The 65,772-nt window shown below is 39.5% G+C and overlaps 3 protein-coding genes and 1 long non-coding RNA gene across 5 annotated transcripts; 3 read left to right on the top strand and 1 right to left on the bottom strand.

Moving 5' to 3' along the window:
- The first annotated feature begins 5,052 nt into the window (after positions 1 to 5,052).
- On the top strand, positions 5,053 to 12,716 carry ccdc80l2 (coiled-coil domain containing 80 like 2). The gene is made up of 12 exons (XM_030065835.1): positions 5,053 to 5,332; positions 5,420 to 5,508; positions 5,712 to 5,884; positions 6,105 to 6,257; positions 6,409 to 6,732; positions 7,218 to 7,458; positions 7,905 to 8,061; positions 9,283 to 9,419; positions 9,859 to 10,010; positions 10,608 to 10,711; positions 11,101 to 11,181; positions 12,109 to 12,716. The coding sequence occupies exons 1-12, from the start codon at positions 5,053 to 5,055 to the stop codon at positions 12,438 to 12,440; spliced, it is 2,223 nt and encodes a 740-aa protein (XP_029921695.1). The 3' UTR covers positions 12,441 to 12,716.
- A 3,226-nt stretch (positions 12,717 to 15,942) lies between these two features.
- fyb1b (FYN binding protein 1 b) lies at positions 15,943 to 35,409 on the top strand. 2 transcript variants are annotated; one of them, XM_030066195.1, is made up of 19 exons: positions 15,943 to 16,095; positions 23,510 to 24,500; positions 26,771 to 26,906; positions 27,019 to 27,098; positions 27,617 to 27,639; positions 28,660 to 28,706; positions 29,340 to 29,472; positions 29,912 to 30,071; positions 31,527 to 31,665; positions 31,828 to 31,847; positions 32,065 to 32,134; positions 32,755 to 32,838; positions 33,438 to 33,478; positions 33,854 to 33,935; positions 34,087 to 34,186; positions 34,313 to 34,475; positions 34,564 to 34,597; positions 34,728 to 34,759; positions 34,947 to 35,409. In XM_030066195.1, exons 1-19 carry the CDS (start codon positions 16,093 to 16,095, stop codon positions 34,967 to 34,969), a joined length of 2,361 nt encoding a protein of 786 aa, XP_029922055.1. In that variant the 5' UTR covers positions 15,943 to 16,092; the 3' UTR covers positions 34,970 to 35,409. The 2 variants fall into 2 exon arrangements, with proteins under 2 accessions (XP_029922055.1, XP_029922056.1); XM_030066196.1 differs by lacking the exon at positions 32,755 to 32,838.
- A 2,581-nt stretch (positions 35,410 to 37,990) lies between these two features.
- Positions 37,991 to 40,323, top strand: LOC115368511 (uncharacterized). The gene is made up of 4 exons (XR_003929042.1): positions 37,991 to 38,127; positions 38,703 to 38,757; positions 39,992 to 40,090; positions 40,226 to 40,323. It is a non-coding gene; the product is annotated as an uncharacterized LOC115368511 (long non-coding RNA).
- Positions 40,324 to 42,133: 1,810 nt separating this feature from the next.
- On the bottom strand, positions 42,134 to 60,770 carry pde6b (phosphodiesterase 6B, cGMP-specific, rod, beta). Its single transcript, XM_030064641.1, has 23 exons — positions 60,208 to 60,770; positions 59,617 to 59,928; positions 54,968 to 55,120; positions 53,137 to 53,226; positions 52,898 to 53,038; positions 52,730 to 52,804; positions 52,508 to 52,572; positions 52,195 to 52,261; positions 52,041 to 52,088; positions 51,795 to 51,944; positions 51,287 to 51,430; positions 50,643 to 50,708; positions 50,268 to 50,417; positions 49,424 to 49,531; positions 49,051 to 49,160; positions 48,050 to 48,137; positions 47,611 to 47,711; positions 47,350 to 47,457; positions 47,175 to 47,238; positions 46,969 to 47,043; positions 45,024 to 45,107; positions 44,230 to 44,374; positions 42,134 to 43,971 (listed from the first exon to the last, which is right to left on the bottom strand). Exons 1-23 carry the CDS (start codon positions 60,364 to 60,366, stop codon positions 43,904 to 43,906), a joined length of 2,571 nt encoding a protein of 856 aa, XP_029920501.1. The 5' UTR covers positions 60,367 to 60,770; the 3' UTR covers positions 42,134 to 43,903.
- Between the last annotated feature and the right edge of the window lie 5,002 nt (positions 60,771 to 65,772).

The raw sequence follows: 65,772 nt of genomic DNA, 5'->3' as shown, positions 1-65,772 counted from the left end.
CTCCTTGGTTAAATCAGTTAATACAGGATACATACAGGGAACATCGAAGAACACAAAGACCAGGACAGAAAAGACTGACTAATAATGTCCTGGGGTCCAAAATCTTGTATCTCATAATTAAGAGTGGAGTTATATATCATGTGATAGAACAAATATGGTAGCCAAAGTGAGTTCTGATGTATTATAGAAATGTTGAGCTTTCTGGAGGTGTTGTGTGTTTAATTCACACATTCATACAACCTGTAACATTTAGATTATGTGGCTGGTGAATGATGCTGCCTATTTGATAGATCTGTAATGGCATAGCCCGATGTCCGCTACAGTAGTGGCCATCTGTGGATTAGTACTTTATTTATCATTCTAAATGTAACTGTAAACTGAAAAAATTAACTTAAAAAATTTAAAATCATATCATATATGACTAAAAGCTAATCTCAAAACCATATGAGAAGCCTGCTTCACATTCATTGCTTGGTGCAACTTTAATCTTTTGCTGTTTGCCAGAGGATAAGCTGCGGTGGAGCAGCTGGGGATTTAGACGTGGTGTAGGATTCCCTTATTTCCACTGAGCGGCGCTATTCACCAGTTTGCATGTTGCTGAAACTCATTATCCCCCCCATCATTGGGGGTGAAAATGTCATTCAGTGTGCTTGAAGGAGGATCAAACATTGTGCCTTATTTTTTCATTTTTTTTTTTTTTTTTTACACGGTAGAATTTAAATATATGTTTTAGACAGAGACAAACTGATAATTCATAAACTAGTATTGTTAATGAGCTGGGCTTGCAAATGCAAAAATCCAATGCAAAAATCTCAAATACTGTAAATAAATCATTCCTGTCTCATCAACAAGTACCACTGAATATTATGAAGTGACAATAAGAAAAATATTTGTGCTCATTTTGTAGATGTTATGACCACTTACAGCTTTCCGAAACTAATATACACGTAGCTGCATGTTAGAGAAAATATGTGTTCCAGGATGGTCTGTTCATCAGTTCCTCAAATTTGTGGTGTAGGATTAATATACGCCCACTAAGGGGCGCTTCTTACCACCCCTGTTAACACTTTTTTTTGGTTTGTTTGTTTGTCTGCTGGTGAAAATGTGCTGACACACACTGATAACACATCCATGAATGAGCATGATAAAGGGAAAATTCTAGTTGTGGTTTTACGGTACCTGCAGGTGTGTGGCTTATTATGGACATGAGATAGCTCATGCATGGCATCTATCAGCCAAAAACTACAAATGCAGTTTGATCAGATGACTGCTAATTTACGGTCAGTGAAGCAAAGCACATTCCCACCCACATCCCAAATCCCCGTCATGACAACGCCACTCAGCTGGCGTTCAGATGTCTCTTTGTTTACTTGTGCTAAGAGCACAGGTGAAAAGTGCATTCTGAGATACAGGCATGTTACTTGAGCATGTCCATTTTGTCAGCCTTTATACTTTTGCCACACTACATTTCAGAGGGATATATTGTACTTCTTACTGCACTGCATTTATCTGATGGCTGAACTTCCTACTTACTTTGTGGAATGAGCTTTTACATGCAAAACATGACGCATTGTTGGAACTGAAATTAACCAACACTTAAATATTTCTTACAAGTTAATGTATCAATACTTCACAATGTCAACTTTCACTTCTCATACGTAAGCACATTTTACTGCAACTTCTGTAATTGTACTTCAGTAGCCTAACTTTTTCAATGCAAGACTTTCACTTTTATTTTACTTTATTCTTTTACAAGGAAAAGCATTTTGAACTTTTTCCATCTCTGACTAACAGAATATGATTGTACATGCAAGTTCTCCAATCCTGACACTCTATCATATTTGTGTGTGTGAGGTAAAAATTACCATTGTGTTTCTCTGTAATAATTAATAGTTACACAACGAATGTGGTTGGTCCCTTGGAGAAACCACACAGGAGGTATACTCATACCATGCGTGCTCCCTTTTTACTGTGATCTTAGTTAATAGAAAACAAGCACTGAAGCTGAATTGGACACTTCTATAAGGTCATGAATTCATTATGCTCTCTCTCTCTCTCTCTCTCTCACACACACACACACACACACAGAGCGAGAGAGAGAGAGACATCTACTGGTTCATCTGGTTCTCCTTATCAGGCTCTGAAAAGAATGCGTTGTTTCTACGCATGGTACTCATTTCAGGTTTTTACCCTCAAGATATAGCTTTTCTAATTGCATCGGATTTGCCTGCTCATCTTTGATTTTCTCTTGCCTGCCTTATTTTTCCATTTCTCCTCCATCCTCAGTGACACTAAGTCCATAAATCTAACTGACCCAGCCTGGAGGTCAGAAGGCAGGTGGAGGAATGTTTCTGCCGCTGGAAAAGGCAACCTTTACAGTCGCTCAGAAGTGAGCAACTCAACATGTCACTCTTTTACTGCTCTGGTCTGTAAGTGCACGTAGTTTCTACCCTTCATTTAACACAGATAGCTCTTCCCCTTTCAGGCCATCTGTGTTTTTCATGTTTTGATTGTGAAAATTGATGCCAATATTAAGAGCCTTTTGTTGTGTCTCACTTTGACACTTTGCAGTCCGAGCAAAATGCTTTATTTTACTTTATTTTATTTTAAAATGTTGATTCAGCATTTATCACCATCTTATAAACTGTCTGACTTCGGTCATGTCACACCACACATAAAGCATATGTTTTTTATTTGATCCGAGTCTTAATCAAACTTTCTGTGGCTGGAAAACTGGCAACCTCTTTTGTACACAGACATCAAACACTAGAACTTGGAATAATGGGGACTTTTATTTTTCATCTTGTCATTTTGGCTTATGGATCTTGGCCCACACTCCAAGTGAATGGGAGTAGATGACATGCGTATGGTTCAAACCCCATTCCCATATGAACGTTAATACAATGCACTTGCAATGTGGCAGTGGCACAGTGGAAAACTCTGGAAAACTCAGTTTTCTTTGTCTTTACAATATGCTCTACTTAGTATTCTGACATATTAAAAGTTTTTTTTTTTGTTTGTTTTTTTTTTTTACTTTAAACAATCTAATATTTTGTTATGTATAATTATTTATTGTTTAAATTTCACTTTATCATAATTTTGCAATTTTATTTTTGTTGTGTAGGTATAAAAAAATCTGTTGTGACAGAGAAACAATGTGGACACAGTTCCAGTTGCTTCCTGTCCTTTTTATTGTAATTTTTCTAATTTTTTAATTATTTTTTCATAAGTATTTTGCAATTTTATCTTCTCTTGAAACCCTTCCCTATTGCTCAAAATTATAGGCTTAACAAAAGATTACAAATGTATTTATGTGGATGCACTAAAAATACATTGATACAGACATTATTTCATTTATGAGGATATATTTAATTTTAAACTTGCATTAAATTCATGCAGCTCTTTCCCCGGAGAGATGATGACCAAGTGGCAAGTACATTTGGCAAGTAATTTGCCTGCTGCAGGCAGCAAGGATAACATTTGACTCTCTCAGATTTACAGCTTTGAACTGGCATGAGCGATTTGTCATGTCATGCTTGTTAAGGTTGTTTGTGGTTGCTGTTTCCCTTTATTTAGGGGATGTAACTCCTGCTGAACAGATGGCTGCAGGCTGCGCTCCTCCTATCACTTTTCTTCCCACTTTCTCCCCTCACTTAGTTCCCCTATATTCCTTTTATCCATTCCTTGTTACCCTCTACATATTCTATCCCTCTGTCTATCCATCTCTCCTTTACATTCTTTTATCCTTTTCTCACAGCTTTTCTTGTCTTTGTCATACACCCTCCTTGATCTCTGTGGTTTCTTCCTCTCTTAGTTTGGGTATGAAGCAAAGGGGATGAGTTGGCAACCTACAGCAGAAATTTATGATTAATGCCACTCAATCAGTCCTGCACTTCATTTTGGTTATTAACGACATTAATTTGTCAAATAAAGGAGTTTCATTTGGTGTAATAATGTAAGAAATGTGATACATTATTGATTACCACAGGGTAATTCTCTTTTCACTTGCCCCTATCCAGGCAGGTCAAAGTGTCAGGTCAGCTACAGAGCAGTTTTCTTTTGGCTGTTGTTTTTTCATCAGTGACACAGCAGGGCAGATGCTTAGGGCAGTGGGGATTCCTTTAACCTATAGGTTAAGGCAAAGGTGTACATGCACCTACTTGTTTGTGTTGTTTTTTTTGTTCAGTTTTCTTTCATTTTTTTGTGTATGCATAAACATGCATGTACAATAAGTGCACACATTGATGTCCATGTGTATAAACTGTGCAAATAGGTTGTGTGTATTGTGCATGGGACGGGTTTTTAAGTTTATGTATGTGTATATGTGCACTGGTGTGCATGTGTGAACAGGGCCAGCTGTTGGACAAAGCAGCACCACACACAGTGAGAGAAAGAGGGAGAGAGAGCTAGAGAGAGAGCTAGAGAGAGAGAGAGAGAGAGAGAGAGAGAGAGAGAGAGAGAGAGAGAGAGAGAGAGAGAGGGGTTCTTCAGCAAGAAAATGCTTTGAAGTTGAGGAAAATTCCAGGAGTTTCCTGTTAACGAGGCTGGGGTATAATGTGAACCAGGAGGGTGTGTGAGTTGTATGTGAGGAGACGCTGCAAAGTCAGTCAGTTTCTCTCTGCTTGCAAGAAGGGTCAGCTTCACTCCAATCTCAGCTGCAATCTGTTGCACCGCTTTCCTTGTTGAATTAATTCCAGATTCACTCCAACTGTTTTTTTAGGGATATAGAAAGCTCCAGCCTTCAATGGGATTTTGAATTTAAGGTATGGAGACTTTTCAACCGAGAGTTCTGTAAGTAAAATTCCAAAACTTGCATTGCTCACATTTTGTCCTAAATCCTCTGGAGCTACAGAATCCATCTGGTCCACACTGCGCAAGCTGCCTCAGATGCAAGACCACTGCCTATGAGCTGCCTCGCAAGAGCAAACGTCTGATCTGTTTATTCATGGTGATACAGTGCAACACAAATGTGTTTTGCCAGAGAATAATTTGTGAGCTGCTGATCAAATCCGGCTGATTAAGAAACCAACCAAACAACCAGGTTTACTGAGGATGTCTAATTTCACCAGGTCCAAATGGTCTCTGCAGTTCTTAGTTTTTCTGTGGAGCTTCAGCTACCCAAATTTGCTTGTAGCCTGGCCGGGGAAGGGCCGAAGCCTACCCAAAGACCAGATGGATCCTAACGTAAGGGACTGGGGAGACTATTCAGACCTCCTACCACTGGGTCCTGGCTTGGAGTTGGACCAAGACAGAGGACAAGCAGGAAACAAGGGAGAAGAAGAGCCATCATCCAGCCTGTCTCCAGAGCTGGATTTCCTGGCTGACTTTGCAGGTAAAATAAACCTACCTGTGTGTCTGTCTATCTTCGACATACAGTTAGGGATCAGATTTACATTCCCCTTTACTCTAACCTTCACAGGTAAGAAACGCTTGTGGGTGATAACAGCCCCTTCTCACAGTGATCACTACCTCCGTATGATGGAAAAACAGCTGCAAGACATGGAGCAGGTAGAGTACTGAGAGTTATATCACCCACTGAGCCTCTGCACTGTGTACTTTACTAAGTAAATGTACTGGTTCTAAAGGAATTTTTGAAAAAATAAATATATATAAGGGCAAGACCCTCTCTAACTCTTGTTATTCCCTCTGTTTCTGTCTGTTTCCCCTTGTTTCTCTTTCTCTCTCTCTCGCTCACTCTCACTCTTTCTCAGGAGGGGTTGAACTGCCGTCTAGCAGAAAGGGACACCTTCATCATCGTCATCATCCAAAATGCCATGATGGAAGGCAGAATCCAGAAAACGACCTTCCAAGGAGAGGCCACAGTCGAGAGCCTGGACCCTGACACTGTCTCCAAACTGCTTCACTACCTAGAACTGAACAACCAGGTAACCAGTGAGTCTGCCTCCTAACGGACCGAATTTTGACTGCCTTGATATAATACTGCAATAATTGTGTTAATCCAGATATTCATGATAATATAAGGGTATAGAATACTACAATAAAAGAACACAGACCTTTTATTGAACTCAAACTATACCTTTTGTTTCTTCTTCATTGGTTCTTTGCCTTTGTTTGGCTCCTTCAATTCAACAACAACTAAATCGGGACCAGGCATTTGCTATGCTGGTACTAAAGAAGAACCTGCGGGTCAGCGAGCGGTTCCCTTACCCAGTCCGGGTTGAGGCGATTTTGGAACTCATTGATCAGCTTCCCATGAGGAAACTGGAGAAGATCACCAGAAAAGGCAACCCATTGAGGTTCTTTTATCATGCTTTATCCCTTACTGTATTACTAGAGATTTTATAGATCTTACTGATGTTCTGACAGATATTGCTATGCCCATTATGTATTTTGTTTGCAGTTTCTAGAAGTCCTCTGTCAAAATTCCATTTGATCTTGTTTTATTAGGTGTAATGTCACCAAAAAGAGGGTGGTGAAAAAGAAAAAGATGAAGAAGAAGATGGTGCTCAGCTCTCAGAGGCTGGGGAATGTAACCTCTGTGGTGGCATTACGCAGAAAACCCGCCGTGAACAAAAAAAACGCTCTGAGGAATAAAATCCAGGATATTCTGAATGGGCGATCCAGGTTTGTCATCCGTAAGGTGCCTGCGGTCGGATCTACAATGGGAAAGGACTCGAGCAGAAGCAGAGCAGCCTCCAACTCACAGGAGAAACAGACGACACACGGTCCTCTAGTTAAAGTGAAGGGCAATGAAGAGGGGAAGACTAACAGGTGCCATCTTTTGTTAACTTTTCAAAATTTTCATCCATGTTTCAAATTTGGCAAACGGGACACTACAAATTTTTGCTTGGCTTTCATTTAAATTCTAATTTTATTTGGTGTTATTTAAGCAATATCACATGAGAGTGAGTTCTGTTATAGTGAATATCAGCACGACGGTGATCGGCCGAAGATGTATTATAATACACCATATATAATATATCATATATAATACATCATATACAATACATATAATATAATATGATAATATACAGTAGTAGTGAAATGTCAGAGTGCTGTTGTACTGAATATCAGCACTCATGGAATACCTCCTGCCAAATCAATAACTGATCTAACTGTTTTATAACAAGTGATATACCATGCTCTATCATCCCCATTCAAATGGCAACATACTCTATATATTTGCCCACGAGGGCAATGATGCATTTTTAGCACTGAAAGAACTACCAAGTCAAATTTTATTGCTCTCATTGCAGGCATGACTCCACTGTGGAAGCGGGAAAGAAAAAACATGGAGTAAAAGACAGCGAGGCCGAGAAAGAGCACAACACAAAGGATGAATCACGGGACAAAAACACCTCAAAGAAGAAGGGCAAAGGGAAGAAAGGGAAGAAAGGGAAAGGGAGAGGGAAAAAGTCCAACAGGGAGACAAATGAAAAGGATAAAACAGCCCTCAATGAGTTTTTGGAGGCTCTAAAGGGGACAAGAAGGCTGATGGTGAGAGCTTTGTCGTGTCTTATCGGGCCTCCTCTTTTCTGGCTCTGTCATTTTGTCCCTCCCTACCTGGCTGTTTAACCGCCTCTTCTTGCATACTGTGTCAGGCTCTTTACTTCCCTATCTCTGATAACTTCCCTTTCTCAGCGCTCCACACTGGGTGCCATTGTACACAACTCCCATCTTACATCTATAGTATTATAGAGGCACTACAGGATATTCAAAACAAATCTGTGGGTGGAACAACAGTGCATGTAAAACCTGAGACTTTTACTACATCAGATATATCTAATATGACAGATCCCACACTTGGTCAGCCCTGTCTGTATGTAATGTATTGGTAGTAAATGCATATTACACTCCTTATTTTGGAATTTGAGTTCCTTTACCATATTTGTGTGTTTATTTTATTATGCATTCTGTTGTGTTTATATTTACCATGGTGGCAGGTGATCTCAACTCCCAGTAGCGATGCAACGCTGTACGTCCAGCAGAGAGAGGAAAACCAGAAGCAGCAATGTAACCTTGCTGTCAGGAAGGTCACCGTGGCAACCATTGTGGGTGAAGGAAATGATGCTACGCTCAGCCTGCACCACTTCCAGCTGGGTAGGAAGTGAAGTGTGTATACTGTATGTGTGTTTTGTGTGACTCTCTGTACATGCAACTATGCTGCGGTACATGTGAATGCATCTAAATACATGCTCATCTGCATTTTTTCATACTGTTGGATATAACAACACTATGGTGGCCTTTAAGTGCAAAAAACCTAAAACACAATGGCATTTCAGAAGACAAATTAGAATATCCAAAAAGACCAGCTGGGGTGGGTGGGGGCTCTGTGGCTCTGTGGTGGTGCCCTGCTGCAGCGCCGTGGGTCCTCTGCCTACCTGAGGTTTGGTGGGCCCCTGGGCTGCGGCATTCTGGCCTGGGCCGTGGGCAGCCACCAGCGCAGATGTCAGCGTTTCCTGACCTGGTTCCTCTGTACTCAGCCAAACAAACATTATGTGTGTGTGTGTGTGTGTGTGTGTGTGTAAAGCACTTTGTGCTACATTTCATGTATGAAAAGTGCTCTATAAATAAAGTTTTGATTGACTGATTGATTTTGATGATAGGGTGATATTTTAAATAAGGGCTTTAATATGAGAGCTGTGCTGTCCTCGCCAACTGTCCCGGCTACAGATGTGGCAGACTTTTACGAACGCATAATGCATTCACTTGAAAAAAGAACAACTGCCTCGTTTTTCTGCATTAACGAGATAATTATCTCAGAATTCTGAGAAAAGGGAAAAAATTCTGTCCTCAGACTCTCCAGAATTTCACACGAACTTCATGTGAAAAATGAAATGAATTCAGACTTATATATAACATAAGAATTTCCAGTACCTTCTCTGTTTTCTGAAATGTCCATACGTTTTTTATTTCATTTTCTCTCATTTTCTCTTCTGAAATGTTGTAATTTCTTTCCTTAAAATTTAATGTTGTTGTGTTTTGCACTACCGGAGCACCATACTATACAGTTTACATTTTTGTGCATATTCCATGAGTGTTTTCATATTCTTTGTTTTGTTTGATTGGTTGATGGTTTCATTCATATACCAGGAAGTAGTGCAGTGATTTTGAGACTGAAATGGCAACATCACTGCATCAAATCAAATATTTTGCTTGAAGCAACAACACTGTGTACGACAGTGCTACTGCACCTGAACAGATGGAAAGCCCTACCGCACTTGTTGTTTATGTACTAAATGTGCACCACTCCCTTGTGTTTGTGTGTATGTGTGTGTGTGTGTGTGTGTGTGTGTGTGTGTGTGTGTGTGTGTGTTCCAGACGCTGAGCCTCCATTCAGTGGCCTCCCAGAGGAGTTGTCAGACACAGAGCTGATCTCTCTGCTGAGAGAAGACCTCGGCCTGTCGTCTCCTGACCTTTTCTCCATGACCGTCACAGACTATGACATCAAAGCCAGTGTAAGCAGATCTCTATGTATTGTTTACTGTCTTTTAAAATGATTTGCCTTTTCTTTTCTTTCTTTCTTTCTCTCTGTCTTTCTTTTTTTTAACTTTCTTCCTTCCTTTTGGTATAAACGTGCTTACATGCATGCTGTTTTCCAGCATCACCCTGCTATGCACTATGCACCATTATGCAAGTTTACTTAGGGACAGAAGTTAGTGTCTCTAAACTTGTGATATTTATAATGCCAGTTATAATATCCATTCAAGTTCCCAAAATCACATGCATAATTTAATAATAAAAAACCTAACCAAAATTATATTCCCTGTATAAACTAGCATTTTCTGCCCCATCATCTTTAAAAATAACTTGTTATTTGAAGAGCGTGTAACTAAGTGTGACTTAGTTATTCTCTTTGCCAGATTTGTTTCGTAATTGGCTTTATCTATCCCCCAGAGAGTGTTTGAGGCTCCTCCCTCAACCCCTGCTCTGTTTGAGTACATTGACAGTTTCCCCTCACGGAGGTCCGAAAAGGAGAATGAAAGAAAGAGTCCTGTGGTCTGCTCCAAAGACCAGCAACCGTCTGGAGCTGACAATTCACTGCTCAGGTAAAGTGTTTCACTGCTGATTGCATGGTTTCTTCCCCCCTACCCATATTCAAGAGACTTCAGGGCCTTTTTCAAAACATCATCAGTCATCAATCGTGTGGAGATAAAGATGTCCCAGATTAATATGGCAGCATATATTTAGCAAAAGGCATGGAAACACCCTGGGCAAGTCACCAGTCCATCACAGGGTAAAGATACACACAAACACGTTCAGAGCAATACCTAAGAGAAATGTTAGAAATTCACCTGACCTGCGTAGCCTGTTTTTCGACTGTGGCAGACTGTGCCACAAAAGGAGAACAGGGAGGGAGAACATGCAAACTCCACACAGAGAGGACCAGGGCATGATGAGATGCTTGTTTATAGTGCCATGGTGGCTTAGTGTTTAGCGTTGTCAAGGGAAATCTCATTTGCCTGTAGTCATGGGTGTGAATGTGAGTAGTTGTCTGTTTGCCCGTAAGTGAACTGGCAATCTGCCAAAGGATTTTCCCAGCCATTCGCCCAGTTTAGGCTTTAGAGAAAAGCAAGGGTTTGGCTGATCACTACAGCATCAAATGTTACAAATACAAATATCACAGCCCCTCTATGTACATGCAGGTTCATGTCTAAGAGGAGACTGCTGCTCATCTCCGCTCCCTCTGAGGATGACTACTCTTTCCAACAGCAGCTCTCTGCTTTCAATGGACAGGAGTGTCATATGGGTCTGTATACCATGTTCATGTCCACTGATTAATACAACTTTTTTTCTTGTTCTGTATTTTTCAGTGTGATCTAGTTTTTTATTATTATTATTTTTTGGAAGTGTAGGAATGCCATCTTTTTCTACTTTTTGTGATACTGGCTATGCTGCCATGTGCTTGAGCTGCAAGGAGGCCCGAATCCCCAAATGCTTTCAGAGTCATCACATTCATATTGTTCTCTATGGTCCAAAGAAGTGGCTACATCTGCTGCTTTTGAGACAAATCTCTTCAGGGAAGTTTAAATTGCCACTTAATCTAGCAATAAAGTCACCAAGTTGACAGAGAGCAAGATAATTTCATAGCGAACTAGCCTTTGTTGCTAAAATATACTTGCTTTGGTCTTTCCTCAGGCATACGTCATTTTGCCATGTTGAAGCTGATTGGAGCTGGAGCCACAGCCTTGGGAAGCGTTGAGCTGTTTCCCCTCAATGGTGAGTTGGAGGACATGCATGTTAGGCAACTTTGAGGTGCAATTAAATCATTGCCTTTCAATATTTCCTCATGCCTGTTGACATTACACATTTTTTTTTTTTAATTCAATCGACTTGGGCACTAAGCAACAGTCTTGCAGTGGCACGTATAAAACACTGTTTTTTTCTGTCTGTGTGGGCATGTATCTGTGTGCAGCTAATCTTGCATACTACTGGGTCTATCAACCTAATATTTTTTGAGAACATTTATGACGGCATGATCAAGAAGCTCTGGTGGTTGCAGTGATCCAAAACCTTTGAAAAAAAATTTTTATGCTGCAGTTGAGTGTGAACTCCTTAGCTGGTTTTTCGCTGAAGTTTGTAACAGAGAAAGGGTAATATGTAGGCAGCGCCTCTGTATTTTCACTTCTCCCACTGGGCAAAAACAGAGGTGGTTTGTTGCTAGTCAAGCACGAGAAGGGAGATATGCCTGGCAGAGATCTGCACTCTAGTGAGTGCACTCTTCTAGTTTTGAACAACAGATGAACAAAAATATAAATCAGAGGTTGATCCAATGGTTTCACATGAGAATCTGCAAGGTCGCCACTGTGTAATTTTTTACGTTTCTCTGAGTGGTATATCCATACATTAGAACGCCATACATTATGCTGATTATGGAAAACACTGAAAAAAGTAATGTTCAAGCAGTCGTTCAGATTGAGATTGCTGCATGAAAGCAATAAAAATCACAACATGCACAAAAACTGTGCTTTTGAGGTTAGGCACAGCCAGTGGGACAAATACAAAATTGTTTTAGTCAGCAACTAAGCCTTGCCCCTAAAATGATAGTCAGTTAAACATGGTAACGTGTAATGATGAGGAAAAACAGAATATTATGATAGTTATATATTTATATTTTTGTTTCCATTTTCTGCCACTTTTTTCCAGGTCGTAGCCAGAGTGAGATTGAGCCCTTGTCTCGCGACACAGTTAACAACCTAAGGGAGCAACTGAAGATAAGTAAAGACTACTTCAGTATGCTCGTTGTAGGCAAGGACGGTGATGTCAAGGCATGGTTCCCGTCACCCATGTGGTCCTTAGATAACATCTATGACCTGGTGGACTCCATGGAGCTACGGGTCCAGGAGGAAAAGCTACAGAGGAGCCTGGGGATCCACTGCCCTGAGGACAGGGGAGGAGCAGGTGGTGAGGGAGGTCGCTATGGCTATGATGAAGGCGGAGCTGAGGAGAGCTACCTGTATCACCACACAGACGACTGATGAGGAACAAAGAAGAAAAGTCTTTATGGAAGATTGAGACAAAATGGCAAATATATGAACATTTTAATAGAATGGATTACACATAAGATACCTAATAAAACCAGAAATGATTAGATGTTCTTGTGGTAGAAATAGCTGGTTTAGGATGATAACCTCAAGGATCAATCCTCTGGACTTAAACCGATGTTGATGTAGATATTGGATATGAGAATTGACATGATTGATATGCTGGTTGTTTCGTGTTAACACAAGTTTAAATTTTCAAAAGTGGAGCCAAAAATAACAGAATACCTTAAATTTAGGACATGTTGGAAAAAAAATATGCTCCGAAAGCTTTTCAAAAAATTTGCTGCTGTATTAATGTTTGCTGATTGAAGCAACTATCTGACAGGAAGAATCTCCTTCCAAGGCCAAGTGATTTTGTATTTCTTGGCAAAACTTCTGTCCAACCTTGTTCAAACAACTTCTCTGTGTGAAATATGCAAACAGACAGTCACCCTGTTGAAATATTGCAATGCTGAAACTGAAATTGTACATACTTCCATTTTTTCCCTTTGTTTTCATTTCTTTGTTTCATTTGTTTTCTTGTTTTTTTTTAACCACCAAATGTTATTGTCTTGAGCTATGAAATAAACATCTGTTTTTTTAAAGAGTTGCAGTCTGCAGACACAAAAGGGCCATTAAAACAAGGAGGTATTGATGCTGCACTGTGTGCATGCCTCAGGACATGCTTTTATAACTGAATAGTTGTAACTTGTCAGAGAGCTGGCAGAGAGCTTGTCAACTGTTTAAAACAAATACACATGCCACACTGCGTCCCACAAAATGCCTCATAACTTCCACTGTGAATTTGAATTAATTGTTCCATTTGAGGAAATTTGGTTTGCAAATACTTTTTTACCATTGAAACATATGGAAATTCATCATATGCCATTAACAAACATCAAGTAAGACCAGAGAGATGTTCCATACAATGGAAAAAGTCACTCATCAATTCAAAATACAAGTTCTCTCTCTAGGCACAATAGCACTTTTCTGTATCCATTGTTTTACATCATCACCCAGAGAGCAAGAACGAGACTGTGTGGTGAACAACCATGACATGGCAGCACCGTTCAAATACTATAATAAACTACACATCAACTGGAATCTAGTTGTGTAGGAACCACATCCCATAACAAAGTTAATTTTAATTATCAAGTTGAGAAAACATGTCAGAAGTGATTTAATCTATGGATGTTTGAACATCAAGAAGTTTCCAAAAATGGACAAAAATGGAAAAATGGTGACTTACATTCAAATGCATATTAAAAAGTTTCCACAAAACACTAAAGATACATAAACGCAGCTGCTGGGTGCCGTAAGAGCAGCACTGACTAAATCCAGAGTCGATAAGCCACAGTGTGCTTCTAAAGGTTGCAAAACTGTCTATACTTGCCATTTGATGATTTAAGAAAATACCAGTTTCCACCATTATACAAAAAGCAAACATGAATATAATCCTCTTCTGGCATTTCTTACTTGCCAGGTGTTAATAGTAATGCCACAGACATCTTTATGGGTAGTGACAGACCAAGGAAGGGCAGCTCTGGTGTTAGCACTAATAATAGTAATAATGTTGAATGGCTTGTCGGGGTGGGTAAGATGAATTAAAAGCTTGACCTTTGCCCGGATCACTGGGTCTCGCCCTCTGTGAGAGCAGGTCTTGACAGTTTGGAATGAGGAAGCAAGGGAGTGGAGGAAAAGCACACTAGGAGTGAAAACAAACTGGGTAATGGATACTGAAGGAAGAAAGACGACAATGAAAGCACAGGGCAAAGGGAAAGAAGGAACATATTCATAAACAAAACATCTCATGTCTTGTATAGTACATGCTCCGATATGGGTGGCGGCACTCTGAATTACACCCCCAACCTTGGCAGTGTTGATGCCATTGCTAATAATCAAATAGCTATCTTTCATGAACACAGTAAAACAGCTAAAAAGGGGATGTATCGAGACTTAAACTCAGATAAATGAGGTGGATAGTGTCTGTAGACCTGAGCATGTCCCTGGCTGCACCACTAAGGAAAGTTGAACAGATAAAGAGGTGCATCAGTATTTGGGCTGAAGAAAGTACTCAGCAGGAGCTCAACTCGGCTGTAGTTATATCCTCATACGCTTCATGACTGGCATTTTATACCATGGAAACCCATCCAAAAGTCAATCCCAGACCTTCACAGGCTCTGAATGTCCCTGGTTATGGTTCCAGGTTTCCCTTGATAGTCAATAGGACTAAACTGGGCTTTAACAACTCGTGTTCCAGCCTTTCGACTTTTGACAGTCTGGTAGGTGGGGCATGTTGTACAGCTACTACAGTTTGCAGTAATAAGACCTGACCCATCACTATATTATTTGTCAGCACAGTATCTCATGTTCACTCCACACCAGAAGGTCCTATGAAGTTGGTGGGATAACCTCACTGTCTAGTCAGCTCTGCTATGACAATATTGCAATTCATACTTTTTTTTGCACCCAACAATGGCCCTAACATGTCGTCATATTTATCAACTTTGGAACATTACACAAATTTACATAGGTTTTCTTTTAATGACTCCTTGTTGTAATAATCACAAGGAGCCGTGCCGAACCTTTACTGTCAGGAACCCAAACGGCTTTAGGTTAGTAAAATCACTGTGTCTAAAATCACTTTAAAAACATAACTTGAAAGGCAATTTTAGCATAATTTATGTATACGTATTTTAATTCATTTAATTAATTTGCATTTGCTTATTTATTTTATAGTCAGCTCACAATTGTTATCGTTTTGTTAATTAAACTTTTAATGCAGTTAAAACGCAAGTCACACGTTTGCCAGCTTTCTTTACTGTGATGGTCTTGTCTAGTAAAGGTTTTAAAATCTCTCTCTCCTCAAAAAGCCCTAGGGGCATAACAGAGTTTGACACACAGTGTGTGTGACAGGTGGGATTAGAGGTAAGCATGAAGGCCAGAGTTGAAGAATAACAGGGAAAACATGACCAAATATATTCAATGTCCATGAGTAGCTTCAGCAAACTGAAATGCCATTATTATCCAATTAAATTTGAGTCTTGTCACATTTTTGTTTACCCTTGAGACAAAATAATTTTGTAAGCCATTGCATTGTTTAATATGGTTGCTATGGATTCCTTGTCGTCATAATTTTGCTGCCGTTCTGCCAGTGAGTGACTGTGCCTCCTGTTAGTCACTGAGTGGAGAGGGAAGCTGCAGGTAGTTTGCAGGGAATATGCAAATTTATGAGATCAGCTAGATAATAGAGGTTATGAAGCACGCACACACACACACACACACATGCACACACACTACTGCAAGGGGAAGTAGTCACTTGTGGACAGACACTGACAGTACGTTACCACTTGCACTATAGCACACATTCTCTCGCCTTCTCTCTCTCTCTTTCTGTCTCTCTCTCTCTCTCTCACTCTGTCACACACAAAAACACAAACACACACACTTGTTTGCTTTGTCACATACTTGGTCAGTCCTTCCTCCCTCACTATCTCTTGCTATTTGTCTCTCTGTCTTTGACAGCCACAGAAACTGGCTCACACACACGTTCTCAGGGATCCATCCCACATTCACACAGACACACCTGGGATTGCCGTCCTCAGTTATGGTGAGTACAACCATGTTCTTTTTTTGTTTGCCTAAAACTACCCAGCCGAATGGAACCTAAAAAGAAACATGTATGCTTATGGTAATATTTGACAAATAGATAGGGTTTTGGTAAGACTGAGTGAAAGACAGCTGTAAAAACACAAAACCTCACCACCAACAGATAAACTGTCTGCAAGGTGCACAGGCTATATTTAAAATCATCTCCAATGAGTCAAAATCAGACTTTTGGTTTTAATGAAAGTGCAACTCAAGATGATGCAAACTGCACAGATGGAGATACTGTGAATTCAGACCTTTTCAGTGATGATTATTCAGAAAATATGAAATCTGCTATGTTATGATGAAGCAGTGAATGATATCTGATCAGGGCAGCTGGGGTCTGAACACCTGTGCGTTTGAAGCAGCATTATGACCTCTATGGCAGTAAAAGTTAAACTGCCTTTGGCCTGGCGGAGGTTTGTGTGCATTTGTCTTTGTCTCAGTTTATGCAGTGGAATAATCTAATCGACTGCTTTTTAAAACAAATTTTTAAAATGGAGGTTTCCATTTCAGAACACTTTCAATATACCTATATATCGCTAAATTTCACTCTTTTGTCGGTTATCATATGAATAGTTGTGATATTAGGGATATTGTAATACCAACTTAATTTAATTAGTCAGTCATTGGTGTAAGAGGCAGATGGTTTTGCCATTTCAGATGTCACAAATACACAATTACCATATGCAGCATTTCTCAACATGTTTGGAGAAGTTACCAGCGAGGAAAAGCTGTTTTACTTTATTTGTCATCCTGCTGCTAACGGCACTCGCACTACAACGTTGTCTGATTGACAGGCTACCTCAAGGGTCCCTATCAATCAATTTTGTAGTATTTCTTTTGGTTTTCAAGACATACTTTAACATATTCTGCAGAAATGCCGTGTAAGTATTGGAGAAGTCACACTGCGGGAAGTTTTTTTAAGTGTTGTGTCAGCTACATTGCGCAAAGCAACTGTGGCCCCCACTTTTTCACCACACTGGAAATAAAAATCATGCTTCCTCTTTGGGTTGACTGAAAGAGCTCATTCCTTTTCTCTTTCATTTCCCAGCTGCTCACTTGATAGCAGATGTACTTGGGTTGTGATGCTTGTATTTTTTTTTGTCACACTAACACATTTTAACTGGATGAAACACACGTTGCAGCCACTAATGTATACTGTAGTGGTATTAGCAACAGTACTACAGTGTTAACACCCATCCATTCAGCCACCACTGAAATTTCATATACTGAGGAGATAGTCTGTCACATTAAATCGAAAACCTGTGAATGACTCATAGTTGACAGCTAGTACCAAAATGACAAACTGTGAACAGTGTCCATCAAGTAGTTGAAAGGCTACTGGTTGAGATGTTTGAGGTGGAAGTGTATGTTTGCCCCTGAACAAAACCCTTGCACCTTGAAAAATTTCCACAAACTATTAATACAAAATAAAGGTAACTCTGCAACTTAGCAGACACAAAACAAAGACTGGTTTGTACCTTTTCAAAGATTATGACTGAAAGTAATAACATAGGTCACAAAAGAGGACAAATCAGAATATTAATATGGTCTAATAATATGGTAGTTAGAGGAAGAAATGCATCATTTAATGCATTTCTGTTTCGCTTTTGCTGGTGGGCTGACCACAGAGTGAAGCCTTTTCTGGCTTCCTTTAGTGGTTGTGCTGAGTTGGTTACTGAGCTCTGGTTTAAAATATGTCGCAGATCATTACTCTTGGCACTCATTACCTTATTAGTTTTTCCAACACTTGACAGTATTATTAGGCCATACAGAGTTACAGTTGACTGTAAATCAGCTATTTAGAGAAGCACCAGTTGCAACTGTAGCTGAGAAACAGAAGCGTGATCAGTGGGATTTTTCAGAAGGGGGGTATTCTAACTAGGGTGCACCAGAGTTGAGGAAAACCTGGGATTTTCGGTTCCAGAAAACAAGATTAGGTGAACTTTAGGTCAGTTGCTATGGTAATTTTGCAGCCACTCTGTGAAACTAACTTGCTCAGTAGCAGGTTTACATGAACTAATCTTCAATTAATGGTCAATAAATCTGTCAGGCCTGCAGTGTTTCATGTGGTAAATAGTTTTCAGAGGTGGCGTGTTTTTTGTAACACAATAAGGAAATTGAATCTATAGATTTGTGTACATGGAGAGGAACTATCCAATTCTTTTGTGACAGCATGACTTTCAAAGTAGCTTGTTTATCAATTTGAAGTGTGTTTCTTGCCTGTACCTCATACCTCATGGTGGATGGGTGCATCAACATGACCTGGCAGACCCAAGTTTGAGACCAGTTCTCAGTGAGACTAGTGTTCTGCTAGTGTTAGTGTTAATGTTACATAATGTGACATTAACATTTCCTAATGACATTTTCCTAACATTAACCAAGTTGTTTTATTGGCGAAATGTAACGTTACATTACCTAACCTTAACCATGACCTTTTCCTAACCTTAACCAAGCTGCTTTGTTGGTGTGCCAATTTTTTTTTATTCAGATTTTCACTGAAAGGACGTATAGCTGATACGCTAACAGTTGAAACAAATCTTGTGTTTAATCGCTGAAACTTGAGTAGGTTTGCATTTTTCTCCTATGTCATCTCAGCTCTTTTGCAGCGTCTGTGCTGTTATTTTATTCGTATTGCACTACACATAGGACCATGTTAAAACTTCCATTCATGAGGTGTGGAATATGATGCTGTGGTTTTGTTGTTGCTGGTTGCCATGGTGAATCCTTTCATCTCTGCGTGCGTGAGTATGAGTTCAGGGTTTGTTAAACCATCTTCCTGAAATAGCCTCCAGCAGAACTACCTGTTTTCCTATTCATACTGACACATTGTCCATCACTCATTATGACTGATATGACATACTGATATGACAGTGTAAGAATGAATTATAAACGAATGCCAAATGAATTAAGACAGCTTGTTTCGATGCTTTACTGGCAAGTGCATGGTATCTTAAGCATTACTATGTAAACAAGAATCTGGCCATCCTAGTTTTTATATGGTACAGACCTGACATTTACCATCTAGCTTCATACTGTAGTATCTCCCCATGCTGAATCGTTTTCCTTTTCTTTGCTGCTCTGCTGAAGTAATAGAGGTGGCTGTGTGTTCTTTTGCTCTTATCTGCACTTCCTGCTGGGGGTTTGTTGCAGTGTCTCTAACTCCATTCAAACCAGCCTCATTACACTGGGTGTGGCGGCAGCTGCAACCTAGTCACTCCATTAAATGGCACTCATTTACATAAATATTCATACAGCTCTAGACAAAACTTACCATTGTGGACAAAACATGAGACTGAAGAAAAAAACATCCCTACCCTCAGTCACTCTGCACACCCCTGGGTGCTGAGAGCCTGTGACGGCTGTCCAGCTGGCTGTGTATTTATGGCAATGATAAGCCAGGAAGTGGATGCAGTTGATGACAGCTGAAAAATAATGATGTCCTTCACATTACCTGTTTCCTCCAAATACCCACAATGAACTTATCTAACCAGCCTGCAACATAAACAGCAGTGTTTCCATTTGGTAAGTCACAGTTCCCCCTGTATATGTACAGGCCTGGTGGGCCACCACGACAAGCCCACCACACGAGACAAAAATCTCTGTGAGATACGATATATAGCCTACACATTCATTTCCATTTACTTGAGAGCGTCTGTGCAGCACTGCAGCTCTGTTTGAAAAAATTGTGTGGGAAATGCACAACAGCATGAGAGAACCACTGTTGTCAGCGAGAATCAAAGCGTATGTGAGGGTTTCCCCGGCGTAAAGGCCTGACACGCTGCAACATGCATATTTTCAGTAGCATGGATTCTACTTCATGACTACAGAAATAATTTTTGAACACTACAGGCCACAATGTGTCTGGGTGCTTCTCTTGCTCTGTTCACGATCACCAGCTCAAGCCACTGCCCACCTAGGCAGTAATTATGTATGTCTTAGGGCGTTTTCACACCTGTCTCGTTTGGTCCGGACTTTCGGACTTTTCAGTTTGATCCTAACCTAAATTACAGGTGTGAAAGGTGCCGTGGACCACAGTCCGAACCAAAGGACCAAAATTTGTTCCGACCAAAAGAGGTGGTCTCGGTCCGGACCAAACGAACCATGGTTCGGACCTTCTGCAGTGTGAAAACAACTGTTTGTATGGTTCGGACCTTCGTATCAATGACAGGAAGTTCAAGTTTTTGGAAGTTACGTCACGCTAACCAGCTGGTTACCATGGTTATGCATCTCCGACGGCATGCTAACTTTAGCTGCTAACGTTAAACGTTGCTGTGACACGCAAGGCGCAACGTTAGGACTCGTGTCCATTATTATGCTGAATGAAAAGTGGCGCACGGTAAAATGTATAGCACTATAAAGACAAGTTAATACATCACTACTGACAGCTCATCTTTTTAAAAATATTCCCACACTCACCTTCTCTCCGGAATACACATCGCCATAACTCGCAGGACTGTATGCCGTTTTCTCCTCCTCCCGATAAAGTTTTCGCATGATGAGGAGGCTCATCTTGCGAATAGCAGTTACTCTGATGTATTGCTCATTAACTTGATGCTGCTGGTAGCAATATACCAACAAAAATATTAGAACGGGAAAAAGATGGCTCGCTCCAGTGCCGGCTTTACCTATGTCGCCGACGACTCTACCTATGACGCCGATAAAATCCTGCCGGTATCCCTCCGGTAAACAACCGCTGCCGGCGCCCCTCCGGCCGCTAGCGGCGCCCCTCCAACAGATGGCGCTAGGCAACTGCCTATACCGCCTATGCCAAAAGCCGGCTCTGGCTCGCTTGATTCATTTTCTGTAAACAGGAAGTAATACTTATATCATATGCCGGCCGGCCAGCCTAACAACTCAGCGTAACCAAAGCAAAATGAGCCGCGGAAGTGCATGGGCAGTTGATGCGTCCTCTAATGAGAAGAATACATTTCCCCTGTATGTTTATCTTGTAAAGTCCGTTACTCTATTTGCAGTGTGAAACCAAACCAACCGGACCAAATATGTTACAATGTAACAGAATTACAGAGTTTGGTTCGGACCTTGGTTCGGACTTTCAGGTGTGAAAACGCCCTTAGAGAAAGGAAATGTATTTGAATCTGCTCCACTGGCACTGGGGTGCTGATCAATAGAATTAATGCAGTACTTTACAGCCAGCTGGTAACAGGATGTTTGTTTTGGGCCCTAAAGCAGGACAGGCTTTATTCCCCTCCCCTCCCTTTCTAAAGCGCTGAGATCCTCAAGGTCTTTGAGAACCTTGAAAAAATATGAACACAGGAATGATGCTGTCATGGTGTTTATTTTAGCAATGTTTCAGCATCTGTTAGTATTTGGCAGCTGATTCTTTTTGCTATAGGCTACACTTCCTTTCAGTAATTTGTCTGAGGACCATCATGCATTGTGCAAATTTCCTGTTTGCAGAAAAACTGTTGCAGAAAAGCTGTTGTTGTTGAGTAACAGTGCAAAAAGGTTCTCTGACAATTATTGGCCATCTGAGCTGAGGTTAGGCTATCAAGAAATTGAAACAAGATTACCTTAATATGAGAAGGATGTAGCACTCAATCCATGAAATGAATATACTGTTTCTGCTTGTTTGCTTAGTGAAAGTGATTAAGGGTGAATATTAACAGAAAACTTTTATGTATTATCTCTATGAGACCATTTAGATAGTAGACAATACAGTTTATTTAACTTATTTCACCTCTCAGAGAGTCTGCAGTTACTTCCTCTCTTTTCAATTGAAATTTTCATTGGGAATTATATTATATAAATTATAGAGCTCAATATATATCTAACTATCTATCTATCTATCTATCTGTATGTATATATATATATATATATATAGAGGGAGAGAGAGAGAGAGAGCGAGAGAGGGAGAGAGAGAGAGAGAGAGATCTGTCGACTCAAATAGAAAAGTTCAGCTGACAATCAAAATAGGACAGACATGAGAAGGGTGAGTGTGACAGTGTGAGTTTGCAGTGTGAGTGCATGGAGCGAGGCAGATGTGTCAGGGTCCTGTAGAGGGAGAAAGCCCAGCCGAGGCCATAGACTGCTATGAAACGGGGAAAAAAAACAATGCAGTATTATGCAGTAGGCTGTATGTAATATATGGCTAAATGCTGTAAAAGGATCACAACATTTGATTCCAAACTTTTAGGAGTAACTAGACTATTACTGTTATTGTTACATGGACCAATTTCTATAATGAAGGCATTTTTATAATGTGAAATCAGTGATTGTAAAATTGGTTTTCATTCATCTAAGCACATTGAAAGTGTGTCTTCTTAACCAGCATCTCATAATTCTCTCCAGTGCACATAAGAAATGATTATAATTTGTAGAGCTGATTTTACAGACAAGTTCCCCTGGCTGCTGTTCATTCAGCATAGTCTTACAGACACATGTGAAATGCAACAATGCAATATGTGATGGTGTCCCAAAAAAGGGTTAAAATGATGTGCTGGTAGCACAAAAACAATGCCAATGCAAAGTCAATTAGGATCCGTCATTTTGTTGGACACATGAATTACCAATAGTACTAAGACTGAAAAAGTTTGTGCAACGAGGTTGTTGAGGTGGTGGATGGCTCAATCAACACAACTTTCACTCAGAGGTTTCAAAGCATTTTAGGGCAAGACCGGCATGTTTGTTTCTTGTTAGCAACAGTAGCTTGTTCATTACCTGTGTTTGTTTCCCATGGTAACTTTATCGTAACACCATACTAACGTCAACCATAGCCTTTCCCTAACCTTAACCAACCCTAACCCATGGTGGTTTCACGTCATTTGTCCTTACTGACTTTGCAGTGGCATTGTTTTTGTGGCCACTGTAACCCATGTCATGCCACTGCTAAAGTTGTTAAGGAAGTCGTGAACATTTCATGTATTTCTGTGAGATCAAGTTGCACTCATGTTACTCTGGCCCAGTTTTAACACTTGCCCCCTGGAGGTGGCCTCAGATATTCTTGTGGGTGGAACATCTCCCTACACAGACAATCTTTGATTCCACAGCCTGGGTGGGAATGCACAAAATGCCCACTGAGGATGAGTGGAGAGTTGCTGGGTGTAATGCAGGAGGCTGGAGAGATTGGGGCAAGCAAGACTGTGTAGAGTCGTGTAGGCTTGTGTGAAGAGGAGGATCTGGTGTGGTTCCTGTGAAGATGCTGTTACAATAATCCAGCTGAGAGTGTACAAAGGTGTGACTTTCATCAAGGTGTGACTGAGTTTCAGCACTGATATAGGAGAATAATGGGCTGAAGGGCTCTTATTGATTCCAGTCTGCAGTTGTACACATATTCTGAATTACTTTTGATTCAATTAGATGTTGAGATCTTAATCTTAATTTTATTTCTGGATTCCTCCCTTTTCTTTCAGGACAACAAAGCTGATGTAAAGGCCATCATGGCTCGCTTCCAAGCTGGCGGGACCAATGGCACTGAGGACAGTTCTTCCTCACCTCTAGTACGGACCAAACCACCCCTCCACCCCACCGTGTCCTCTGGTCCTCCCCTACATTCAAAGAAACCTGTTTTAGAGAGCCTATCAGGCAGTGGCATCTCTACTGCTCCAAAACCCACTTTTTTGAAAAATTCTGTCTCTGTCAAAAGTGCTCCAGAGATACGAGAGTCACCCAAGACAAAAGCCCTGGCTAGCATGTTTGCAAATGCCCAGGAAGACACCAACAGCAACAGTAAACCTTTGACTGTTAATAAGCCGCAGTCACCCTTCAAACCACCTGTCTCACAAGATGCTGATCATAAGAGCCCTAAACCTAAACCGCCCCTCCAGAAGCCCTCCCTCAGCTCTACCCTACCGGACTCCAAGCCTGCCTTTCCCAAACCTTCCCCAGGGGTCACCGCCAAGCCCAGCTGGGTGAAAGAGGACAGCACCACACCACCTAAAATTCCACCTTCACAGCAAAAACCTAGCAGCGCTATTGCAAAATTACGACAGCAGAATGAAGAAGCAGGAGGCGCGAACACAGACTCCACGAGCAAACCATTAAATGTACCAAACTCTGCTGTTAAGCCCTCCTCCAACTTCAGGACTGCTCAGAGTATCTTCAACAAGGAGATGGACAAGCCTGACCCACCGGACAATGGCGTGAAAACAGAGGGGGCGACCAAACCGCCTCTCAGTGGTAGCACCTCCACCCCTCCTCTCAAGCCTCCAGCCAGTAAGAAACCGAGCTTTGTGAGGAGGCAGCCAGGGGTCAGCAACAGCATTACCGGGGATGACCCTTCGGCCCCGAAGCGTAAACCCCTCCCCAATAGTTTGGCCTTGGGCCCTCCACCTGCCAAGCCCAACCGGCCTCCTAGAGTTAACCTGGAAGCTTTCAAACGAGATGCCAAGACCTCTGATGATAGTAAGTTGTTTTCCAAAGTGATGTTATCAAAATAATAACAGTTAAATATTTTTGTTGCAATTGATGATCAATCAAAAAAAGATTATTCCACACAAAAAAATCCATTATTAAATAAGTCAATGTTTAATTCAAAGCTATAATTACAAATCCAGTGAGACAGTGAATATCAATATCCATATTAGGCCCTCATCAAATTAAGTATCACTTTGTCAGTCATGTCTGTGCAATAAACCACAAGGTATCAACAGTAGCCATGGATCTAGCCTGGCTGGCCATGGGCACCATCAAAATACAATTGTCCCCCAACAGTCCCTGTACTTGTTAAGCCTAAATTTATGTGATCACAGTTTATTAGATTTCAGAGGACAAATATTGCTTTAAAAGAAATATAAATTTCCTGATTTTGTTTTTAAGTTACACCTCAATAGAATCTCTTTAAGATTGGCCTTTGCTCATTTACTTGCCTATTTTCACCTTCTCTGACAAACACTTCTAATTCCTCTTAGGATTCCTGACATCTGGACTGCCAGGATGAGAACAAAAGTCTAATAATAGTCAAAGTTAGTTTAAGTCTTTTCAGGATACATCTAATTTCTATTCAAACCATGAATGCAAAAAGGTCAGTGTGTTGAACAGCTGTCCGCTGGCTGTCAGTGGGTCACACAGCTGGTGACTCAGGAAAGAAACCTCTGGCAGGATTTCAGTCCGGGCCAGCAGAGACACACATGTGGCTCCACAGGCCAGGACATAATCAGTCAGCTACATCTGGGGACACACTATATTGACGTATTTGTATTTTCAGGCATTTATTTAACAGCACAGCAACCCCCAAATAGTGAGCCTACATTTACGTATGAAAACTGCGTTATGACTTTTTTTTTTACAACTCTTTATCATAATTTATAGTGTTTACCACCTAATTGATAACATAATTATAAACAATTCACAAACCCTTGGCACTGAATACAGCACTTGTCAAAAGTGTCTTTGTATTTGTTCCTGTACTGCCACCGAGCCATTATGTTTAATTATTAACAACCTCCCTGAGCTTTGTTAGCCTTCACTGTCCTGGGGTAGAAATTATGCTGCTGTAAAATGTTTGCAGTACTCATGTGACATTCTTGGGAAATTATGGGTTCCTCTTATGTTGTTGTCACAAATGCATTTCCTTCATCATCACCATCAGTGCTATTTAGAAAGTCTGTGCAAGAAGAACATGCCTCACCAGTTGCTGTGGTGATTGACATTTGTAGCCTTCAGCTGATGCCTGCATCAGACTGCCATTTGTCGCTGGTTAGCAGCCACCTTCTTTTATGTCTGCTACCATCGCAAAGTGACTAATCCTCACAATTTTACAAGCGTCTGACAGTGAAAACAGACAAATATGTGAAACTCAACAAGGGTTAAGAAATGACTACAGAGCTTATATTTGGTTTACTGATGATTTAAATATATTTTTGAATTGTATACTATATCTATTTAATGTATGGCCATCTGCAACATGTGTACTTGGCAATGTTTTAACCGCACCTTTTCCTGTGTCACACACACACATACACACATGCGTGCACACTATAGCAATATGCATCTAGACAAAAATTACACTCAGTCTGGATATGCATGCTGCGGTCACAGAAGGAAATACTGTACACAAAATTAGTCCAAGTTACAGGCACTGCTGCAGCTTGGGTCAGAGGAGAAACCAGAGTCACAGAAACATACTTGGTTCCTCTGTTCCCCCTGCAAAGTTCCTCGTCCCTCTCTCCCTCTACACTCTGGCCTCTGACAGCTGAGTTTGCTTCACCACATGGGGAAGTAAGTTCCAAACATGGATAGTTTCTGGTGAAAGGCTCTATTTTCAGACATACATCTGAGCAGACTTTAGTTTCAGTCAGAGGTGAGATGTGACTGTTGGCTGAGAGTCTAAAAAAACAACAACAAAAAAAAAAAAAAAAAAAAAAACTTGCAGATACCAGAAAACAGGAGACTGTATGAAAAATAAAATAGTTTTACATAATTGTGTGTTTTTTTTTAGTCTAAAGCTTTCAAAAGGAGTTTCCACAAGCGGTCACCCTGATACACAATGCGTATGGTGCCTTTGTGTATTTGTAATATTATGTGCTATGCTTTCTTCCCTTTGTGGCAGAATAATAATACACACTCAGACTCATAAACACACACAAAACACACACACGAGACACTCACATGAGAGCACAGGCATAGATGTCTTAACTTCTGTATTATTATACCATGTGTTTGCTGTGTTAAAGGTCCTGCCTCTTTGAAGAAGCCCAACGTCCCATCTCCAGTGACCCCTCAGTCCAGTAACCATAGCAACCCTGTGGCCCCAGCCCCGCCTCCTCAACCTCCAGCTCCGAGTCTGCCCCCACGGCACCCAGCAGCCATGTGAGAGTGCACAGGAACACAGACAACACCAGAAGACAAAAGTGTTGCTTCTTATATGAAAACACACTCTATATACATTTTGTTTGACATTTTTCCTGACGTTATTTTTCAGAATCCAACCAAACCCAGATGAGAACTATGATGATGTTGGTGTGATGACCAGCGCTCCACCCCCACTGCCCCCTTCCGCCGGTACTGTAACGCTCAAACTACCCTAGAATGTAACGTAATGGGGATTCAAAATGTTATTTTTATTATAATGTGGCAAGGCGATAGCTGCTAATCTTTTTACAACTACAGGAAGAGAGAGGAACATGGTGAAATGCAGAACTATGTCCCCTATTTACATATGTGATGGCACACACACACACACACACACACACACACACACACAAAAGGAAGAAAGTTTTAGTTTGAGGCAACTATTTAACCCTTTCTTTTGTTTTGTTTTTCTTATATATTGGTTGAAGCAAACATCTGATTTTTAATGTAACCTTTCCATCAGTAGTTGTACAGAGTTCATTTTAAGTTGTTATTTTGAATACTGTCCATCGCATGAGCCTCGACCTACCGAGCAGTGTTATTTTGTTTTACATGTTGCAGAAAAGTGAGCAGATGTAATGCTTAGGCTGTGAAATGAGTCAGACCGATGAGTATTTCAGATGAGTGAGATTCTCTTGTAACGATGACTCAATGTCCCTCCTCCCCAGGTCACCCAAGCCAGAGGGCAAAGGTGAGACTTGCTCAGTCATTATCATGCACATAAAAACACAAGGATATATCTGCACAGCCACAAGAGACTACATTTACATGCACTAAAAAAAAATTCATGCAGCCTAGACCTTTTTTGACCGTGTGAACATAGCCTCCCTCTGTCATTTGTTCAACCACCTCATTGAAACAGTCAGTGTTGTGATATTTATGCATATCCATAATCCAGTTGATATCCAAGTCTTCTATTATCTAAAAGTAGGTGTATTTCTCTTTTCAACTTGTGGACTTTTCTTTTGTTAACGCATCTCTAACCCAGCCTTGAAAACTGTTGGCTAGGTGGCTTTTTTTTTTTTTTTTTTTTTTTTTTACAATACATAGAGCTGACCGTAAACAGGCAGCTGTGTGACATAAAGTGTGATAAAAACCCCAATTGAGAAACATATTCCTAATGTGCTGTATACATGTCCAAAGAATGCTTGGAAAGTCTCAATAACATCAGCATATCCAACCTATCTTAATCTGGAATACTGTCATACTCAGAATAATGGAAAAATAGTGGAAAATTAGTGTGCATTTAAATGTACTGACACATGCATACTCACACGCTTTTCTTTAGTTTAACAAGATTAAAGCTGGATAATCTCAGTGGTGAAGTTAGGCCAATTCAGCAGCACTGAGTAAAAAAATGAAGAAAAGAAAAACAGAATATAAAGATAAATAAGAACCATACATCTCTACCCAAACATTAGTTAGCGATGTATGGATGAACTATGGATGATGAAAAATATTTAGATTACCACATTAAGAAGATATGCACATTAACAGTGGAACTTGCTGGCACAAAAAAAGATAATATGGAAAATAAAGTAAGACATTCAGTATATATGCAATTTAGAAATTAAGAGAACATTTAAAAAAAAAAACATGAAGAAAGTATATAAATATGCAATAAATGTGCTTGCCTCAACATCAGCAGCTCTACATATTAAACTAATTCTGAGTTTTAATTGTGTTTTTATAAATGTCCTCGCTGCCCCAGGAGGAAGATGAGGACGGTGAAATGTATGAAGATCTTGATGAACGATGGTGAGAGAAGGAGCCATTCCTGCTGATACCAACCCTTTTGCCTTTCTATTATGTATTATATTTATATATAACTTAACATGATCCAGCAACATTTTACTCAGTGGCTTTTCAAATGTTTGCATTCAGAATAATTTTCCTCTGTGTGGATGGAGTGGTGGTGTGTTTCCTTTGATGAGCCCAGTTCAAAGCTCAGCCTGACTTGAGTCTGTTGAGGTCAAAAGCTGAAAAACATCACCATATCAAGCATCAAGCATTGACACTATAATAATAACCAGCTGTTTAAGGCATGCGCAAGAGTAAACAATTTCTTTCTGCCGTTAGCTCCTTTATAGCAGCAGTGTTTTAATCTCTGCTCAGCGCTTCAGGAACACCCCTCTCTGGTGGCTGTTCTGCAACACTGCAGTCAATCATAGTCTGATACACTCTTTCTTTACACAGCAAAAAAAAAAAAAAGCAATAGTCCAGTGAGGCACACACAGAATTCTCTCAAACCCCCATATTTTTTTTTTTTTTTATCACCAGTAAGAAGCCAAATCCAAATGTCCATTCTGTATTTTTAGTTGCCCTTTAATACATTACCCACAGTACATTACATTACACTATCCCTCTATTGCTGTATTCCTTCCTCTACAGGGAAACAGCAGACAAGGAACAAGAAAAGAAGAGAGAGAAAGAGGAGAAGGAGGAGAAGAAGCGATTGGAGGCTGAGAGGAAGGAGCAGAAGGAACGTGAGAAGAAAGAACAAGACGCCAGAAAGAAATTCAAAGTGAGTAAACAACGCTAGAACTTGTAGCTTTGTTTGCTCTATTCATTTTATTTTATTTCATTTTATTTTCATTTCATTTTCATTGCACACACACACACACACACACACACACACACACACACTCACACACACACACACACACACACACACACACACACACACACACACACACACACACACACACACACACACACACACAAGTATGATGACCCCAACCAAGTAATAACCCGCTCATTCGTTTATAGAGAGAGTTACATTGTAAAACCATTCAATGAAAAGAAAAAACTGGGTGTGCATCATCATTTTGGATCTTCAGAATGAGTTTGGCGACATATCAACAAAGTTTGATAACTGCATAAAAAGTCCATGTTGTAAAGAAAATGTTAAGAGGTCTGCATGTTTGTCTTTGTGCTTCTGTGTGTATCTGTGTGTGTGCTAGCTCGTTGGCCCCCTTACACCGATCCACCAAGTCAAGGCTCGTGTGGACCACCGAGGCGGTAAGACAGAGCTGTCACTGAAGCAGGGAGACTGGGTGGACATCATCCGTGTTCAGGGCAACCCAGAGGGGAAGTGGTTGGGCCGGACACAGGACGGATCCTGTAAGTTCTCATACATGTGATTCATTATTCCTCTCTGCTCTTTTATTCGTCTTCCTCCGTTCTCCATTCTATCTGAGAATACAGGGTATGACTGGTAATTACACCCTCTCTTCCTAAACCTGTCTATCATTTACTCATCACTTTTTACTATTAGGACGGTGGGTAAGCATGCGGTGTCATGGCATTTTCCTCCTGTCTCACCAGCTATCCTCTTTTCCTTTTCTTTCCCTCCTCCATTCCTATTTCCTCCTTCCTCTTTGTCCTGCTGCTCCGTTTCGACTCAGTTGCAAACTCAGATCTCAATTCCAGGTGAGTTGGAGGTGGGCGTGGTCACATTGCCGTGGTGGGCGTGGCCTCCAGCATATTACATTCAGTGTCAACAAACATTAACTAAATTAACTAAAATTGATTGTTTTTGTCTATTCATGTACAGGATACAGACAAAATATTGCCTGTCTGTGGGCAACACCAAAATAAAGTTTCACAATGATCAGTATTTCATGTTTTATTAGGTCATAAATAATCAAAACTGAGGTTTAGTCTAATTTTCGGGACAAACAGGACAGGATTCGGGATTCAGGACAACTGCTCGTAATTCAGGACTTTCCCAAATTTTTCAGGATGTCTGGTCACCATACCATGATGTAATAACACATTTTGTAATAAAAACCTTGAAACCAAAATGTAACAAATTTTCCAGTATTTTTTTTGTACTTATTATGACTGTTATTATATAGGCTGTGGCCGGAGTTATATTCTGAGGTATAATAATAATAATGATAATAATAATAATAATAATAATAATAATAATAATAATAATTTGGATTTCTTAGATCAAAGTTTTAAATTTAAAAGACAAAAACTCAAAAATGTACGAGAAAAAAACTTGGAAAAATAATAATACTTTGCAACTGAATTTAGTAAAAAGGAAATCCTGGTTATTTTAGCCCAGAATCACAATATTAGCATAAGTATCTGGACTTTGAAGAGACATTGATGTGACTTGGGTCTATTCAGTAGAAGACAACACACTGATTTTTGATTTTTTTTTTCTCATAAATTTGTGAGATTTTTTTCTCACAGACAAACCCCTGATCTTATTATTACGAAATGTGAGGAAATTTGTTACATTTTACATTTAAGGTTTTTATTACAAAATGTAACAAGGTATTACAAAAGTGTGTACTATTAAAAACTGAAGGAAAAAGTTATTGCATTTTGGGTGTGATTACTACACAATGCATTGTTATAAACCACCTTAATTAGAGACACACAAAAAATGTAGTGTTTAGTGTTGCTGTTTGACAAGAAATCAACATCTCCTGTTTGCTCAATGTCTTTCTCATCAGCTCACATTTATGTGCTTATATGCATATATGCATATATATGCATGGATGTGTGTGTGTGTGTGTGTGTGTGTGTGTGTGTGTGTCTGTCTGTTTCTGTGTTTTTTAGATGGCTATGTAAAGATCACGTCTGTGGATATTGACCTTGAGAGCTGGAAGCAACAGGCAGGGTCTCTTCCCGGCCAGCAGGACTTTGACCCTGAGGTTTATGATGACATCGATTCAGCCTCTCATGACAACTTTAACAGGTATAAAGAAAGTGAAATTATTATTATTTTTTAACCATGAAAGATTCCATTTTTCATTTGCACAGATAATCTGCCATTATTTTCTTTTGCATCTAACAATACAGACAGCTTGCAGAAGATTACTAAATTAGTCTTTAATGTCTTTATCACTTCTCTCTGCAGTGGCATCAGAGGACCAGGAGGTATGTTTTCAATCCTGATGTGTGATATATGATATATGACAGCTTTAAGCGACTTTTTAGATAAACAGTCTTTACATTCAGTTCATTCTCCCAAATAATTATATTGTGATTAACCACATTGTCAGTCATATTTTCTGTGCGTTTTCCCAGTAATGTGACTATATGTTGCACATGTAGCTGCTGTAGCTGTAGTTTCCTCTGTGCTGTTTGTCTGCAGTGGTTCTGCCCCCGCCACCAGACGACGGAGAAATCTATGATGATGTTGTTGATCCAAGCCTGGATGTGAGGTGGGAATGCATCAGAGAACTAGGTGGATTTACATTTACAACAAATGAATGGATGGATTTGCAAGACAGTCACTGAGCTGATGCTCTTATCGAAAGTGATATCAAAAGAGTGGCACAACAGAATAAGGTTAAGACACAGGGCTTGGATGAAGTAGAGCAGTCCTGGACCTGTTTGCTGTGGTCATTTCACTGATAAAAGATAAAATGGTGATTGTGGTTAGTTTTTACGGTGACAATGCACGTCAGAGATGGCACACAAGACACCTCTCCATGTTGTAGACTCTCCCCTCAGTGAGTCAGCAACTTGCAGCAAGTCAGTTTTTACGGAAGTCAGCCCAGTGCGATGACCAAAGCTCTTTGCAATGGCGACAACACACATAAAAATGGCCACCACTGTTACCACTCTGCTATGTTTATTTGAAGTATATTGTGCAAGGTTCATGTAGTGTACGATGAGAGAAAAATACACAAATTCAGCATACATAAAAACTAAAACTATTGCATGTCATGTGCATGTACATATGTGCAGTAATGTGTGTAATAGAGATTGAGAAGAAAGAAATGGAAAAGTAAAGAAACAGATTGTTTCATTCTTGGTTGGCCCTCTTAAACCTCTCTAGTCCCTCGGACCCCAAGTCTCCCCCTAAGCCTCGCGGCTTCCTGCGGATGTTTGACTGGAGGAAACCTACAGGCAACACTAATGAGTAAAATACACTCAGTAGTAAGACTGACCAGAAATCTACCGTCTACTGTTGCTAATCCTTAACCTTTCACTCACCTTACCACTCATCTTACAGCAACCCAGCTGCACTGGGATGAAGTTGCCTTTGAATGTTGAGGGTTTCATTTCTCCACCATTTTCTTACCCCTGAAACAGCATCTTGGCAACTTCAGCCCTTTCTCAATAACCTTGAAGGGCCAAATTTGTCAAATTGATCATTGCATGTCCAATCAAACAGCCTGAAACCTAACTACAGTGTTAGTTGTTGAATTACAATCAGCATTACTGATTTCCAGGTAACTTACTAATCATCTTAAGTCATTTGCATGTCTGTCGATGAATGATTGTTGACCTAACCAGAAATCAAAGTGTTACCGGCTAACACAGTGAAAAAACAACAAATGTGCTCATTAGATTGAGATGATTGATGAATATGTGGTTGTGAAACTGTGCTGTTGACTGTGATATGAATCACCGTACAAATTAACAAATGATTTTAATTAACAAATTGATTCATAAATGATAGTATATTATAATGTGTTATATGGTGTTTTAATCTTTATGCTTTGTGTTCCATGCCAGAGTGCCTCCACCCAGCCAGTTTACTGCAGAGGGGAACTCAGGTATCACCCTCTTTGATAATCTGACTAAAATGTTTGCGGTGTTGGTGATCAAAAGAACACAGGACCACTAAGACAAGTTCAATCTTTGAAGCCGCTTTGCTGGACCCTTCCTGTCTTTACAAATACAAAATATTGTTGATCTGAATCCCCACTCTAGCTAGGAAAATTTGAGCTGCCCTGGATTACCCCTGGAGAGCCCTTGAGCAAGGCCATAAATCCCTAACCCTCCATATTGCAACTATTAGATTGCTGTAAATAAATAATCACTTCAAGGTGATTTCTGTTTCTGTAGTTGTTTAATATGCACTGGAGACGCTTTTCATTTATTTGTCCCTGACCATTGCCTCACTGACTTCCTTTGGCTGGTGGTTATAGATAAACCCGGAGGAGCAATCGATGAAGACATTTATGACGATGTTGACTCTCAAGCCTTGCCTCCTCCTCCTCCCGTCAGCAGGTACCATGAAAAAAACACCTCACAACAACATAAAACCATGGGCAACTATATGTCTTTTGTGTCTTTTGTATTAGAGGACATCTTTAAGGTTTAAAAAAAACAACCAACCCACAAAATCGTCTCACTGGAGTGTCTTTATTTTCCTCTTCAGCCTTCCAACCATGAGAGGCAAATCCAAGGCAGAGGAGGTGGATCCAAAGAAACAGAAGAAGTTTGAGAAAGAGGAGAAGGAGTTCAGGAAAAAGTTTAAAGTTAGTCTCTCTGATCTGTTATTATGCTTTTTTTTTTTTTTTTGCATCCTTTATGTATCCAATCCTCTCACACCCGTACTGACAAAACCATTTTAACAGGACTAAGCAATTTATTTTTATTTACAGTATGAAGGAGAGATCCAGGTGCTGTACCAGGTGACCATCATCCCCAATCTGACTAATAAGAAGTGGAGCGGCAAAGATCTGCCCATCAAACCAGGGGAAAGTCTTGATGTCATTGTTAAAGCTGTGGATGACAAAATGATCTGTCGAAACGAAGAGGGCAAGTGTAAGTGACCATCTGTCTGTCTGCATATCAATCAATCTATCGATCTATCTGTCAAAGTGAAATAACGATTTAGCATGTTCTTTTCCAGTTGGATATGTTTTTACCGGCCACATTGTCACGGAGTAAGTGCCACACTCACACACACACACACACACACCAGTTCACACACACACACATACAAAGAAAAAGACTAATTAATATGTGATATAACCTAATGATTTCCTCATCAATCATTTTTTCCTTTGTTTGCAGAGATGCTGATATCTACGATGACATTGGAGACGGTACGTTTTGAAATTAAGGAATCGTTTCATGAATCGATGTGGACAAAAATAAGATACTGAGATGAGGTTAATCGTTGATGATGTCGTGTTGTTATGTGGAGGGGAAGACACAGGCAGCAGCAGCAGAAACTGTTTTATTTGTTGGTGTGTTTTTTTTTTATAATCAATATATTCCATCTCTTTTCAGATTGCATCTATGACAACGATTGAAAAACAGTCTTACTGCATTGCAAGTGGAGTACCAGTCTTTATGTTTTATGTCATTATGATGTGTATTATTTATTATGTTCACTGATGCCATGGAGTGGAAAAACAAAACTTGTCCAACAATGTTGTTTGTCACATAAGAGACACATCAGCAGAGAGACAGAAAAACAGGAGACATTTGTTGGAACAGCAGTATTCATCAATCTGATCTGTTTGCTTTTCTGTTGTCATCCCTCAGTTTTCCCTTTGGGCAGTCATGAGTATAGAAAGCCATGTTTTATCACAAGAACTGTTTTTATTATTATTATTATTATTGTTGTTGTTATTATTCATTTTGCATTCATGCTTCTGACGTAACAGTACATAAAATCTGCAGTCTTGATGAATGGACAAATGCATTAAATCAATGTAAATATTAGTTACGACTTTGTCTGCTCATTATTGCACATCATAAACTTTATTACAGTTTACAGATATTACAGGAAAAAAATTACATGAAAAAAATTAATCTGCAACATGTAGGCAACATAATTTCAGTATCAAAACACATTTGATATACCTTACACACAAATAATTTTTTGGGGAAAAAAAAACTGTTTGATTTTGGAGCCTCGTCCTATATGTTTCCATACAACAGTTTTTCATGCATATGCAATTTTGGCCATGAGAATCAAGTTTGTCTTGAGGGAAAAATGTTATTTGTAGGCACATAGTAATTAAGGAAATATACGTAGCTGTATGACTTAACCATATTTAAAAAAAAAAAAAAATCTTCCAAATCTTAATTCTTGTACAATTGAGGATGTGTTTGTTTTCAGTGACTTTCAATGTCTTGCTCCATTAGTTTTCCTTAAACAACAACGTGGTATTGTGCTACTCTGAGAGTACAGTCAGGTTCAGATAGCAGTGTGCTTGTTAATGACATTTTTTAATTCAGATATAGGCTGATCAGTCATACCACAGGGGCGCATCATTCCTCAGTGAAGTGCTCAAACCAAAGTACCCTACTCCCTGCGTCCCACACACACCAAAAGCCAGAAGACTGTCTTTTCTTCCTTTTGGTAAAAAAAAAAAAAAAAAAAAAAAAAAGAGCCACAGCCTCTGATGGGTGATGAAGCAGTGTGTCCTGTTTCCCTGGTCGCTCTTCACTCTCTTATCCTCTGAGCATTTCTATATGGCATTTGCTCGCACCGTGTTCTGATCTGTACGTACATACTTTGCATGGGAATCAGCTCATGGCACGTTTTTCTGGCCCTGCGCTTCCTCCACGGTGACACTGGAAAGGGATAATGATTTGCATTTTTTCTGTACATACGGTACTTCCATTCAAAGTCATGATGAGGGCACAGCTCGCCAAGCATACATCCAACTTGGCACAATCTGCACATCTGTTACCTGTGTGTTCACGAGTCACCACTAGAGGGCTCCACTATGTTCATTCTGAAAAAAAAGGTCAGTCAGGAAGTTTCCAGGCCTTCCCTGCAAGAAGAGTGTGGCAAAAAATATTGGAAGTTAATCTGCCATACAGTGCAGCTATTAACCTGCAAGTCGGACTTAAAGATGACTGTTAATCTCTCTTAAAGTTAAGATGTGTGGGATGACATTTAAGTCTGAAGTTAAGAGCAAACGCAATACATAAGAAGAAAAATCCTCTCAAGATTGAATCCAGCCTGAGCACTCCAGGTACATCTGTCACAGAAACAGATTAGCACCAGATTATCATCTCATCTGATCATTTAGCCCATAGCGCTCCATTATTTTCTTGCTGTTTCCATGCATGCCTGAGCCGTGTGTGTGTGTGTGTGTGTGTGTTTGTGTGTGTGTGTGCATGTGTGTGTGTGTGTGTGTGTGTGTGTGTGTGTGTGTGTGTGTGTGTGTGAATTTTTGATATAGTATAACTTCCCTATAAGTTTGACTTGTGGCAATCAATCAATCAGATCCAGCTTAGAACACACAAAAAGGTTGTTGAATTGGGCCCAAAAAGCAAAAAAAAAAAAAAAAAAAAAAAAAAAAAAAAAGAATATATATATATATATATATATATATATATATATATATATATATATATATATATAAGGTTGTTGAATTGGGCCCAAAAAGCAAAAAAAAAAAAAAAAAAAAAAAAAAAAAAAAAAAAAAAAATATATATATATATATATATATATATATATATATATATATATATATACTTGTTCCAAGACACAAACAACAGGGAAAAATAATTAAAATGCTTAAGTGGTGCAGTTTACTCGCTTACTTAGTTAGATTGTGACCCATTTGTCACAATCTGTTTTCTGTGTCTTAACTGACTGCAGGAGTTAGACTGTGAATGTCTGGGAATCTCAGCCTTGGTCATAACAACATTCTTGTTCACACTGTAAACACAATGTGCGGCACCTATGCCTGTGCACATTCGAGTTATGTGAGTGCTGTGTATTTTGGACTTGGACACATTGGTGTGTTACGGTCATCGTTACCATAACATACAACCCATCACATCAAGATGTACTTTCACTTAAAGCTGAAAATAGAATAACAATAACAATAATATGGCATATTTTACATTAGCAGCATGTGTCTGTGACCCTGTGTGCACATGCTAAAATATCCCCTAGTTCCATGAAATTTGACTTTTCAGTGATGTTAAATGCATTTTGGTGCAAATGATCTGTGGATGTATGGGCAGAGATGAACTGTGAGCTGTGATTGGGGCAGAACACAGAAAGGAATACAAAATAAACTACTGTATGGTGAGAAATAGCAAGGAGCAATAGGCAGATTAAGAATGGATGACAGTAACTTAATTAGTACACTATTTATCACTGGAAAACACCCAAGTGTCCATTGTAATGAGTGGAGCATGTCTGATTTCAAGAAATATGAAGAGGAAAAGGGCAGTAATAGGCCTACAGAGGCTAGGATGAATGGAGGGTAAAAAAAAAAAAAAATTATATTTAGATTTTAGCAACTGGACAAGACAAATAGATTCGGCCAACAGTGGCAGTTAAATCCAGAAGGGGGCAGTAGAGCAATGTAAAGGATGCACACTACCGTTAAACCTCACAGAAGAAGAAGAAGACTCTTTCCCACCCTTCCCGGAAGTTCGCTTTCCCGACAGCACCACAATGGCTCCTCCAGTTGCAGTGTCGCCGCTCATCAAGGTAACAACTCAAAAGAAAAGTGACACCACACCCCAAATTTTTTTAAACGCGTTTCCAACCCTGGTAATGAAGGTTGTAGCTTCCCTTTCAGTTCGCGCAGCCGTTAGCAAGCTAGCTGTAAATGCAGGTAGCCGCATGCTAACGGCTGCTAGCTAGCTGTCCAGCCGGGGCTAATGACATTGACAGGTAGCTTCACACACAGCAACGACAAAACTTGTACCCGCAGCATTGAATTGCATCCTTCACTTGCCTGCCAGATGATGGAGTTTGTATTTATCAGCATCAGTCGCTGACAGTGCATGTTGTTTTACCAGAAAGCTAACGTATATATTAGCTGCTGTAGCCGCAAGGTCAGAGACAATGTTTGCCTGCGCCTCTGCCAGCCTGGTTTGTGCGTGTCCGCTCAAATCAAAGATAAGACACAAGATGCTGGTCTCAGTTTAGTGTTTCAGATCAGAGACAGGGTGTAGTGCGCCGACCAAGAGATGTAATGCATTCACAGCTCAGTTTGTTGACATGTTTCAGCTCACATTTTCCTGTGCCGACTGATGAGTTTGTGCTGTGCTTTATTTCAGACGGCCAGGTGGTCTGCCTTGTTTCTTGGCATGTTCTACGGCAGACAGAGGTTTAGTAAGTATTAATGTGTGTGTGTGTGTGTGTGTGTGTGTGTGTGTGTGTGTGTGTGTGTGTGTGTCGCTGCTGGCTCGTGTGAATGTTCAAACTTCAAGGGCAACAGTCAAACTCAGCCAAAGTACTAGTGAAACTGCCTGAGGTCTACCACAGGATATGTAAAGTTTAAACGCAAAGAATATTTCAAATTAAGCTCAAAAGACATGAGTCTGAAACATGCCTACATATTCATATCCTTTTTTTTTTTTTTTTTTTTTTAAAGTTTGAAATAGTCCACTTCAACTTCCAGGCGAGTTTAGGCTTAAATTCTGACAGAAGTGTGCCGTAAATGAATAACATATGTGAGCCATATTCTGTTGTGTCTTATTACTGTAATTTGAAGAATGGTCTTGTTTGCAGAGCTGTTGTATCGCAGCAATATTACACTCTGCTGCACGACTGTATATAAAGATATTTTCCCAAATCCAAAGTGAATCCATAGTGAAACACAATTTGTCTTATTCGTGAGGTGGGATTAGACACAGAATTGGACTCCAGTGTTAAAATCTGCTGTAAAACTTCTGTTTCAGGAGTACTGAATGAAACGTCAGACATGACGCTATCATAATTCTACCATAAGTCCTCTTTAAAAGACTTCAGATGTGTTTACATGTCCCAGTTTCCATGATATAACACAAATGGAGGTGAATGCCTGCTCTGCTGATTGACTTCCATTCGTTTTAAAGCAATACAGCAACAGTAAAAAATAAATAAATAAATAAATAAAAATAAAAAAAATAACTCGGACATGGGAAATGTCTTTTTGTAGCTACTGAGATTTTCAGCTGTCAGTATGATTGATCTTACTCTTGATATTATTTTTATAGTGGAGTTTTAACACTAGCAGCGAGGTGGATAAGGCGAATTGCATGGACAAGTCTGTTTTTCTTATTTTTTTTTTGTCAAATGGTGTTTCATGAGATAATCAGCAATGACACTGAATCAAATTTTCAAGATGTATCACCGTCTGCTTTATTCAGCCAGGACGAAAATGATACAAGTGAAGTGTGTTAGTGTATATTTTGGGGCATTTTACAGCTCTGCCTTGGTCCAGATTTCTCAAATTACAACAGGATTTAAGTGAAACACCAAGGATGTCTACTTCCCAAATCAAATTAATCACTAACACAAAATTGCACGAAATAATAATGTTTTGTCATAATGATGTGTAACTCCTGGTGTCATTGTGTTTAAGACTACCTGAAGCCCATCGCTGAGGAGGAGAGGAGGGTCGAGGAGGCAGAGAAGAAAGCCAGAGAGGAGCAGGAGCGCATCTACAAACAGCTGTCTGAAGGTAACACACACACTTTGCCTCTCACACACGTCATTATTATCTCTCCTGTCAATACAGCGCACCCCTCTGTAGGACGCGGACAGTATCATTAGAGTTTCTCACTTATTTTCTCTGTCTCTCTTTCCCTCTCTGCAGCAAACTCCGACACCATTCTCAAGTAATCTGTCTCTGGACCTGCACTAATATGTTCCGACCACAATAAATAAAAAAGAACCAACTTATTTTTCATGGAATATGAGTGTCGTCGTTTATTTGTGGTTTTGGTGTGTTTGTGTGTGTGTGTGTGTGGGGTTGTGCCTGTATATGGAGCTATATGGACGTTAGTGCATACAGACAAAATCAAATATCAGAACATATTTGACCCAATATCTTCACATTGATACTGTTAGAATATTGGAGGGATGATCACTGGTACTTTATAAGACTTTATAAGATTTTTGATAAAATCATTTAGTGATGTGGATATGATGACCAAGCAGGCCGAGGCAACAATAAACACTTTCCTGTAATTCAGCTTTTGAAACTACGAAAACATTTATAGCGTATCATTATATTATAAAATCATGTATCTCAGATGATTTGTAGTCTCATATCACGTTATCGATATACTGCCCAGCCCCGCTTGATACCTCACCTGTTGTTTTACTAGAGAAGCTCAAATAGTTCACAGACATTTAATCAAATCTCTCTCTTTCTATATATTTTTATAGTGTTTAAGTTCATTAAAAAGCCAGTTGCAGTCAGTACAAAGAGCTGTGTTTTAGCACAGTGGTTTTCAAAGTGAGGTCCGGGGGCTTCCAGGAGGTCTGCAGCAAAATGAGGAAAAATGTAAATGCTTCATGAAATCTGATCCAGCATCACTGATTTGATGTTTAAACATATCATTTTAATCATTAATATCATATTCTTGTCATTGTCAGGAATGGTTACCTTTTAATACCTTTTATTACCTGTTAATTCCTTGTAATTTCTTTTCTGCTTTTTCATTGAAGTTCCGTTATTATTTTTGTTATTATTTTTTAATTTGTCAATTGCCTTTTTCCCCATGTTTTTTTTAAAGAAATCAAGTAAATCTGTTTCAAGGGATTAATTTCACTTTAATTCTTCAATCTCTTTAATTCACCAGAAATTGTTACAACACAAGAAAATGTAGTGAGTTATAATTTTTTTTTTTTTTAAACTTATTCTTTAATTTCACCACTTTGAATCTACTTGTTAGTGTTTAAGGATGACATCTAAACAACTGAATAATTAAACCAACATATCTTTTCATATCAGGGTCCAAAGAGCAAATTCACTTCAAATGTGGGTCTGAGGCTTCACGAAAGCCAACAATAAAAAAACAAAAGTGTGAAAAGCCCTGTTTTAGCACACATTTTGGGACTGTTAGCGGCTGTGTGTGTGTATATGCTGTGTGTGTGTGCTGTGTGCGTGTGTATGTCCACCTGTCCTTCAGCAGGAGATGAGCCCAGAGGAAGAGGCTGATGTAATCCTGGCCTGGTTTAGCTGCAATCCCAGGATTGGGGTCAGCGGCCAGTAGTAGAAAGTGCAGTGTGGACAGTCCTGCTCCCCCTCAGGGCTGCTGTGTGTCCTGTAACACTGCAACCTTCCAGAAAATGTCCACCCAATAATGAAAACATTTTTACAGTTGAAAATAATTTCATGATGTTGTGTTGGCTGTGTGGCTTTTTAGGGTTGACCACATGTTTATGTCACCTGTAATACAGACGTGTTGAGTACAAAGTGCTTAGAGAGTATTGGATAAGAGGTTTTCTTCACTTCAGTAGTGAGTCACCAGTAACTGGACACTCTTGGCTGAGCAATATCAAGCGAGTTACATATGCATTTAGCATTGTACACAAATTAGTTGTAAAGGAAATTCAAATAATAGTAATAATAGTGCATTTTTAGTGGGTGGATAAATCACTTTTGTTGACATTTTCTGTAAATTTGGCATAAAATGAGCCACCCCTCCTCAATCCATTTAGGATACAAGCAGCAAATATTGCATATCACCACCTGGACAAAAAGGATAAGACCAAATTTATCTCACAAAAATACAATTGCTTTATTTTCATCATCACTGTAGACAGAGCGTTTACAGAGGCAAGCTCTAAACTACACTGTATAATTAATCAAATCTACTTTCAAATTTTAAGGGTTTATCTGCAACATGCAGGGTAACATATATTCCCTGATACTGCATCATTATCAATGTAGTTTAATCATTGATACACCCATTTCTTATCCCATATTTGGGATAGTTAGAAATTGAGACAAGCGTGAAAATAATAAAAGCTTATTCCAACAAGACGAGAGTGTACAAGATTATTTTACTCTACGACTCATTTGCCAGTGCTAAGAAAATCAAGAGTATATTAGTCTATGATTAACTTGAATAAATTGGACAATAAGTATCTATACATCATCTAGAAAAATATTGTTTTGATATTTACAGGAAGGAAGGGAGTCGAGGGAGTATTTACAAGTCACTGCATGGAGTCAGGTTGCTCCACTTTGTTCCAACAGGTCTGCTTGGTTGGAGCCTTAAAAAGCCTGGCATCGAAGGAGTTTTTCATTGTTTTTGCAACAGAGGAAGTCTGCTGCTCCTGCCACTCTCAGGCCTCAAAAGTAGACCAACATGTGCGTCATGTAAAGCGACAGGTGAAACCGGCGGACTTCATCTTAATCAGCTTCAGCTCACTTTAAGGTTCAGTGTCGAAACACACATCGAATGAATCAGCCTCATCTAGAACCAGAACATCTCCAGGTGATATAACGGGGTTCAACCGGCCTTTCATTGGTCGTAACACACTTGTGTTTTTCCCAAAAAAAAAAAAAAAAAAAGAGAAACATCCTAGGCTACTCTCTCAGACACACGTACAGTATAAAGGCATCATGAATGAAGCATCTAGAAGCGTATCCGCTGGCAGTAAACCTATATCTATATGATGCAAATATTCATACAGCATTTACAGAAAGCAGCGACCAGACTGTTTTTGACAAATGTATCCCTCAGTGTTGCAGTGCTGAGTTCATCTGGCATAGCATTATCTATCTTTGGCTGTCTGCTGTCATGGTAAACAAACTCTCATTTGTAAATGGTGATTGACTGGAAGGAGTGAACATGAAATGAACGGAGTAACCCTTTGGAGAATATGTACAGCGACTCAAATAGTAATTACTGACACAGCAGTGTATCTCAAACTTCTCCGCATCTAGGTTCATATTCTGTAACACTATGACCAATATTACAAAAATGCACAAAATATCCGTAAAAGAAGCTTCAAACATTTTGTACACACTACAGTGGCTTGGGCTTGCCAGTATACAAACAATTGCATCTTTGAGATCAAATAGTTAAATGGGACATAGTATACAGTACAGCAAGTTCACACTTAAACGATATACATGAATATTACAACGCAGAGCAAGTTTTATCTTCTAATTCTGGGATTAAAGCCAATGAAGAGCTATATATAAAGGTTTGTGGTCATATGTCACATGACGCACACCAATCAAACACTCACAGACATACAATACATAAGACGTCTACACACCATTAGAACAAAATCCTCAAAAGACAAAGAAATGCATGTAAGGATGAGAGGATGAGATTAAATTTGAAAAGGAAAACCAGCTAGACTTTAGATTCTTCAAGATGGACGGGACTTTGCTGTGAATATAATCCAACAGCACGAGTTGGGTGATTCAGCCTTCTCTCTGACCTCATTGGTTTCAGGTTTTTCGTGAAGTGAGTCGGTCACATGCCTTTCACGTGCACGCCGATCCTGTGCACAGCTCTTGGGTTTTCTAGCACACGCAGCAGGTCTTGGAGCCGCCGCCGCCGCCGCCACCACCGCCAGTGTTGTTTTGTGGAGCTGCTCAGGGAAACATAAAATAGAGAGTATATCTGAAGATCGGGAACATTTTCTAATTAAGGGATTTACGTTACTTGAAAACCCAGGCAAAAACAAAACTGGAAAAAAAAAAAATGTAATCTTTCACAAGTTCACAAATGAAATGATCACCATGTGCAACAAAAAGGCATGCAATGACAGTCAGCAAACAATGTAATCCTGCACAGCTACCGCTACATTTAAAAAAAAAAAGTGGACAACGCCACAGAAACACTGCACCTTTAGCGGCTGCAGCTGCCTCTTTTGCTTCCTCTAGTTCCTTGAGTTTGGCCTCATACTCCTCCTTTTTAGCGTTCCACTCCTTCCTGTTGTTCAGGATGCCATCCAGCATGGGTGTGATTTCCGGGTGGAAGCGAGAGAACTCCTGAGAAGAGAAAGAGGCGGAAGACAAATTAAGCGTACATCATTCAAGTTGTCCTCTGCAAATGTTTTGACCTCAAAACATTAAAAAACATTTCTGTGATTTTGCATGCCAAATATCTACAAAATGTAATACTTCATATTTTCCCAAAGCAAGTAGTCACATTTTGGAACTCTATCATATCATTTTTTCCTAACTATTGGTTTCCATTCATTCCACTACAATATGAAAATGAACTTGCAGAGACTTCAAACTGTCATCACTGTAATAAAGTCATCCACATTCGTTTTCCTAAAAGCAGCAGTACTGTTGTGTTTTGATCATTTGAAATCATCAGAGTGAAATGGCAGAGTGAAATGCTCCCTGTGCCAGAAAATAGTCCCCGGGGAAACTTTTGCTTTACACAGCCGATTATCAGTTCTGTGGTTGATGAATGGTGATGACTTTGTTAGCTACAGAGGCAGAACATTATGAGGTGGGTGTTCCCACCAACACTTCAAATTTGATAATCTAAGGTTTTTTAATATATGCTGCAAAATCTTCTGTACCCCCTGCATGATTTGCATAATGATTAATTGCGCCTGATGTAGCTTCTCAGAAGATTGCACAAATATGAACAGACAACAACAACAACGATTAAAATGCAGAGTACCTTGTAGACAAATGTGCAGACAAAGTCAATGAAACCACACTGTAGCTTGGGGAGCTCTGCTGACTTGTTCCTGTCCATCATGGGCTAGTGGGAGAGAGAGAGAGGAACAGGTCTGAGGACAGTCACACACATTTAATGTCCATAGTCATTGTTCCAGCAGTGCTGAGGGTATCAGAGTCCTCAGGCACAGGTGCACTGCCTGAGCTGGCACTGGTCGAGCCTGTCCTTGTCCAGATCCAGTGGTTACAGGTGTGCTCAGTAAATTTTGCACTCTTTCACAGGGTCCTTGCAATGGTACTTAGTAAGTTCTCTTTCATCCTCCAGGAGAAACCTTTGTGCTCTCAGCTGGCCTTCTTAAATATGCCCATATACTCTTTCTACTTATCTGTGTTTGGTGTAAATGCCATGCAAGGGTAAGGAGATGCTCCTAGATCAATGTAAAGATCCCATCCAGCCCTGCAGCGTTTCAATCCTTTGATGGACTGGGAGCTCACCAAAAGTTTGTGTTGATCAGTTGGGTTTGACTGAATATACCATTTTATTTGAATCACACCGCACTCCATACACAGAGCGCCTGATGATCAAACCCACAGCCACATCAACTACATTTGCTTCAGCACTTCAATCAAGCCCAAACAATTCAAGCCTGCACTAGCCTGAGCTGGCACTGACCTCAACAGAGCCCTAACATTAACAACATTTTTACTGCAAGCAAGCAGCAAGTATCAGCATTTACCCTGAATTCTGACACAAGGCCCGAAAACATCTTTGGTTCCTTCACTGAACTGGCGTAAGCCTACAACCATACAAGCGGCTGTTTAACCTGCTGTTTAAAATGTACAGTTTTACTCTATTAAATTTGAGCTTTGAATGCTTTACACTTTAATGGCCAGTTCAGACAACAGACAGGAATACAGTAAATAAATAAAGGTGTAATGTGTCTTTACAGAAGCGGAGCATGAGTGTGCATCAGTGTGTCAGTTGCCTATACTGAGGCTGTCAGACTCATATCAGGTACTGGGCTGCATTTGTTCAAATGAGACCTTATGGGGGGCAGATTAATTTTTGCAAACATCATTATGACCCAGGTCGACACATGGATATACACTTTCTGATTTATTATTTTAAATCACTCAATTTGTAGCCTATCAATCATTGAGAAACTGCATGTTGTCTAATGTCTAATGTCAATAACACATAATGTAGACTTACCTAAAGCAGAAAAGAGGAATGCAACAGATATACAACACACAGGTTTGCCATTTACCTCCCAGAAGAAAATACTGCTTTCAGTCTGTCTTGAACAATTTTACACGCCATGTCAACATTTTGTTTTTTTAAATATCATGTTTGCTAAACTGACAGAAGGCAGCAGCGGTCAGTGCAGCAGCCAGACTGCTGGTTTTCACTTTACTTCCAGCTGATGGACAATTTGTTGTGCAAGGTCTAATTAATTTATCATAATTTATCATTAATTTCTCAATTGATCATAGAAACCTCTTATTTTTCTTACTACACATAACTGATAATAACAGGATGCAAATATTTCAATAAAAAAATGATTTAAAAATATGTTTATTTTTTCCTCTTTCCCTGCAAAACATCTGGGGGGCCGGATGAGACAAATTTAGCTTCCATTTTATTGTGAAAGCTTGCAGCATGTAAAGCAACGGGTAACAAAAACAAAGGAACTTTTTTTTTTTTTTTTAATTACAGTTAATGCAGCAAATTTATCATATCAATAAGTCATTACAACCACTACCTCCCCTACACACACCATACATCCACACCCTCTCTGTCACATTCAAACGTGCATGTACAGAGACATGCATAAGCATAGTAGAGATAGTACTGAGAGTTGCATGCTCAAACACACTCTCACACTTCAGTGTTTGCACGTAACACACATAAAACACTCACACACCACACACATTTGTCAACTCACAATGGGTTGTTGTTCCAGTACTGTCCTCTCGAGGTCTCCCTGTTCCCAGAACTCTGCTGCTACTGATAAAGCAACCTAAAACACACACACACACACACACACACACACACAAACACATGCAGAGTCATCTTTAGTGAGTCGCTATCAGTTCAGTCGACTATTCATTCAGCAAGTCATCCATTCATGTTATTATTCCTTGTTCTCACCTTGCTCTGCACTTCCCAAGGCTTGGTGATAGCTGACAAGTCACACGCAGTCATCATCATTGCCCTGACATGTAAATAGTTTAGAAATTTAGAGAAATGCAGAAAAAAAAGAAAAGAAAAAACAAGGACAAAGGAACCAGGTGTGTGTGTATGGCAGCATGCATTTTGTACTCACATGACAATCTCTTTCCTTGTGGTTTCTAGAGACATGAAATCCACCCACTTCTTATCTTCCTCATATGTTTTTGATAAGTCCACAATCTTCTGGAACATGGTTCTCTTTCTAAAAAGGCAGAAGCACTGCGTGTTATTGTGCGTGTAACCATGAAGCACAGATCATTTTTCTTTTTCTTTTACTATTGATCATTGACCACAAGCAGCAAGGGAAAGCGAAAGCGTAAATGAATGCTGAGTTAGCATGAGGGATTCTACTGACTTGAAATAAAGAGCCAGGTCAGTGGCGATAATGGCAATGTCCATGAGATGAATCACATGCTCGTTCTGCCGCCTGTTAAGGTTCTGGTAGATATTCAGTGACTGGATAAGAGATGAAAAGAGAGTGAGGGAAGGGGTGGGAATGAGTCACAATTAATGATTTCAGATTGACTAGTTTCTGCATATTGAAGGAATGTATTGGTGACTGGCCTGGGTGGCTACCATCTCCACCATCTCTACCTCTTGAGTCGTGAGAAAAATTTACTTCTGCATTTATTTATATTATATGAGCTCTGCAAGCTCAGTAACAGTCTGAGACTAAAAGTGGAGGTGCAGTAAGTAATACTGTCCTCTTTGATTCCAAGGGAATAAGTGCTTATCCTGCATAGCCATTAGTCAAGTCTGCTGTACAAGTCTGTTTATCTCCTCTCAGTTCTCACCTCATCACCCAAGAGAAACTTGCCAAACTCTAGATGGTGCCTCTCCAGGATGGAGGAGCCATGCAACTTGGCCAGAGGGTTACCGGATCTGTTAGGGCAAATAAAATTCCTCAGCGTTATCGACAGGATTACAGGTGCAATATGTAGTTTTGACATGCTAGACATGCATTTAAAAATATGTTTAACAAATGTCATTTTTGAACAAACAGATACCCAGAAGATGCTTTTTTGAATAGTAAACTTGTATGTAAACAAATTTACAGGCCCTGCTATTCTAAACAGCAACAGTGAACTGGCACTTTTCAGTGTCTCAGGGACTCATTGTTCCCATGAGGACTGTTTGTTCCTATAAACAATGCAATATGTACACTCAGTGGCCATTTTATTAGGTACCTGTACAATCTAATACAATCCAATACGACTGTTCTGCCATCAGGTTTACTTTTCTGATGCCTGTAATGCTCAGGTTTTCTTTTTGTCACAGTAATAGTAAATAATTCAATTCTATGTTTGGCACTGAGCTCATAGTTAGTGGTGCTGTTGTACTGCACTGCATTTTATTGACAGCTGTTTCTACTATTCTGTCCCCTTCATGTATATAGATAGGGAGGACAAAAAATTAGAAAAACCTCTCATTATAATGTAGTCCAGTACAAGACCTCAGCAAACTACAACCCAAATAATAAACATACAATTAAATTTACACACTATGTCAAAAAAAAAAAAAAAAAAAAAAAAAAAACTCTGAACATTATAAACTTTCTTAAAAGGTAGAATTGATGGCAGAGCTGGTGCATTGAACTGCAATAGACTGTACAGGAGGACTGAATAAAGTGGCCACTGAGTGTATATTTTTATGTGCTATAGTATAGGATATTTTTACACTTCTCAGAGTTTCAAATTTATTTCTCAAAATTATATATTGCACCTTTAAATAGCACTGAAAATGTGACATCTTGGACGTTTTTTGTGTGTAAAGAAATGAGACGAAGGCTACTTACTTGACCTGGTACAGGTTGTTGGTCCCCCTGTGGTCGATATCATGGAGGAAACCTGCAGTTATCATGGCCATCACTTCCAGGTCAGTGTAGTATCGCTTCAGCATACCCGTCTGTGTATAAACACACACACTGTACATCATTTGGTGGCCCAATACAACAAATATTACACTGTTTTTGCTGCTGCTAAAGAAAATGCACAAGACATCATGGCAGATTGCAGCATGGATCAACAGGTTGTCGGATTGTGAAGTCAATCATGCATTTTTTTTTAGGCTTGTTGGCATAAAAATGGAGCATATCTGCAAAACTTGAAATGGCTGTGAATTTAAGCATAGTGCAAAACAAAACAAAACCAAAAAAAGCAAAGTAATACCGTTAAAAGTGTGAACATGGTCTGTCCCACATTGAACCCATGACGCCAGTTGTGGTAGGTGATTCTCCTGTAGCCCTTACTGAGCGAGTACATGAAACGAACCAGCACCTGATGGGAGACAAGAGGAGTATCACATTTACAGTATTTAGCACATTTAAAGGAATCCTCAAATATTTGGGGTGAAATACCCTTTTGTCAACTTACTATGACTGAGAAAAGATGCTTGGTACCATGTTAGCTTAGCTTAAAGACTTGAAGTCTGTGGGAGTCTTTAGCCTAGCTCTGTCATAGTGAAAAACTCTGCAGCTGTCTTGTTTACACAGTGTATCATGTGTATTTCCAGGTGTTGGAATAAAAAAAAAAAAAAAAAGGAGAGTCATAATAAGAGACGTTAGATGTTTGGAACTACAACCACTGAACACATGTATCCTTCCATCCAGTGCAGTGATCTGCACACCGCTTCAGAGCTGCTGTAAGGTTTATTTTTTCACTTTGACCAAGCCAGGCTAATGACTCTCATAGACTTCAAGTCTTTATGCTAAGCTAACACGAAATGCTATCCACAGGAACCGAACCACTGAACATGCAGAGGTGAAAATGCTAACCAACATCTTGTGTCAGTCTGGGTAAACTGTATTCCTTTAACACAACTGGTTCATCACAAAGTGCTTTGTAAAGTAATAAATGTCATAAATTCATGCAAAAAACAAGAACAAATACCTGACAATTTTAAGTTATGATTGCGGACTGAGTTTGTGTGTTTGTGTGTGTGTGTGTGTGTGTGTGTGTGTGTGTGTGTGTGTGTGTGTGTGTGTGTGTGTGTGTGCGTGCGTGCGTGCATCACCTCCTGGGGAACCTGGAACTTCTTGACCACCCCGACCTCATAATACATCTGGATGCCACACTTCACCAGGTCCATCTCTGTGCAGTTAAAATCGGAGAAGCGGAACTCATAGATCTCAAACTTCTTAATCAGCGGCGGCAGGTCTTTTTTCTAAAAGGGGAATGAACAGAATAGAGCCAAGGGATAAATCAAGAACAAAAAACAAGTGTAGATTCTGTAGCTGTTTGATGTTTGATGGTGTACAGTCATAGAGGACTGATGGGTCACTCTTGATGTGGGTACAGCAGGACGGACATGAACTGAGCTCAACAGAAGCGAAAAAAAAGATGCACACGTGACAGAGACCAAAAAGGAGCAGCTTGGTTTTGATCTTACCAGGATCTGCAGGAGTTCATCCTCCTCACAGTCTTTGGGCTCACAGTCATACTTTTCTCTGGTGTTCTGGGAGAGATGAGGAAACTTGTGAGGTCATGTGTAACGGCAGAACAGTAAAAAAGTGACTTCAGCATCACAGTTGTAACATCATGCTACATGGGTTGCAATAATATTTGTGTCACAATACATTGAAAACCTCAGAATTGGCTAAAAATGTATATATAGAACTTAAAGTACAACCTGCTGCATCATAGTAGAGTAATAAAATATGCATTGCTCTAGAGGATAACTCGAGTTGTCAAACTCAAATTGGCTCAAAACAGTTTTGTTCAAAATCCCCATTCCAGTTTATTATAACAGAATTAGCACTTAAATGCATTTAACATTAAGCGGCCAGAGAGTAAAAAAAATATGATGCATACTAATGTAGATACTTTTTTCTTTTCTTTTCTTTTCTTTTTTTTGGGCACAGATCTAATCAACACAGAAGCCACCCTCCCTCATCACCATGAAAATACATTACATTCAACCCGTGGATGTTTTCTGGTCGCCTAAAAGTGCTTAAAAAAAAAAGGAAAATTCTCCTCCTCCTCCTACTACTAATAATGATAATAATAATTGACTAGCAGTTTCCAGGTACTGACCAGGATATTCTGAATTTCGTCATCACGGCATTTGACATGGTAGAGCACCATGTCCTGAGCGATGTCTTTGCGATTCTCAAGCTTGTTCATCTTGTCGTATGTGTCTGGGTTCAGCACCGACCAGCCCAGGAACTGCGTGAGAGCCTGAAAAAACAAACAAAACAAAACAAAACAAAACAAAAAACAGTATTAAAATTATTATATATGTACTGTATGTCAGAGGAAGCTTGTCTACAGCCTATACATGAGGATCATCCTCATTTTTTGTCACTTTTTCCGTAAAAAAGTAGGCTCTTAAATGTCGAGTATATTTTGGATCATAACCTTTCACCTAGAAACATATGGAATCCTGCCATGCATTTTAACAAGCACATTCCTATTGATTTATTAAATTATAAGCCCCCACTGATATATAAAAAATCAAGTACTGATAATAATAAGTACATTGAATGAGAAAACATTTGATTATGTGACCCAATTCAGGGATAAGTAGAGATGATTTTAAAACCTCCATGAGCTGCTCATCGTGATCATCAAATGGCTTTCCATCTTTTCTGTTGTAGAAGGTGGCCACGCCGACTATTTCTTCCTTCTTGTTGACGATTGGCAGCGAGAGAACATTTTTTATGGTCCAGCCGCTGCCGTCCAGCGCTTCGGTCTGCAATAGTGCAAGAACAAGCAAGTACAAATGATGACACCTGAACTGAACATCTCTGTCTTTTATAGCAGTGTTTGGCCTTTTTCAGTCGGTTACCTGAAACTGAAACATATCCTCAGCTGGTGCGTTCATAATGTTACAAATCTAAGGGACACAGAAGAAATATGTCAATCAAGGGAAAATATTTGAATCACTAATTTGGTGCTGAGCAATACATAATGAATAGCTTTTAATAAAGTAATGAACTCACTAAGCCGGTCTCGGCAACATAGACAGGCAGGCCGCTAGCCAAGGCCCAGTGGTCTGGAGGGGGACTCCTGTGTGACAGATGTACCACAAGACAAGTGAGTAGCTATGTACGCCCCAAAATTAAGCCCAAAAGTGGACTTGTGTTATTGACCCTTTGCTTTGCTATTCAGATAATGTCCTCTGATATATTCATTAATGTATTTTTATTATTACAAAAGACTTTTAGTTATCTATATATTTACTTAATCCATTTACAACATCTTAAATGAATATTCAAGCTGAGGCAAACTTTGAAATTAAAAGCACTGACTTACGGTATGACTTTGATGTCTTCTTTCCCATGCAAAATATAATCGATCACTTTGTAGAAAATTACTTCCTGGAGGAGAAAAGCGCAGAGGCGATAGAGAGGAAACCAAGTTATGGACAAGACCAGGTGTAACATCAAGCGGACATTGAAGGAAAAACACCTCATTTGTACACTAAGTGGAGCGTATAGATAAAATATGTGAGAAATATGTAAATGTAAATAGTACCCTTCCATCAGGGGTGACTGGGCCAGAGTAAGGTGCCTGCTCTCCCATCAACACTGGCCAGATATCAAAGAACTCCTGGAGAGACAATGAAACACGGAGAAGAAAATCAGCATTTCAGCAAGTTAAAAATATGAGGATATTACCGGTAAAAGCATGCAAAAACTGTACCTTCTCCTTTGTCATATCTAGTAAGCCGACAGAGTAGCGGTCACAGTTGAGGTAGGCTCGGACTGTGTACAAGGCTTTGTGAAACTGTCGCTCAATGTCTGTCAGCTCTTCAAACACCTTGTTGGCAGACCACAGCAGCATCTGGGGAAGACCATATTCAGGCAGAGGCATTTAGAGCTCCTCATACTCACACACACATTCCTGTAGAAACTGTATCCGTCACAGCACAGTAGTCTTACCTGTCCTTTACGTGTCTCACAGTTGTGGAGGTAACTCAGGTGAAAGATCTTCAAGTTCAAAGTAGCAATTTTCATATACTTTAAAAAAAGCTAGATGGACAAACAGGTAGAAAAGAAGAATGCAGTTAATGATAGAATCAATTATGCAATGCAATACAATGTGATAAAATATGATATGAAGTGTTATATGGTGCAATAGGATGTGCCGGGGCGTTACACGATAAAATGTGCATTTAAGTGTCTTATTAGTTTGGGATCAATCAAACAGTTTGGAGTTTTTACATTTTTGGTCCTAGGGTGGCGCTAGAGGAGAGGTCACAAGGTCAGCAAAGGGTGGAAGCATGGATGTACCCATCAAATTACATGGCAATGCATCCAACAGATTTTGAGATATCAAATCTGACATTTTGATCTTGGAAAAGAAAAGGTGATGGTTTGGCCAAAATTGAAATGGTTCATTGCTTTGGGAGCATGAATGAATGGGGGATCTATGGGGGATGCAGTGATTGTACTTGTGATGCAACGATTGTTGAAAGGGCGGACAAGCATACCGACTGATGAGCAATCCCCTAAACACCAGCTTTGCAATTTAAGTTGTAAATATTTTATTTGCTTAACAGGGGTATTATTTGCACTAATAAATCTAAGTTCATATTTATAAGCTCAGTGAAACAACCACAACATCAAAATAGTCTTGTCATCTGCAGTAGGAAATTGGCAGATCCTAATTTCAAACCAATGTACTGTTCCTCGGCTTTTTGAACTCATGTTTCCTTGTTCCCCAGAATTTTGGGTTCATCTATAATGTATAGTAATAACCAGCTCTGTGCATGGTCTGCGCTCTTCTTGGCATTCTTTGTGTCTGAAAAATGATAATCAGCCCTCTGGGTTGCCTCAGTAAAACCTGTATTTTTAATTACAGTATGCAGGATTCTTTGTAAACGTATTTCACATCTACATGGTAGTGAGGTCCTCTTCAAACACCTTTGAATGTATTTAGTGTTGTAATACACAAATTGTTTTATGTTGATTTTATTGCTAATGTAGATATAAGGAAGCTGTGTTAACATTAATCACTCCAAAGGAAAAAAAAAAAAACACTACCAACCTCTGACTAAGACAGCCTCAACATTAAAAATCCTAAAAAAGCTTTTAGCAGGTGATTTTTGCTCACGCCTCCAAGTGTGGTCGGCCATATTAAATCATGAGGTAACTGGCCGTGGTTCTAAGTCCATTTTAATTGACCTCGCCTGAGGCTTATTTTCTTCTGAGGCTTCGTTTATTCCTCTTGGGGTGACGTATTTATGCCAATGGATTAATGATGTGACGTAATCAACAAATTCTGGTGGCCGCCGTCCAGCTAAAGGGAATTCCCTCCCAGCTCATGGCATATAATCAAATGTGCAGTGGAACAGGGAGCTCATGTTGGTCTTCTTTAATTGTCATAACATAGTTTTATTATGAAGGCCAATAAAGACCTTGAATCAGCACCAAATTAGAAAAACTTTACAATAGGGTGTATTGCCAATGCTAAACTTTTTAAGATATATTTTATTTCTCAGTACATTTAATATATGTTGAGAAATAGACTACATGGAGATTTTAATTAACTCTAATTAACTCAGCCCTTTTGAATTTGAATCTGTTGATGTCACTGTAATGTAATGTAATGTAATATAATGGATATATGACATTCCCTTTGTCTCAGATTTTCTCAGTCACTGTCTGTGTATTGGTGCATTAAATGAATTGTATGTGTCTGTGTGTGCGTGTGCGTGTGTGCGTGTGTGTGTGTATGCTTTCAGTGTTTGTGCTTGTGGCCGTGACTCACATCTTCATCCTCGGCAGTGAAGTGTGGCCCCGTGGTCTTGTTGACAGCCATGATGACCGCCACCATGTCTTTGCCGTTGAGAATGGGTGCAGCCAGGATGCACTTCGTCTCGTACTCTGTGAGTTCGTCGACAAATGTGCTGAAGAATTGGTTCTGAATGACAACACATACAAATGGTTTTAGCATACATGCAAGCATCACGCAAACACACACACACACACACACACATACAGATGCAAAAACAAATAACATTATGAGGTTCTACATATGTATGGAATTAAGTATCAAATGAAATTAATGTTTAAGATGTAATTAATGTAATTTAGCCCTTTGTCATTTTGTTTGAAACATACACTTTGCATAATGTATTTTACAATAATGCTAAATAACTGAGTAAATATACAAAGCTCTACAAATTTTTAATTGGTTGATATTTCATGACTGTAGGATTGTACATAAATATATGTGACTGTACATCACATACACTACTCACAAAAAGTTAGGGATATGCGGCTTTCGGGTGAAATTTCAGGATGAACCTAAAATGCATTATAACCTTTACAGGTGAACTTAATGTGACCTTCTGTAAACTTTTGAATGCACATGTCCAACTGTTCAATGTTTCAGTGCTTTTTGCACAAGTTGCTGTTCTCTAACAAGGAGTTTAACGGCAAAATTCACATCAGGTGTTTGATGCTCCAGCTCATCGAGGTCGTATCATTAGGGAACGGCTGCTGGAGACTGGGGTACCTCAAATGGAGTGGCCTGCACTTTCTCCAGACCTGAATCCCATAGAAAACCTATGGGATCAGCTGAGTCGCCGTGTAGAGGCTCGGAGCTCTGTACCCCAGAACCTCAATGTCCTGAGGGCCGCCCTTCAAGAAGAGTGGGATGCCATGCCTCAGCAGACAATAAGTCGACTTGTGAACAGCATGAGACGTTGTTGTCAAGCTGTAATTGATGCTCAAGGGCACATGACAAGTTATTGACACTGACATTTTTTGTTGTGGTATGCCCACCACTGTTGTTGGCTTTTGTTTCAAGAAATTGTTTGAGATGAGGAAATCACCAGTGTATGCTTCTACTTAAATGCCCTACTTTCATGATATAATATCACTGTAGCGTGAACTTTTTATATTTTCCATAAATTTCACCCAAAAGCCAAATATCCCTAACTTTTTGTGAGTAGTGTATATTTTTACTGTGTATTTTTCTGTGCATTTTAGTAAAATTAGCAGGATATCATTATTCACTGCCAATACAAACAAATTTTTATTTACGTATGTCAAAATCATTTATAGGTAAGTTAGCCATTTAAAGACCTCCTCTCAGTAAGATAGAAAGTGAGTGACTTTCATAAAATGATATTTAATTTTATATTAATAAATTATTTGTGTCACTGTTGTGCATTCCTTTTTGGTTCATGCATGTGGTGCTTGGTGGTTGTGTCTATTTAGAGTAGAGCTTCATTAAAGGTAAACAAACAAACAAACAAACATAATAACTTCAATTCAGTTATCCAGTCAACCTATAAACATTTTTGTCTCTAAGTAAATATGTGAACTTGATGGCAAGTTGTAAAAAATCATTCCATTTGTTTTGAAGATTTTTTTTTTTTTGTGACATTCTCTTTTTTCCGCACTCAGATGCAAAAGCAAAAATGTGATGGAATTGTTTTCTAACTGTTTGCATATTTCCCAGACTCTAATGATTTCATCATCACACGTGAGGCCTTGCATCCAAAGCAGAAAAAATGTGTCCAGCCATAACTCAGGAAAATCACACTGGCCGTTGCTGCACCAGGGGTTCTTCCAGTTATTATCAAAGAAAATCACACCCGTTGCTTATGACATGTCTGGTAACAGAACTCAAAACACTCTTTGGAAGGGATTTTCTGTGTTCACATATTTAAATTCATGTTGTGTGATATCCTGTAACACTTTAATTATTAACAGTCAAAAGGGGGACAGAAAACTATATCATAATTCATCATACATTTTACATAAAGATTCTCAGTTGAAGTTGTACCCACAATGCCACAATATGTATATAGGCTGACCAAGTGGTAAAATACGTGGTATTGTACTATTTTATATACATACATATGTGTTAGGTCTTCTTAAAAACATGATGTCACTAATTCATTTTTTCTCCATATTTTGCACCATAAAGTGAACTAGTTTTGCTCTGTTTGAAATTCCTGCTGACTACTGACTAAATGCTGGAGGCATCTAATCCACAGCTAGAGCACAGCCAATGGGATATAGAAATAAATGGATTATGTCTGACAAGGGGATTTACACTCTCTCTTAGTCGAGTGTAGATACAAGTCCTTAACTCTTCTTTTCACTCATCCACACCTGTAAAAATTGATCGCGGCTTTTTATCACACACTAATACAAATACACAAAGTCAAGGAGGCCTCTGTGCAGTTGCATGATGATGCACGATTATCATGTAGCATTTGCTGTGTCGGTGTTGTCACCTGATGCACAACAAGACTTTCACAAAGACTCATGCAAATACAAATTACCAGTAACCCCCATACAAATGAACTGCAGTCTACATCAGGAAATATATTATAATTTATACACTAAGCATGCAAGGATCATACAGTGTATCTGCTGTAAATATTCCTGTATGACTTAGCAGACCACCAGGGTCACTTGACTTTAACCCCCCCAGTGAATTTACATCAGTGCAAGCATTTATTAAAGACCACAAATGGTTTCCCACCGTCTCTGAACTGAAAGCTGTTGGCTTTTGTCTGCCTTGTTTCTTTCTTTTTTCTTTTTTTTTTTTTTTTTAATTTCAGCAATCAACCTCTCAAGGAAGAAATGATTCATTCAGGCATCAGGAATGCCATGGCGCTGTTGCATTGCCAGGCGTCAGGACTTGTCTGTTGGCACACGCTAATCCTTGACCTAAATCTTTTGCGCTTATCTAGTTTTCACAACACTTTGTCATAACGTAGGATTACATTTTGGGAGAAGAATATGGACCATGTTGTAAGTGCTCATAACTTTCCTTTGCCGGAAACAGTTTCTTAAAGCTGCATTAGGAAATTATGCAAATGTAAGCACTTAAGCAACCCCAAATCCAGTGTTGTGTTGACTGTAAACTGCACACAGTAACATATTTATCAAGCTGTCTGGCCTTTGATGCTGTACACCACAGACTAGTAACAGCATGAAAGAGGAAAAAAAGATCATTGAAGAGTCCAGCTCACTCACTGCTGTTCAGCAGACAGGTTGGATTTGCTTTTTATCCTTTCCTGTGCATTTGGAGGATGACTACACCCAACACCAGAGGTTAATTATGGCTAATAGTCCTAAATCTACTGCACCTCAATCAGGGGGGAAGGGACGCTCCTCCCTCCTGCAGCCATGTCATGATGCAGCCAGATATCATCTTGGTAGATTTTTATATAAAAACTGTGCCATGTGCCGCACACTGCAGTAGCACTTTGATACACTAACTCATGTTGGGGAAAAAAAGTATTTTTAAGTGGAAGGTCTAACTGACTGAAAAATATTTGAGGCTACAGTAAAGTACCCAATACCTGCACACTTATGATGTTATGATTAGAGTTTATGAATGATGAACTAAATATCATCATTCATACTAGTACTTATAGGTCACTTGATGGCTATGATGTTCAAGAAAGTCATTGCTCCACAAAGACAAAATGTTTAATTATTATTTCACATTTGTATTCGGAGTTGATATTATTTCTGTTCATTAGAGTCTTGCATTTATTATATTTATCAATTTAATAATTATAAATTGAGGATAAAAGATTCATAGAAAATTCTGAGTGTGCTTTCTTACACTGATTTATAAACACAGTAAGCCACATGATGCAGAGCTTAACAGTCACTCTTTTTTTATATCATGGCAATCAGTGCCTCTTCACAGAGGCACTGCTTAAAGTCTTAAATTAACCCTTATAATTAACCTATATAATATAATCCATGTAATTCATGTGAAGCAGTCTGATTGGCTAAAACTGCTGGTGAACCATGCTTTATTGGTAACTAGCCGAGCTTTCCATTTTCCCCCTGCTTTTTTTTCAATTTTTATTTTTCCTATACTACTTTACATAATGTTTTTCAGACAGTAGCCATGCTTTGAAATTTGCTGTATAAAAGCAATAACAACTTTAAGAGTATTCTTTGTTCTGGAGGCCTTCTCCTCTGGATATTTTACTACATTTAGAGGATAGAAAGAGATTTTTAACGACCTAATATCAGTGCTGGTTATTTAATTAAGAAAAAAAGGTCTGCTGATATTTTTTCATTCACTGCTAAAGTACTAACTCTTACAAAGTTATCATCTTTTTCATTGGTTAGTAATTGGTCTTTGTATCATATAATGTATCCCACTCTGAAATCAGTCATCATTTGGCCATTTTGTGAGGGTTAGGTGACATTTTATGCATTTATTTAGGCTATTATTTAAACCAAATTTGACTTTCCCATGTATTATTTACTTTATACTTGAGTGCTGTAGCCTAATTAGAGACAGTATGTATATTAAAATTTTTTCAGGTGATATGTCAGATCTCTTAAGCTTGGTATCACAAGACTTTATCCAGATTGAACCTTGTCATTTGTTTTCACTGGCCCATGTTTTCATCTTCCTCTTACCTCTTTGACATCTTTGACATTAACATGCTTCTTGGTCTGGGCCACGTTGCCGACTATTCCGATGTCAAGCGGGAAGACAATCTCGGAGTCTGGTGGCACAATGCAGTCGTCCAGCTGGGAGTCTGTTGAGACATTGAAGAGCCTCGTGGCCAGCTCTCCTATGCCGTTCCTCTGCCGGTACATGAACAGGCTGCAGCGGTCAGCGTGGATGAGGGCGCTTATTCTCTTCAGGATCTTGAAAACCACTTGTTCCATGTTGACATTCTCCTGCATGTCTTTGATTAACTCAAACATGATTTGGCTCTCTTCAACCTTGAAAAGGAGAGAGAAGTGCCCCCACTATTAGAATGACAGAAAACTGGTTTTGATTCATTCAACTGTGGAGGGAATTGGATCTGTATAATTCTTGTGATACATCAAGCACATTTGCTGTACGGTACATATAAATATTAATATGTATGTATAGGTCCATAAGGTCTCAGCTATGGCAGTCAAGCATACAAAGTTGGGACAGCAGTCTTTACCTGGCCTCATACATCTGATGACGCTTTTGGTATTTCTGACAAACAGCAAATAAAAGAATCAGTTTACCTGACCGAGCTCCTCGAACAGGCTGAAATCAATCTTTTGCTCTGAGAGTCCTGACGCCTTCGCTATGGTGCCCGGTTGCATCTTCTTTGCAAAGTAGGTTGTAGCAAACGCCGGGTTCCCATTGAGGAACTTCTCCACATCTTCCTTGCTCGCACCCATGTTTCCTTCTCCCTCCTCTTCTCTCTAACCTTTTCTGTCTTGTGTCTTTTCAGGCGCAGGAAGAAGCTCCTGCTTGATCCAAGGCAGCTCTAAATGAGCGTCCACCAACTTCCTCAAAGGCCCCAGGAAGAAAACGCCAAGCAAAACTAAACTTAACAAACACACACAAACACAAAGGCCTACCAGTTTCCTCTGACGGTTCTGCCAAAAATCAATCTAAATCTTACTGGATTGTTACATAGAATGGGGCAATGCAAAGGTGGACACATTCAAATACACGTAAAAAAAGTAATCCCTCTGTCTGCGGGCTGAGGAGACCGGTAAGTGACGGAGAGCCCTGGTGTGCAGGAGGCAGGGGAAGGCAGAGAGGGCTGAGGGAATCCAAGCAATCCGTCTGTCATCAGCAGATAGTGCTGAAGGTTAGCGGGGATCTGCCTATGCTAAACTGATCAGCTGATCATCTAGGAAAGGCTGCGAGGGCCAGCTGATCCACACCCAGTGTGCTCCAGCACGTTCAACACCTTTTTCACATTACACAGGTAGAGCTCACTCTGTGCTGCCTGACCACAGAGGAGACACCACAAAAAATATCTATCTTCACGAGCTCTTTAGTCTCTATTCAGTGCAAGAATCTTGTTTTTACTTTAAAAAAAAAAAAAAAAAAGGAAAAATCTGCCTGTGAGACTGGATAATCCCACTTTATTCCGATGCTAACTGACCTGTTTCCAGAATGTTCTTTAATTGAGCATCTTTCACTTTACACCAGCGGGCTTATCTGCCCTGTTACAAAATATATTTATTAGAAAAAAAAGGCTTAAACAAGTGGAAGTGCATTAGAAACCAGTGGAAATATCTGATCAAGCTGGCAGATTTTTTTCACTTGTTTGAAGAAAAACAAGATTTTGTGTCATGATGTGACTCTGTCTTGTATGTGTTAACTGAGTAAAGGCAGTTTTAATTGTAACACATTTTGACATTTGTGGTCCTACTTTTAATCCTTTTCCTGTATAATGAAGATAAAATGAAATTGTAACAGCTAATATGAAACAAAATGAATGACGATGGAGATTTGCGGGTTAGGGTTAGTGTTAAGATGCAGAAAAGTGGTGAGACTCAACAGGCTACTGCATAGTCACATAATCATTTTTTCTTCCATCTATACCTCATGTACTTTTTCAGTTTGAGCATTAGAGCTCAAATCAAATGTATTGTTGTGCTCTTTGCATTCCAGTGGAAGGACAAGGCGATCAAGATGCAGTGGTCTCTGTAAACTTCAGATAAATTCTCAAGATATGAGCATTTCAGTTTAAAATGTGATGGGCTTTCTTCCAGTGATAGAAAAAATAGATAATGTTACAAGGCGCATATATACATCCATGAGCTGTTTTCCTGTCATATTGTCACACACGGTGTCTGCTATAATTTGTTTCATTTTGTTATATCTGCTGCAGTAAAACGTCTCCCAGTGTTGCTCTCACACAGGCAGACCTACAAGCTCTTTAAGTCCTTATTAAACAAGGCCTCCTCAGGCATAAGCCCTATTTAGTTAGGACACTAGCTGATTATCTCAGCACCCCAACTCTCTCTCTCCTCTCTGCTCTCTTTTCATTCAGTCGGTCTACAATGCCTCTCTGTTATGTCACTGACATTGTTGGAGACACGGGACAAACTGCCTGCTTTTACATGACACCCGAAAGACAGAGGCAGCCAGGCGGTGGCCATGCAGCTACTAATGCCAATGCCATGACCTGATACTGTTTAAAAGACACATATACACAAATGTAAAGAGAGAAAGAGAGTGAGACAGAAAAAAAGAGAGAGAGAGAGATGTGTGCTTTGTGGGAAAACACCAGTAATCCTTTCATTCAGCACAGACTGGACCTATTTATAATTAGGTTTTATAACCATCTTAAACAAAAGGTCAAATAGATAATCTGCTGCCACAATGATAGGTTACATCAGGTCTAGAGTCTGTCTGTGTGTTGTGTGTATAAGAGAGAAAGAGAGAGAGAGAGAGAGAGAGAGAGAGAGAGAGAGAGAGAGAGAGAGAGAGAGAGAGAGAGAGAGAGAATACATTTGAATAAGAGGGTGTGTTACCTTGTCTCCCATGCAGGAAGACACACCTCGACATCCGCTCCTCTGATTGTATTAGTTATTTGGACATGTTAGGCCTTAGAGAGGCTACAGTGACTCAGTTTTAATGAAAACTGCAGAAACCTGGTCCATTTACCAACATTTCTGAACTTTTTTGGGATTCAGTGAATGTGTAGGAATAGTAAGTCAAGTATGAAGGCCAGGTGAACTTGGAGATATTTCCTAATATTAGGATAAGTTCATCTGTGATGGACAGGCAACCTGTCCAGGGTTTTTCCCCTGCCTTAACGGTAAAAAAGGAAAGAAAGAAAGAAAAACAGAGGGACCATGCCAACACTATTTCTCTCCTATTATGTGGAGTATCTGGTGTCCATAATGCATTTAAAAGAAATATGTATTACCACATGCATTTCAAATATACATGGTAAATAAACAAGAGCAAGATATGTTTAAAAAGAAAAAAAAACTTAGACAGGAACCTACTAATATAATTTCTTCTTTTTACATTTTACAGTCCACTTACAGTTTGTACCAAATGTTTTTCAGAGTTGTGAGATGTGAAATTCTCCGTGTCAATATGTTTTACACTGAGTTCAAACAACTGCCAGCTAACATGAATTTGACAACACTCCTGATAAAATTAGGCAAGACAGCGCCATGTCATTTTTATGAAATTTGCAATGCTGTCCTACACCACAAGATGGCAGCAAACTCACTGCTTTGTACTTTAATTTTGCACCTTTGGAAAACTGCACTGTGTCTGCACAAGCATACCTCAGCGTTTGCTAATTCATCTGCTGAAATTCTCAAGATGTAAACACAAATACACACACACACACTGGTGCGCGCGCACACACACACACACACACACACACACACACACACACACACACACACACACACACACACACACACACACACACACACATACTGAGTGTGTGGCTTTAAAGAGAGCTGAATGTTCCCAAGAACTCTGCCCAATATGCTCAAATAGGAAATAAATAACAATAATTCATTAAATCACAGCTTCCAAAATCTTCATTTGGGTCTGAGCCCCAAATAAAAAATTTAATCTCACCCTTGGATTTCGTCACATTACACAGCTCTTTCTTATGAAAACCCCACACCCCAAAGGACCCACATACTGATAAACAGCTTTGTGTTAAACAACTGCTGTTCCAGCACTGTTTGCCAACAGGATGTAGTAGGCCACAATGAGCTTAAGGGTTCAGGTGTAAGAGCACTAAAATAGATGTAAACAGAGTAGTCATGACGGTACGCACAGTGTCTAATCATTGTCTTAGTCTTGCCGAGGTTACGCTGGGATGATCAGCCAATCAAATTCAGCCGGCAATCACCACCTGAGGCTGGGACCCCGCCCTGCTGTTGAAACGACTATCGACTGTGTGAACTTAACCATGCATGGTTCTGCAGGTGTCCTGAAGTTGAAGGCTCCTTTATGTAAATGGGTTCACAGGGTCAGAGGAAGTGTCCATCACTCTGTTTGCACCTCTGAAATGAATGCTGTACTAAAATTTTTGGGGATTCCTCCAAAACTGCAGGATGAATGCAGAGTCATAAGTCTTCTTCTTATATACTAAATATAGCAGGTCAACCCACCCTGAAAACTTGTACACCTTCTAGTGAGTGAATTACTTTGCTCACAAGTAAATGTTTGGCTGCTTGAGCGGCAGATTTTGCATCATATCTGTGCTGTTACACATAATTCCAGATGCAACTCATTTGCTAATTAACTATTTGCTTATTTATTATATCCAGTGTCCCATTTTCTATGCAAGTTCTTCATGCATAAGCATAAGCAACAGCATACTGCACTTATTGCAGCCCAATTGCCACAATAAAATGTTGCCATTTTATGTTTACACTTGTAGTCAATGTGGTGGAGCCTTCATCAACGTCATGTGACTGTTAGTGTTTGCACATGTATGAACACTGGCAAATGTTAGCTAGTCAGCAACTTTAGCCACTGTTGTTTGCTTTATTAGCTTCATAAGCCAGCAAAACTGCTTAGTTCAGGTTAGGAAAACATCATGATTCAGGTTAGGAAAAGGTTAATCATAATGGTTAAGGTTAGAAAATGTCATGATTAAGGTTAAGAAAAGGTCCTAGTTAATGTTAGTTACTGTCTGCTAATAATAACTACCTATTGTTTACTAAAAAATAAACAATGCTCTTGCTTGACATGGGCCTCGAACCCGAAGGCCTGTTGATTTTACCAGCCACCACCCCACCTACCTCCTAACATGACATTTTCTGCTCACTTTATACCACATCACAAAACGTGAAAATGTCTCATGTCAACGTATCTTTTTTGCAAAATTGACACTTGATATTTTTATATGGGCCTATATTATTACCCTTATTAGAATCAGTGTGTAGACAATTGTATGACAGCGCACTAGGGTCACAGTAGGGAGAAAAAAAAAATGAGGCCGGAGGAGGGGGTAAAATTCTGGGGAAAAACCACTAAATTTTCGAGGTTAAAGTCGTAAATTTATGAGGAAAAACTCAGATATTCTGTGAGATTCAAGTGGTCAATTTAAGAGAAAAAAAACTCACAAATCTGTGAGAAAAAAAAACTCAAAAATTATGAGATTAGAAAGTCACAAATGTGTGAGAAAAAAAAAATCTAATTCTGAGATTAAAGTTGTAAATTAATGAGGGAAAAAAAACACACGCTAAAGTAATGTTTCATATGCTACCAGATTCAATAACAAGGAAATTCTGGTGATTTTAGCCCCGTCTATTCAGAGAACACAACATACTGATACTGATTGCAAAGTGTAATTACATCAATTACACCAACCCATAATTGAATATTCCTTTGAAAAAAAGTACGAAAAAAAGTAGAATGACAGACTATGTCATTTAATGCCCTTGTGATTCTGAAATCTATTTATAAAAAGTATATATCTATTTTTGTCCACTGGTCATTGCCTGCCATGGAGGAAGGATTACAGCACTGAGTCAGTGGAAAAAATAGTTGGGCTGCCTTGATTAGCTCGTCAGTCTGGATCCTAATTAAGGGACTGTCTGCTGTTGATGCGGAAGATGCTAAATTTGGACAAGGGTGGGGGACAGATAAGAGAAAAATGCAAAACCAAACAAAAAATTGCAATGTAGGAATAATATATACTGTACAAAAAGATGGCTTTGGATATTGTTACATGATATCATATCAGTAGTAATCTCATGTGAGTAGGGTTAATCCAGGAAATCTGTGTGTGCACGTGCGTGTGCAGATACTAATAGTCATGTGTCATGTCACAATGGTTCATGGTCGCTCTCATG

Source organism: Myripristis murdjan, chromosome 12, assembly GCF_902150065.1.
Source record: "Myripristis murdjan chromosome 12, fMyrMur1.1, whole genome shotgun sequence".
NCBI lineage: Eukaryota > Metazoa > Chordata > Actinopteri > Holocentriformes > Holocentridae > Myripristis > Myripristis murdjan.
This window is presented reverse-complemented; position numbering and strand designations above follow the sequence as displayed.

Bases quoted from the DNA above. Each gene is read 5' to 3' on its own strand.
- fyb1b (XM_030066195.1), top strand. The intron at 27,640-28,659 runs GTGAGACTTGCT...TCGCTGCCCCAG, and splicing joins ACCCAAGCCAGAGGGCAAAG to GAGGAAGATGAGGACGGTGA. The intron at 34,476-34,563 runs GTAAGTGACCAT...GTTCTTTTCCAG, and splicing joins TCGAAACGAAGAGGGCAAGT to TTGGATATGTTTTTACCGGC.
- pde6b (XM_030064641.1), bottom strand. From the start codon at position 60,366: ATGGGTGCGAGCAAGGAAGATGTGGAGAAGTTCCTCAATGGGAACCCG. The intron at 59,929-60,207 runs GTAAACTGATTC...CTCCTTTTCAAG, and splicing joins TGTTCGAGGAGCTCGGTCAG to GTTGAAGAGAGCCAAATCAT. The intron at 47,458-47,610 runs GTCAGTAGAATC...CTGCCTTTTTAG, and splicing joins GACCTGGCTCTTTATTTCAA to AAAGAGAACCATGTTCCAGA.
- ccdc80l2 (XM_030065835.1), top strand. From the start codon at position 5,053: ATGTCTAATTTCACCAGGTCCAAATGGTCTCTGCAGTTCTTAGTTTTT. The intron at 5,885-6,104 runs GGTAACCAGTGA...ACAACTAAATCG, and splicing joins TACCTAGAACTGAACAACCA to GGACCAGGCATTTGCTATGC. The intron at 11,182-12,108 runs GTGAGTTGGAGG...ACTTTTTTCCAG, and splicing joins TGAGCTGTTTCCCCTCAATG to GTCGTAGCCAGAGTGAGATT.